The sequence below is a fragment of the Gambusia affinis genome, linkage group LG22 (assembly GCF_019740435.1).
Source record: "Gambusia affinis linkage group LG22, SWU_Gaff_1.0, whole genome shotgun sequence".
Lineage (NCBI taxonomy): Eukaryota > Metazoa > Chordata > Actinopteri > Cyprinodontiformes > Poeciliidae > Gambusia > Gambusia affinis.
The window spans coordinates 1,659,551-1,729,951 of record NC_057889.1 but is presented as its reverse complement, the minus strand read 5'-3'; the positions used below and the strand labels follow the sequence as shown (position 1 = coordinate 1,729,951).

General features: G+C 37.5%; 4 protein-coding genes and 4 long non-coding RNA genes across 12 annotated transcripts in view; 7 read left to right on the top strand and 1 right to left on the bottom strand.

Annotated features, from left to right (window-relative positions):
• The window catches only part of LOC122825674, an 8,569-nt gene extending 2,663 nt beyond the window's left edge, over positions 1–5,906 (top strand). Inside the window, exons 1-7 of one of the 4 annotated variants that reach the window (XR_006369696.1) lie at positions 1,516–1,630; positions 1,730–2,015; positions 2,624–2,711; positions 2,851–3,026; positions 3,233–3,395; positions 3,468–3,585; positions 4,886–5,906. This is a non-coding gene — a long non-coding RNA (uncharacterized LOC122825674). Of the gene's footprint in view, positions 1–1,515; positions 1,631–1,729; positions 2,016–2,623; positions 2,712–2,850; positions 3,027–3,232; positions 3,396–3,467; positions 3,768–4,885 lie in introns of those variants that run through there. The other 3 variants (XR_006369697.1, XR_006369695.1, XR_006369698.1) reach the window with 3 other exon arrangements.
• A 5,550-nt stretch (positions 5,907–11,456) lies between these two features.
• Positions 11,457–19,853, top strand: LOC122825666. 2 transcript variants are annotated; one of them, XM_044107171.1, is made up of 13 exons: positions 11,469–11,649; positions 12,310–12,595; positions 14,359–14,488; positions 14,761–15,069; positions 15,762–16,025; positions 16,908–17,183; positions 17,525–17,806; positions 17,882–18,193; positions 18,449–18,510; positions 18,655–18,727; positions 19,069–19,170; positions 19,247–19,275; positions 19,537–19,721. In XM_044107171.1, the coding sequence occupies exons 3-13, from the start codon at positions 14,374–14,376 to the stop codon at positions 19,612–19,614; spliced, it is 1,902 nt and encodes a 633-aa protein (XP_043963106.1). In that variant the 5' UTR covers positions 11,469–11,649; positions 12,310–12,595; positions 14,359–14,373; the 3' UTR covers positions 19,615–19,721. The 2 variants fall into 2 exon arrangements, with proteins under 2 accessions (XP_043963105.1, XP_043963106.1); XM_044107170.1 differs by having other exon boundaries at positions 11,457–11,649; positions 18,449–18,727; positions 19,537–19,853.
• Positions 19,854–28,146: 8,293 nt separating this feature from the next.
• LOC122825673 lies at positions 28,147–30,313 on the bottom strand. Its single transcript, XR_006369694.1, has 4 exons — positions 29,851–30,313; positions 29,533–29,656; positions 29,375–29,442; positions 28,147–28,848 (listed from the first exon to the last, which is right to left on the bottom strand). It is a non-coding gene; the product is annotated as an uncharacterized LOC122825673 (long non-coding RNA).
• A 6,341-nt stretch (positions 30,314–36,654) lies between these two features.
• Positions 36,655–38,561, top strand: LOC122825669. Its single transcript, XM_044107174.1, has 5 exons — positions 36,655–36,860; positions 37,202–37,483; positions 37,832–37,933; positions 38,010–38,038; positions 38,302–38,561. Exons 1-5 carry the CDS (start codon positions 36,692–36,694, stop codon positions 38,377–38,379), a joined length of 660 nt encoding a protein of 219 aa, XP_043963109.1. The 5' UTR covers positions 36,655–36,691; the 3' UTR covers positions 38,380–38,561.
• A 5,618-nt stretch (positions 38,562–44,179) lies between these two features.
• Positions 44,180–49,615, top strand: LOC122825668. The gene is made up of 6 exons (XM_044107173.1): positions 44,180–44,499; positions 46,488–46,787; positions 48,080–48,352; positions 48,699–48,800; positions 48,877–48,905; positions 49,169–49,615. Exons 2-6 carry the CDS (start codon positions 46,601–46,603, stop codon positions 49,244–49,246), a joined length of 669 nt encoding a protein of 222 aa, XP_043963108.1. The 5' UTR covers positions 44,180–44,499; positions 46,488–46,600; the 3' UTR covers positions 49,247–49,615.
• Positions 49,616–51,496: 1,881 nt separating this feature from the next.
• LOC122825839 lies at positions 51,497–57,389 on the top strand. Its single transcript, XM_044107423.1, has 7 exons — positions 51,497–51,779; positions 52,244–52,522; positions 53,539–53,832; positions 56,043–56,324; positions 56,644–56,745; positions 56,822–56,850; positions 57,127–57,389. Exons 1-7 carry the CDS (start codon positions 51,497–51,499, stop codon positions 57,202–57,204), a joined length of 1,347 nt encoding a protein of 448 aa, XP_043963358.1. The 3' UTR covers positions 57,205–57,389.
• A 9,504-nt stretch (positions 57,390–66,893) lies between these two features.
• Positions 66,894–67,543, top strand: LOC122825672. The gene is made up of 3 exons (XR_006369693.1): positions 66,894–66,980; positions 67,057–67,085; positions 67,404–67,543. It is a non-coding gene; the product is annotated as an uncharacterized LOC122825672 (long non-coding RNA).
• Positions 67,544–70,149: 2,606 nt separating this feature from the next.
• Positions 70,150–70,401, top strand: part of LOC122825671 — a 3,556-nt gene continuing 3,304 nt past the window's right edge. The window contains exon 1 of the long non-coding RNA XR_006369691.1: positions 70,150–70,251. This is a non-coding gene — a long non-coding RNA (uncharacterized LOC122825671). The remainder of the gene's footprint in view (positions 70,252–70,401) is intronic.

Sequence of the window (70,401 nt, the reverse complement as noted above, 5' to 3'; positions counted from 1 at the left end):
GACTGAGTACAGACTGTCCAGGTAAAAACTGTCTCCATCCAGTTAGGGAAGTGATCTTGTTGGGAACTCTGACAGTTTTGCACGTCGTGTTACTGAAGTTTTACTGCCATGAGTTTTATGTATATAAATAAAAATTTAAAAAAGCAGAAATGATGGATGGTTTGTATCTTATCAAATTGTTTATAGATGAGCATAAATTACCTGATTTGATATAAATATCACTTGTTATTTAAATTTTCAGTTTCTGCATTTTTTAAAATTATTTATACAATATTTGATATTTTCACAACTTAAACACTGGATCACTTAGTGACTGGTACAGAATCCATACATGTGAGTTACCAGAGTGTGACGTACTTCAGGCTACAGCTAAAAGTACAAGATGCTGCTGCAGCTACAGGAGTGTATTGTGGACCAAGTGGTTGATATGTCTGTACTCACTAGGAACCTGCATGGTGCCTAAAAGGTATCTACAGGCTACAAATAAAAGAAAGAAGTAGTTATATGAAGAGCAGGTTGGGTAAGTTGAAGCAGCCCATGTTGCTATGAAATGGTAGAAAACATTGATCATGTGACCAAATAGCTGGAAGGAAGGAATCATTTTTAAAGTCTGTGTCATAAGCTGAAGATAAAAATGTTGCATTTTAGCTGTGGGCACAAATAAAGTCCAAATGGAAGCTTAGGGGGAAGTTTGGTCTCAACTTGCCAAGGATTCAGTTTTAGTTCTTTCTTTCCAAATGCCAAAGTGTGTGTGTGCAGGGGTGTGCGTTTGTTTCTAATACCTTGTGGGGACCGAAGCCTGGCCCCCACAAGGGGAAATGCTGTTTTAGGGTCAGGGGTCAGATTTAGGACTAAGGTGTGAATTGAGTTTTGGGTAGGTTTAGGTTTAGGCTGTAGAAATGAATGGAAGTCAATGGAAAGTCCCCACAAAGATAGCCATGCAAACATGTGTGTGTGTGGGTGGGTGTGTGTGTGTGTGTAGGTGTGTGTGCATGTGTGTGTGTGTGTGTGAGAGTTGAGGAAGGGAGACCTTGAATTAACAAATTCTCAGATTTTTTGTTTTTTTTTTGTGATTTGTTCTTTTTAAGTGAACTCAGTTTTTAAACCAGTTGATGTTAGAGTTCAGCTGGTGACGCCTGTGCTAACCCTGAGTCCAGGTTATGTCATCAACTAAAATTATGTTCCTTCTGTAAGTGCATGAAATGCAGTCAGTGTTGACTTGGAAAAGAAAAATATATCACCTGTTTTACATCAGAGACGGTGAGAAAAATGTGATTCAACCTGTGAAGATAGAAAATCAGCCTCACTGCCTGACTACTGCCTAAATTAAATAAAAAGAGACAACTAAAGAAGAACATGTTGATTTGAAAAAGCGAAAAAAAAAGAAAGAAGAATGTAAGATGGAACAAATATCTATTTTTTTGTCTCCTGACTGATTCTGTCTCTCTTCTCTTACCATGTTGGCCTTTTTCATCAAAACACCCTCATTATGAAAAAGTACAAAGAAGTAATTGGCCCGGATCAGAAAACATGCGTCACAAGGATGCCTATCAAAGAGACAGATGGTCTCCATGGAGACGGACACAAAATGGTTTCCGTCCTGATCGTTCTGTGGAAAGATCAGGAATAAGTTAAGAACAATGTTGCATCGTGTCGGAGGAGTTACAGACTTTAACCTTCATTTTTATTATTAAACATCTTTACATTTCCTCTCTTCCTGTTCCTACAGTCCACCTCCGTCTTCCACTGCGCCTCGTTTTTATTCTCTCCTGCTTGTTCTGGAGGTCAGCCTGGGCGGGACAGCTCACCCCACACTGAGCCTCATCCAGCCATGAATCACATCCTCCCTGACTAATCTGCTCCATTAAACCTCTAAACTCATTTTGTGTTGTTGTAACAGAAAGTCATTTTAAATCAGTTTTGGTTTGTCAGCTGTTGAGGCAGAAACATTGTCGTTCAGAAGAGGCAGCAGAAACCTTCAGAGGGGATGAATACTTTTCTAAGTCAGAGATAAGGTAAGGTAATTTTATTTATATTGCACATTTTCAGAAACAAGGCAATTCAAAGTGAGGAGAATCAGCTGTGACTCGTTGGTTTGGGTCGGACCAGACAGAACTTCTCGGTCTCTGCAAACAGAGAAGAGAAGATGGCTGCCTCTTGTTGCCCAGATATTGTTTATTGATAATGAATTGCATCAGTGGAGTATTTATTTAGAAGACCAACCAATCAGATCATACTACAGCCTTTGCTGTGAATCTGTTTGATGTATTTTTGTCTTGTTTGACATTCTAGGATGTAAAAAAGAGGTTTTTTTTCAGCAGGTCCATCTATTTGGTTTATATTTTAATTCAGAGCTCAAAGCTGACATCCTGAATGCATGTCTCATTTTCAAGCTTTGTGAGCAGTTTGGAGCTCAGGCTAACTCAGGTGTTCCTGCCCTGTCACATACTGTATGCAGAGGGAGTTTGTTTGAAAAGTTTCCAAAGTGCAAACACTATAACTCCACCACAAATTGGCTCCAATCCTGCAGTTTTCACCGGTTAAGTGGAGAAATCTTTCTGTTTGACAGTTACACAAAATGCCCTGAAACTGTTTTTTAATGACTTTATCTTTATGTCCACAGACAGAAAAACACGTTCCAGGGAGCTACTATCTGTTTAATGTATTCTTTCTTTAAAAAATGAAGATCTTAGAGGAGGAAAGCAGCAGAGGTAGATCTACCGTCCATTTTGATTCACATATCTGCAGTTGCAGGATTTCTCTTTTGTCTTTGGTTAAAGATCACGAGCCATTTCTCCTGCTAGCTCCAGCTTCTCTTGTTTGTTTGTTGTTATTGTTGTATTTACCCAGAATGCCCTGCGCCATAGAGCACTTCCTGCATTTGGAGCGTTCTCCATTCTGCACCAGAGTTCACTTCAACCAAACAGAAACAGGTCTCAGTTGGATTATGCATTTTCACCTCCAAACGAGCCGGACTCTCCAGACAAATGAACTGCAGTTGGATTAAAGTGAACTAAACAGAGCAGGTAGGAATAACTTCCATGTTACTGGACAATCAAACTCCCACTTCCTCCTACAGAAAAATCAACATACAGTTTCTGTAGAGTTCAGGTTCTCAAGTTTTCTGGATCGGCTCAGAGGTCCAGAATAACTAGTGATGAGAAAATCGCTTTGATTCAAGAGCTGCAGAGTTCAGGACTTTATGTTCCTGATTTTACACTTTAACCATCAGCAGATGCATCAAGTCATGAAGCTCCAGACCTGTTGGATGAAATCCTCCTGTTTCCATCATGTCGGAGCCAAACAGCAGAAAGGAACTTGGGATGATCTCAGTGACGGATTGATAACAGAAACAGGAAACTTACAGACAGGAAGTGGAGCAACAGGAGGAAACAGTAAGATAAATGTGAGTGTTTCTCTCTGCATATGTTAAAGCAGGAATTAGCTGTGTTTTTTATTCCCTGCAGGTCTTCATGCCCTTCAGAGCCAGCAGGTTAGCAGTGTGTGGAGTTTGGATTAATTTGACTTCCTCTGTCGCTGCTGCGGTCCTGAACTTAAAGACGTTCAACCTTCTTCCATTAACAGGTTTCACCTCTTGATCCCCATCAAATATCTCTGCAGCTTCTCTTCTCTCCCGTTCTGTCAGCCTTTCCACTCAACCATTGTTTCCATGACTTTTGCACTTTAATAAAAAATAAATACAGTGAACCAGCTGAAAGCTGCTTGGTTCCACCACTTTTAAATTTAGCAACGATTCAGACCTTCAATTTTCCTCGTTTTCTTCAGGCAAAGCAATAAATTATTACTTCCCAGCAGATGAAGTGCTGCGGTGAGTTCAGCTAATCAGCCGCCGACCACAGACGCTTGAAGCCACAGAAGTCGATTAGTGTTTTTTTTTCTTGGTCAACATTCAGCCGAGGCTCAATTAATGAGAAAAAATTACAACAATGTTCATGAATCAGATCCTGTGAATAACTGCAGGATGATGAAAGTTTTATTTGAACTACTGGGGTTTAATGACATTTTATTGTCTGTATTTACATTGTGTCACACCCTGCAACTGTTACTAATAAAAGTGAAGGAATAAAAATGAAGTAGAAATGTCCATATGCAGGTGGAAACATACGCTAATTATGCATAATATGCCACCTGTGTGACAGAGGCAATGAACTGAAATGGGTTCTTTAAGTGAACCTAATAAAACTCAGAGTGCTTCATTAGCAGGTTACCTGTAGGAAATGTTCTGACAGAAGTAATGCAGGATTATCACCCAGATGTAAATATTATATCACCAGATGATATTAAAGATTAAAATCAGCAGAGATGTTAAATTCTCTTCCCAGTTTATTTTATGGGATTTAATGAAGCAACAATGTTTGATCAATTCAAGCAGTTAATTCAATCCAAAGAAATAACAACTTCATACATAAATCTTCATCCTCAACATGTTCAGTTAGCCCTGTTATTAACATATTTCCTTTAAATCAGGAAGATTTGAAAGTGATGCATCCAAACATTTCTGAAATGTTCCAGGTGTGCTTGGAGATGTTGATTAGATTTCAGCTTGAACAAATCATTTATGCAGAATTGCAGGAAACGTTTTCCTCTGTCTTGTGATGTGAAAAATGGATAAATTTAGTAAAAATCCAAGAAAAGATTCAGTGACTAAACAGAACCGGTTCAGTGTAGTTCTGCTCAAAGGTGTCTGTCTTCCAGTATGGAAACGTCTTTTTCCATTTATTTTAGTAAAATCAGTAAATCCTTGTGACAAGAGGAGTGTGAGCTGCTCTATCTGACCTCTCTGGGTTGGTGCCACTTCCCTGCAGCCGTCCATCTCTGTGTTCTGCTTCTGTTTTGCCAACGTTTCCATCTTTTATTCATGCAGACGGCCCGGTCTCCATCAGCTGGTCTGCTGCCATTATCCTCCACCAGCAGACATGGCCTCACACACACATGGACAGGAAAAGTTGTTGGGAAACTTATCTTGCATAGTTTGCTGAGTTAGAGGCAGAAATGTTGGGTCGGATCGAACGCAGCCTGCTGAAATATCCTGACAGAACCTGCAGAAAGTCTGAGGAAGTCATGAGACCCAACAGGCTGACCTGAGCTCTGCTCAACAACTTTAACAAACTGAAGAAGAAAACTCTCAGACCTGAGGAGCTTCATCTTCAGCAGTAAAACAAAAACAAAAAACGTCGTAACAACCTGGTTACTTAACTGTGACCCACTAACCAACATTTTTATTTTGTAATTTTTGTCGATGTTAAATTTAAATTTATTTTATTTACATTTTAAACTATTTCTTTCACCAGATTGTAATTTATTCTGCATTAGATTTTCCATCAGGCTTTTTCCTTTTGTTTCTGAATCTTTTCAGTCGATCTTCTTCTTGTTCTTTGGTGTTTATTAACAAAATGATCACCAGACTGGCCAGAATGTCCCTCCAGTGTGGATCCTGTTATCTGTGTGTCACTTTAAAATAACAATATCCTATTTGATATCTTTTACTTTTGGAGTTATTTCTGAATAAAGTTTTACTTTAATTCTATTTAAATTCTTCTATTTAACTGTCGACAGTGTAACTTTACATGTTTTATCATCTCATCTGATCCATATTATTCACTCTGAAAACTAAATGTGCTCTTTAACCCAGTTTAACCAAATCTAAAAGACACAACCGTCTCTTCTCTCCTCGTCTTTCCTGCTCTCGTTTCTCCTTTTTCTTTTCTTCTCCTCCATTTTCTGTTTTCCTAAAATGAAAAACTAAACCCACTGGTGAGTTTCTTCAGCCGCCTTTCAGTCTTATCTGCCGTTTTGTTCCCAGTGACACCATAATGAACTGGTATCCATAAAAAATGAATCATTATTCCATCATTTTTATCCTGTTTTGTTGAATTTCTATGAAGTTATCTGGTCTGCTTTGTTAAACTGATTCATAATGAACTGATCTCTGCAGTCTGATTTCTTCCACTGAATGGTGAATAATAATAATAATAATAATAATATGAATTTTTCTCTTGTGTACTCAGAAAGTTCATCACTTCTTCATTTCCTAATGTTGTTAAACTCTGAAAGCTACTTCTACTCTATTGAATATATTAAAAGCTTCTGTATAAATTTGAACATAACTATAATATTTATTGATGTAATTCTGCACCGTTTGTGAGTTTAAATGAATTCCTGATAATTAATCATTTCTCCTATATGATTAACATTCAGTCAGAGCTTTTATGTTTCTCATGGTTTGTTTTTCCAGCTGCAGCCTGTTTGTAATCAAGCTCCTCCATCTTGTCACTAATCACTTTAAAATGTTTCTTACTGTTTTTTCTTTTGATACAGTTTTTGTTTCTGTAAGTTTTCTGCTTATTCTTAATTAATGAAACTCAGTTTTACTTCAGTCATTTCTGCACTTGGGTTTTTTTCTAATCAAACAAACAGAACAACATAATAAAACTGTAAATGAAAATGAATCTAAATTAAAAATCCTTCATGCTTTGGATGAAATCACGTTAAAACTTGAAAGTGCTGAGAATCATTCTCTGTTTTATGAAATCCATCAAAACCTACTGGAAACAAAATCATAATTTGATTTTCAAAAAAAATCTTTAAAATATTTCTAAGTGTGGATTTAAAGTGTTTGTTTGTGTAACAGTAAATTGTGTTTTGACGTTCCAGACAGTAACGTTTAATTCAGTTCTTCAGATTTTCTTCACATTATTTCCTGTTTCTCGGTTTGTTTTTATATTCTCGTCTTGTGTCTAATTTTTCTGTTTCTGTCTGAAAAACTTCCTGTTTAGCTGGTTTAGCTTCTTTTGTATTAAGTGGATCTGTTATCAGGCGGCAGCATGTGTGAGCCGGCGGTACGTGGACAGAATCTGAATCCGTGTTGAACAAGTGGAGCAGAGTTGTGATAATGAAACCTGGAGCTGCGCAGAAGGACGGTAATTACCTCTAGATTAGCCTCACAGTCAGGATTAAGATGAGGAAAACAAACAGAACAGAAATAAAGCCACAGAATCGCCTAAATGTCAGAGTTCACAGAACAAAACAGTAACAATATTCCTCATATTTCTGTGTAAAAGGTGAATCATCTCCAGTGATTCCTCTCTCCTTCGGGGTTCAACTCCGATGCTCAACTTCATTTTTATTCTTTCTCTGTAAGAATAAATGTATTTCTGCCATTTCCTTCTACTGATTGAATCTTTTTATCTTCTTAAGATTCTTTTTAAACACATCATGTTGCAGAATTTTGTGCCAACAGTCTGACAGCTAGTTTTCTCCCCTGCCCAATAAGGCAGACCTGCACAGGTTCAACCAAAATGTAGCAGAGTTTTTCCTGCATTTATAGGACAAACTTTGGATCAACAGTTTCCTACTTGCAGGAAATGGCTGACAGTGATTTAGTCTAGAAAATCTGCAGCTGATGGACAATTTTAAAGGGAAAATATTTCCAAAATTCACTATTTGCTATTTTTGTAACTTCCATCTTCTAAAAAAACCCACCAAGCCTTTTTCTGGCAATAACTTCATGTTTCTTAATGTCTGGAAAATGAGACATTTTAAAAACTTCCTGATTGTTGAGTCACACTGTGCCGTCACTTAGCAACCTCAGTCGAATCTAGCCAGTTGCCTAGCAACCCAAGCTGATATCCAGCTGGTTTTATCACAGTATGAGCTGTACAATGGCTGCTGGAAAAGACATGCATTCTATTGTTGACTTACCGTCCAGAAACAACTCGCTGCATTCTTGTTGGCTGTGCAGGAGGCTCCACTTCTGCTTTTTAAGGGCTTACGACTGCATAATGTTTTGTGCAAAAAAAATAAATAAAAATGCAATGAACATGTTTTGTGTAGGCCGTAGACATGTCCTCAACTGTTCAAGGACGCTTCATAGGTAGGTCAACTTTTAACAGAAGAAAAGCTCAGAAAACCATGAAAATAAACCGAGAACAAAAAGCAAAATTCTGAACGCAGAAATGATCAAAATTATGTGATTTTACTGGTTAGAGAGAGAAAATCCATGCAGAAATGATTTTAAAGAATCTGATCAGACAAATGAATGCATTCCTTCCAGAGAGACTAAATAAAGATTTCAGTGTGGCCTAGTCAAAGTTCAGAACATGAGTAAGTCTCAATTTCAAGGCCATCAGAGATGCAAAAGATGAATCAAAATCATGACAAAAACTGGATGGCAGATCATTAATATGATCAGGAAGGGAGTTTTTTTCTCTCCTAATAAAACAAATTATTGATTATGTTTTGATTATATTAAAAATATCATTTGAAACACTTAGGAGGCACAAAAAGCATCAACAGATTCAATTTGTTAGCACTATAATACTTTTTCAGAACAATAATATTGAATCAATAATATTCAAATCAAGGTGGGAAGCAGAGGCTGAAGTTACTGACGGGTCAGTGAGAGAAAATAAAGATAAAATAATCAGAGAGGATCTGTTGGATGAAGAGCGGACAGGATGAGGACGAGGGGCAGAACGGCTGAAGGAAAAATGAACAATGAGATCGTTTGGTGTTCAGAGGACTGAGTGAAGCCATCTCATCAGAGGTAATACCATCAGAGCCAATCTGAGCTCTGATTATGGAGCCGTTTGCAGAAGCAATCAAAGAAAAGCAACAGAGCAGACGTCCAGCCTCAGCCGTTCTGACCTCTCCGCAGAGACGTCTTAAACTCTGCAGAACACCATCGGAATAAATAATGGCAGCTCTCGTTCTGCACTGAAACCAGATCTTACAATCATTTTTCCAAAACAATCTTTATTAAATAGAAGTCATGTCCTGTTGATGTCTGGATCTCCTTCTCTCCTACTGCTGATCTCAGCTTTAGGAGTTAATAGTTTGTTTCTTATTTTTAAAGATTTTCTTTGTCTTTTTAGGCATTTCTGTCAAGTGTTTTGTTTCATATTACATTACAATTTTTCAATTTCTTAATTGATTTAGTATTTGTTACTATAAAAATAGGTATTTATTTACGAAACAAACTTTCTGCTCCACTGTCAGTGTCCAGAGCTTCTGTTTTGACTGCATTAAACAGAAACATCAATTTTCTGCTTGAGGGAAAATTGATGTTGACTCTTTACAGCAGTGTGGTTGGTTGGTTGGTTGGTTGGTTGGTTGGTTGGTTGGTTGGTTGGTTGGTTACATTTTCTTCTGCATTTTTTGGAGAGGATTCTTCTTTCTTCTCTTCAGTTTTAAAGGTGACACCAGTTGACACGCAGGATGAAGATGTGACTCTGAGCCACAGGAGCAGAACGGGGGAATCGACGTCCTCTGCTGGATTTCACTTCCATCTCAAACCTCCTCAGTGCAGATTGTGAGGTAAATTCATTTCCCTCTCTTCTGCCTCGGTGGACGTTCCTGCAGGTCGACTTTATTTTCTCCACTGCTGAGGTGTTAAATACAGCAGCAGCTCTCTGTCAGATGTCCACCTGTCTGTCAGCTGCTGCACAACAACAAAGCAGGTTCCCTTCCAGCGACAGCTCACACATTATGGGCTGACGGAGCCTGCAGCCGGTTATTGATTGGTTATTTCCAGGGACGGCGCCTTCTGTATTAGCTGCAGCTTGATGGAGGTGGAGAAGCAGATAAAGAGGAGACTGATGAGCCGAAACTACGGAGCCGTGACGGAGCGGACCGTTCACATACAGTCACTGGACACAGCAGCCTGCTGCCGCTGCTAATGCATATTATTGAATATATGTGTGTCATATCTAAGAAATCTGACATTCACTGTGACATTATGTCAGGAAACATATTTTGTAAAGATGGAGATTTGCCGTTCCCTGCAGGTCAGGAGGTCAGAGACGTTTGGAGACGTTTTGGTTTCCTGGTCATGATGTCATCCTTCAGAGTTAATTTTATGCTATTTGACCATTAAGTCTTTAATGTTTAAGTTTAGAGTTTTAACCTCAGTTTAGTCTTTCCTCCATAAATCTGATATAAAAAATGTTCTTATTTTTAGTCATTTTTGGGCTGTTTTTAGTCTTATTGTTGTTTTCTCTTCTTATTGTTTCATTTTTTGTGTTTATTATTCATGTTTTCTCCCCACCTGCAGCCTGTTTACTGGTAAATCAAAGTCCAGTAACCACCCTCCCAGTACAGGCAGCTGGTTTTCATTCACTTGTCAGATCCTCCCTGTAATTTCTTCTCCCTTATTGTTATTTGTGTTGATTTTTATGATTTATTTTATTTTATTTTTTTGTCATCTTTAGTGCAGAAAATGCTGAAAGTTTCAGAAGCAGGTCAGTGTTTCCAAACACTTCATAGAAACAAATACAGTGACACCTACTGGCCATCTGACAGCATCACATTAACATGAATCAAAGGATGAGGGCCCATGAAACGTAACTGTACAAACTGTTAATGGTTTTTTATTAAGACTCAAGTATATGTGTGCTATAATCTGATTTTGCAATAATAAAATACTGTTTTTACTGTAGCTGTGGATGTATTTCACAAGATTGATCATAAAACAAAACTGTCAATAATTTAGGTTAAATGCTTGTGCAACTGAGAGTCTGATAATAATTATATTAGTAAAGGATTATTATGGAAAGGGCTTGGTGGAAAAACTGGAGCTGGAGTAAAGTTCCACTTTCACATTATGAATGCAATATAAAAATAAAACAAAACCAAGTGAACAGTGATTAAAAAAAATACATCTAACTATTATGTGGTGTTAAAATATTGATGTTTAGAGAGGAAGACCTCATGTCTGGGTGTAATTATTAGAAGTACAGAGTTGCTAGTTGAAATTCTGAGATGTGAAAGTCCTGCAACCAAACCGCAGATGAAGTGAAACACAAATCTGTTTCAGTTCTGTGGTAAAAATAATAATAATAATAATAATAATAATAATAATAATAATAATAATAATAATAATAATAATAATAATAATAATAATAATAATAATAATAATAATAATAATAATAATAATAATAATAATAATCACCACTTCCATTTTGTATTTGTTTTTAAATGAGACTTTTACACTTGAATTACAGTAAAATATTGTTAGAGGTAGACACAATCACAGAGAATATACTGGATGAAACATTGAGGTTTATTTTCATATTTGTTATTGTTCCTATTTTTATTTTTCATTTTTCTCTCTGAAATTAAATTTTACATGTTTGAACTAAATATTTCATCTTAATCCTCATTATCGGTATGCAATATAGATTTTACATGGTGAAATAAATAATAATGTTTGATATTTAGTTCTACATATAATTACTCAAAATAAAAATAACTAAAATCAATAATAATAATAAAAACCAAGTTACCTTGTGCTTCTTTTCAAATAAATATTAAGAAAAATGTACTTGGAAATTTTGGTATTTACTGAGGTAAAAACGTCCAGTAGTTTACGTCCCGTCCTGCGTCCTGTAGGTGGCGCTACGCTAATCACTTTTAGCTGCTTTTAATCTCCACCTTTCAGCCCAAAGAAAAGGAAGAAGCAGCAGACATCCCAGGAGGATCTCGTCCCGGCGTGGAAAACTGTTTTCTGGGTTTTCTGGGATGTGAGAAGCTTTGGTGCAACAAGTTGGACGAGGATCCGTCGAAAAGCGAGCAGGATTCTTCAGATGAGGATCCGTCTGACAAAGAAAATATGCTTCAGGAGAAAGAAGAGTGAGCATAAAGTTTAACATTATTCTGCTGTTTGTGTAAATATAGTACGAGTTAATAAAAACGTGTGGAAATAAGTTTTATTTGCTCGCTCCTGGTTTTCCTGTGCGCGCCCTCGCGCATTTTGTTTCTGCGAGTTTGTCTCTGAACAAGAAGCTTCATGGTTTATGTGGAGTTAATATATGAAGCTGAATATAAAGGATGCATTCATTGTTTTTCCCCTCATTTTTAATATTAATGTAACAGGTGGCACCATTAGCTGTCGCACTCTCCACAGCCTGAGCCTCCATGAAAGGGAAGCTGTGAGTTTGGTGGCCGTGTGTTAACGTCCTGTGTGTGAGACCAGCTGTGTGTTGGGCTCACGCTGTTTCTGGCTGTTTTAGGTCGCAGGAAAACTGTTTTACAGTGATTCTCTTAAGTAAGTTGCGCTGATGTGGTGTTTTTATACAGAGCTGCATTGTTAATGGTGGTTCAGTGGTAGTGTTACCTGGACGTGCGGTTGTTCGATGCTGCAGTTACATTTGTCTCTTTTAATCAGAATGAATTGTATGTTTTTTATATTGTTTTTATCTGGTAGGGCTGCACCAGATCTGCTACATCTCAGAGTGCTGCTTTATGTGTGGTATCTATCATGTCCTGACTATGTTCTTGTTTCTCTGTTAGACTTAAAGGTGATGAAGATTCAGACTATCAACCTGAAGAGGATGTGTGTTGAACAGGAAGTCCCTTCAAGTCAACAGAAAAGGGAACTCTAAAGGGAGAGAGAAGAGAAAGTTTATGACAGAAACATCATCCAGTGGGGATTTAAAGTGGACAGTAGCTGCTCTCTGATCATCAACGCCATCAATGATGATGATGATGATGATGATAATGATGATGATGAAGCTGGACTCTCCACCTGGATCAGGAACCTCCTCAGATGGCCGTGTGTGTCTGAGTGTTTTGATCAGTGAGTATGTAAAGCTGAATGATTATAAATTATCTGTCAGTTTCTCCGTTTCCACCAGATCTTCATTTAGCAAAGGAAGATTGTTCTCAGTAGAGATACGGAGGTTTAAATGATTGTCCAGAGTCGAGTTTCTGCTGGTTTGATGAGAAGATTTTGTGCACCACATAGGAGAATCCAGCTGCTGTAATTCCTCTCTATCTGTGCAGCATCAGAGCGACACAAAGAGCAGCTTCACCTGGCAGGTTGTTGATTGAAACAGCATGAAGACAGAAGCTCACTGTACAGCTGTGATGAAAAGTAAAACACCTTTCATCTACTGAATAAATGAGACAAAAGCAGGACTGGATGAGCCTCGTTTCTCTTTGCAGACAGATTAGAGATTTTCTAAACCAGTTTTTCACTTGAAAAAAGAACTGGTGTTTTGCTGGACAATTTTTGTTTTCTGTTAAATGATCCACAGCTGAACTGATCAGGGAACCGTCTGCTTTTAGTTCTTTCCAGATTCTTTTCATCTTTTAAAAACCTGCTAAAAAAAATAATGTTTTAACTTTGACTCTGGATGTAGTGATGCACCTACTTGTATTATAGATATGTATTATTTGTAAATGTCAGGTTTAAGCGCCTAAAACATCAGACAGACAGGAAAAGACAAGAGAGTTGGATTCTTTTACTCGTGAGGAGAACAGACAGAGATGTTTCAGTCACAATCTACCCGCCGCATCCTCTCTTTATTTCATTCAGTTCTCTAGTTTCATGCATATTTCATCTCTAAGGTCACACAGCTGCAGCGTGACTCAGAGTTACACAGCATATCTTCTACAACATGTCCTCGTACAATTAAACAAAAACAAGTTCTATAACTTTACAGAATCTTTCGTGTCAACGGAACAGGAACTCCTTGCCGAGCGATTATCTGCTGAAACAGGATGCAACCGTTCCTTTACTCAAAACATTCATGTCAACCATTTCCTTTAGTGAGGCCTCCTTAAATATAATGATTAGTATTTATATAGGTTGTTGTTTTAATTCTATCAGTAAATATGTGGTCAAATGCACACACAAATATTAAAAAAATTACAAATGCAAAATAAAAGTACCCACACAATTATAATTTCTACAAACATTAAATTTCTACACAGATTTTTTAATTTCAACCTCACAAATCTGATGATTACAAATTCAAACCTTTTACTACATCTTCAAATATTAAACAAGTATGCATTGATATACACAAACAAAACTGCATTTAGGCACAAATCAGCTTAAGATGCACGAGGATTTTTGAAACTTATTTCACGTTTCCAACAGCCTCAGATTTGTGTGTTAAAATGCTGGTTAAAAGCTGGTCATGTGATTTATTTATTTTTATTTTTTGGAGTGTTTTGTTTGTCACTTTATGTTTACTGTTCTTACTTGGTTTAACTCTGAGTCTCAGAGCTGCTGCTGTTAGTGGACTGACTGCAGCTGATTAGTGTCAGTCATAAATCCTCTTTATGAAGGAAATGACAACAAGCTGTATAGAAAATAAAAATAAAAAAGAAACATGGTCTTTACAATCAGATCCCACAACCATTTCTTACTTTTGTTCTCAGTCTTATAAAATTAATCAGTTAAAAATTGTTGAAATGTTTGTTTCAACTACTTCCTTCAATTTGCTTTTTTTTTTTTTCTGTCAGTTTCTAAAGAACCCAAATGTTACGACATCATAGTGACAGGATACATGGTGGGTGTTGGTGTGAATCTGTTTTTATCCTTTATTTCAGCCTCAAAGAGGAAATATGATCAGTATTTTCAGATCTGCAGCAGAGAAAAATCTCTCAGTTCAGCAGCTGATAGACGGACAGGAGATGTTGGTTCTGGTTCTGGTTCTGGTCGTTGTGCTTCAGTTTGAAGGTAAAGATCTAATTTCTTTTACAAGAAGATGAGAAAAAGTAAAAGAATCTTTAATTTTTTTTAAGGAGACATTAACTTATAATAACTGTAAAATAAATATTTATGGCATTTATGAATGAAATTTTATTTTATTGTCCTCAAGACTGAACAATGTAAAAATAATTCAACACCAGGGAAACAAGATGAATAAAACATTTCTAATTTCACCTTCATGATTATTTGGTGAAGAATGAAATCTGTAAAACTTTAATGTGTTTTTGTTTCTGCTGCAGGAACCAGAGGAGAAATTCATCTGTATCACAGAGAAGGAGAAAATGTTGTTCTACCTTGTAACAGTCCTTCATCAGATTATTCATGCTCTGTTATTGATTGGGTTTACTACAAAGATACAAGCTCAGCTCACACAGTGATTGGAAATGGTAAAGTTGATCAGAGTTCACCTCGAGCTTCCAGGTTAAATTTGGACAATATTTGCTCTCTGATCATCAACAACATCACTGCTGATGATGCTGGAATCTACATCTGTACACCTGGTTCAAGATCCTCCTCTGATGGTTTAGTCTATCTGAATGTTTTAACCAGTAAGTATGAAAACCTGAATGTTTTAACACTCAGACTGTTTCCTTCTGATCAACTTGGTGAAATGTTGGACAGATGTTTCTGACATCATCAGTTCTGATTTCCTTTTTCCCTGAAACCTTGAACTTCTTTGGACTTTAACATGAGGGAACCTCTCAGTGACCTGATGCAGTCAGAAGTTCAGATGTTGTTCAGTCAGAGAAACAATCATTTATTTAGATTCAAGTAAACATTACCCATCAGTCCACACAGTCTGAAATGAAGCTTGCAATCAGGTTTTCATTTTTCCCAGCCAACCTCTGTTGTTTCTTCTACTTCCTGTTTGAGCTGGGGGCGGGGCCAAGCTGTGATGACATCATGAAGTCGGCTCATCAGAGTGAACGTTGTGTTCAGTTTAGATTTAATCAGTTTATCTTTTATTGTTCAATGTTTGATCAAAGCTTTGAATAATCAACTTTCTATATAACTTGTTTTCTTCCATCAAGCTGATCAAAACCTGATCAGATCTGTAATAATAATGTAGATCAATAATCATGTAAAATGGAAAAACATTACAAAGAAAGTAATGATTATAATTTATTTTATATTCTACATTCTGCAGCCTGAGAGTCTAAAACTTTATTAAAGTTCTCACCTCTGAGAAAGTTACTTTAACATATTTTAGAGAAAACTGTATTTGTATTTTTTCCTTCAGTTTCAGACGCTGATCCAACAAATGAAGATTTCACATTACAGTGTTCTCTGTGGAAACATGGAGGATGGACTTCTTGTCCACAGAAAAGTTTCCGCTGGTTTGATGAGACAGGAAGTGAACTGACCAGTAAAAATGATGATCGCAGATCAACACAAAGATGTTTTTCTTCTCTAACTGTGAAGCATCAGAGCGACACCAACAGAAGATTCACCTGCCAGTTTGTTGAAAGAAACAAAATTAAGATTGAAGTTCAATACACACAAGGTATGATGTCTTTTTTTCTTCACAGAGTAAATGAGATAAACAGCAGAAATTTCTACTATTTTATGTGATTATTTATATTTTTTATATGTTATCATTTATCTTTCTAGAAAGCTTACAGTATATTTTCAAAACTAGTTTTCTATCTGAAATAAAACTTGATTTTCTCCTCTGAGATAAAAAAGGTTCAGAACTTTTTTATTTTTCTGCTGCAGCTTAAGATCAGTGAAACATCCTGCATGAAAGCAAAGAGGACAAAGACTGTTGTTACAAATATTCAATTAATTTACAGATACTGAGTGAGATTTATGGTAATAATATGAATTCTGATTTATCCAAATTATTTTAAAAAATTATAAAATAAAAAAGTATTATTATTATTTTGTAAAGTGAAACAGATTCACTGAACTGATCAGTGAACCGTCTGAATGTTTGTGTGGAACAAAGTGACCAGTGCAGCGTTTTGTAGGGAACCTTTAAAAAGTGACACCAGAACAGAGCAGCAACTTTTAGAGTCTGTTAGAGACAGAAGAGACAGATCAGTGTGTTAAAGACAGAAATCCTCACAGAGACTTCAGACTGAGAGTCACATGTTGGTCAGTTTCCAGGTTGGATAATAAACTGAGTTTTAACAATAAATCATCCAGTTCTTCAGGAGAAAATAAAGTTTTAATGCAAATAAAAGAAATTCAAACTAACAAACTTCTGTGAGATTTTGAAGTTGCTGGATTTTCTTTCAGAATCGTGAATTGTTTCTATTGAATATATTTTATTTTTTTAAACATGTATTTTATTTCCACTGAATACAGGCAGAAGATCACAGAAACTGATCTTGTATTATTAACTAAATTAATAGTAAAATATTTCTCTGAATGTTTTTTCCAGTCCATCTCTACCACAGAGCAGGAGATGAAGCTGTTCTGCCCTGTAACAGACCTTCATCATCCGACTCATGCTCCTCTGTTGACTGGATTTATCAGAGAAATAAAAACATGAACAGGAAACAGGAAGTTCATAAAGGAATGGTTCAGAGTTCACCTCGTTCTGCCAGGATGAGTTTGGACAGAAACTGTTCTCTGATCATCAACAACATCATGGCTGAAGATGTTGGACGTTACAGCTGTGGATATAATACAGATGTGTATCTAAACATGATGATCAGTAAGTAATCTAAACTAATGACTCTACCTGCTGATTTCAGTCTTTTATAGATCTGACAGTTTAGATCCTGATGTGTTTTTGTCAGGACTGGAACTGGATCTGTCTGATTTTAGAGACTGAAATCTGTTCATTTCTCTCTTTATGATGTTAATTATGTTGCAGTGGGGAAAATAATTTAATTATATTTAATTATATTTCCAATGGCTCATTTTAGTATTTTATCTCTAAATGTTTGTCTGCAATGTTTCCATAGAAAAGCTGCTGATTGTTACCATAAATATAAAAGATTTTCTTTATGAAAAGTCTTGGTGATGAAATGTGAATTTCTTGTTTTCTTTCAGTCTCTTCATCTCCTCCAGATGTTGATCCAACAAAGAATGAAGAGATCACATTATTCTGTTCTCTGTTGAGATCCAGATCATCAGGTTTTTGTCCAGATAAAAGTTTCCTCTGGTTGGATGAGACAGGAAGTGAACTGACTGGTGAAGGTGATGGATATAAATATGGAGGACAGTTTGGTTGTGTTTCTAGTCTGACTGTGAATCTTCAGAGCAGCAGAAGATTCACCTGCCAGTTTGTTGAAGGAAACAAAGTGAAGATAGAAGCTCACTATGGATCTGAAGGTGTGGTGTCATATTTTTATAAATAAGTTAAAATGTTGCAATGAACAACATTCTTTGTTTTTGTTTTTGCTGCAGGAACCAGAGGAGAAAAACTTCATCTGTATCACAGAGGAGGAGAAAATGTTGTTCTACCTTGTAACAGTCCTGAATCGTTTGATTCATGCTCCATTATTAACTGGCTTTACAACAGAGATAGAAGCAAAACTCACTCAGTGTTTATAAATGGTAAAGTTGTTCAGAGTTCACCTCGAGCTTCCAGGTTAAATTTGGACAATAGTTGCTCTCTGATCATCAACAACATCACTGCTGATGATGCTGGATTCTACATTTGTAGACCTGGTCCAGGAATCTCCTCTGATGGTTTTGTCTTTCTGAATGTTTTAACCAGTGAGTATGAAAACCTGAATGTTTTAACACTCAGACTGTTTCCTTCTGATCAACTTGGTGAAATGTTGGACAGATGTTTCTGACATCATCAGTTCTGATTTCCTTTTTCCAATAATAATGCTGATCAGTCAAAACAGTTGTATCAGTATTTCTTCTGTTTATTCTTCACATCCTGAGACAAGTTGCAGTTTCTCTCTTTAAAGAGGCTTCTTCATTTTTCAGAGATTAAGACAACAGTTTTCATTTTTCTTTCAGTCTCTCCATCTCCTACCGATGCTGATCCAACAAAGGAAGATTTCACTTTACTCTGTTCTTTGGTGAGAGATGGAGAGTTTGGTTCATGTCCAGATAAAAGTTTCCTCTGGTTGAACGAGACAGGAAGTGAATTGACTGGTGAAGATGATGAATATAAATCTGGAGGACAGATTGTTTGTGTTTCTCGACTGACTGTGAATCTTCAGAGCAGCAGAAGATTCACCTGCCAGTTTGTTGAAGGAAATAAAGTGAAGATAGAAGCTCACTATGGATCTGAAGGTATGATGTCATATTTTTATGAATAAGTTAAAATTTTGAACTGAAAAACATCAACTTCTGGTTAAATGTCTCATTGATTTATTTTGAATCTTATGATCAAACAATTGATTTCTAATTTAATGTCATTATTTTGGACACTTTGACTTTTCACACCACAGTTTTTATGTAGATCTCCAGTTTTCTTCTCCATGATGGTGGTTCAGGTTCTCCTTGGTTCTAAATGTGGATCCAGAATCACAGACACTCAGATTGATGTTCAGTCCACCATCATGTTCAAACTATTTTCTTCCTAAATCAGATGAAAATGATCCCATCAGGTTGTTGCTCCGTCTCCTCCTCAGGCCCCCCCGCCTCGTCTCCTCTGAGCTTCATCATGTTGACTCTGAAGATCACAGGACTGATCCTGATCGTTGGAATCACTGTTGGTATCATCAGAACCAGAGGTGAGGAAACTCAGCTACAATGGAGACAATTTACACACTTCTTACTTTAATCACTTTATTCTGTTTTTCACTGCAGGAAGAAAAAAGCCTCAGAAAGACGTTAATGTAAGAGAAACAATCATGAAAAATACATTCATAGACATTTTATATATAGATTATAAATGACAAACATTATGTCAACAGTATTGATTTTTATCTTTTTTCTTTTTAGTCTTTACTTGAAATGTCTTAGAAGAAAATCAACATTCATTGAACTATAATGTTGTAAAACTGTTATATTTTATGAGTAATAAATGTATGTTTAGATGTTGTTTTTGTTTCTGTAACTGTTTTATCCAGTTAATCTCTGCTTGTTTTTTCTCTCAGGTTCGTTTTTCTGTTGATGACGACTCAGTGAATTATGAAAATGATGGAGAACGTTCTGCTGCCGCCGCTCTCCACTGAGCTTCATCACATCCAGGATGGTTCATTAAAAAAGCTTCATTTTAATCATTAGCTGGTACAAAAGTATATTTTGCATGGAGTTATCTGCATATGAGTATTAATTTTGAGCTGTGTTGGATTCAGTGTTTTATTTTTTTAATCCATTATAAATAAATCTAAAAGTTGTTTGAGAGAAGAAGCTTTTACTCTGTAAATATGTTGTTTGCTTCCTTTTTAGTGCAAATAAAAGCTTTTTTGCATATTTGGTTTTATTTTAAAGAACTTATTTTATGACAGGAAGTGATGTAGAGCATGAGGGATTTACTGATCACTCATTGGTTAATATTCAGAAAGTGGGAGGAGAGAAGAGAAAGGACAGGAAGTAAAATATGGAAATTAGTTGAAGTTTTTAAAAAGTGGCATTTTGTTTTATTTGGTTATTAATATTGTATGAAATAATTTGGATTGTAATTAATTATATTTGTGTACAATTAATTCAATCTGTAGAGACTCAGACAGACAAAGGGGTAACCATTAGAAAAGTTTAATGACACTATGATTTAAATCTTTGGCGCTCGGGCCCCGGCTAAGGACATTGATCATCGCAAACTTTGCGATGGGCTTGGATGAGCATTCCATATGCTGAGAGGAACGTCATCCCCCCGGGACCCGGCACTGGTGGTGGAGGCGATGAAGGATGTGGCCTGATGCTGAGCGAGTGGAGGTGAAGGGGTGGAGGTGGGTTGAGCTCAGCTGGAAAGCGCACGACGCCATGGATGGCGGTCCTTATCAGCTGGGGCTTGGACGGTGATTGGACGTAACGAGTCTTGGTCCGGCGTTGAGCAATCAACGGTGATGAGCCGGAAGTTCCGGCTGGATGATGCAGGTGGGGCTAAAAGAGTCTTCCAGCTTGAATTTACGCCTAGGCTTCATTTCAATCTGTAGAGACTCAGACAGACAAAGGGGTAACCATTAGAAAAGTTTAATGACACTATGATTTAAATCTTTGGCGCTCGGGCCCATGCTAAGGTATTTGATAATCGCAATCTTTGCGATGGGCTTGGATGAGCATTCCATATGCTGAGAGGAACGTCATCCCCCCAAAAAGAGGACGAGGCCGGGGCCGAGGCCGGAGAGTCGGAGACGGGAAGCGCTAAGGGAGTGGAGGTGCGCTTGCTTAGCTTGCGAAGTTAGGACTGAAGGAGGTTACGTGACATTGATGGGCTCATTCTAATTGCTGCTAGGAATGACATCCCCCCAAAATGAGGCTGAGGCCAGGCCGAAGCCGGAGGACAGGTGATGTGGGCGTAAAGAGGAGAGGAGTCGCTCTGACTTAGCTAGTGAGGCTAGAATCGGACAGAAGGAGGAGGCTTTACAGTGACGGGAGGGAAGAGTGGGAAAGGGAGGAGACGTAGCGGGCCAAGGGAAGGTAGGATGCGCAGAGCGCATGGCAAAGGGTGCACAGAACTCGGGGCCAGGGGAGCACAAAACTCGGGGCCAGGGGAGCAAAAACTTGGGGCCAGGGGAGCACGGAGCACAAAACTCGGGGCCAGCGGAGCACAAAACTCGGGGCCAGCGGAGCACAAAACTCGGGGCCAGCGGAGCACAAAACTCGGGGCCAGCGGAGCACAAAACTCGGGGCACAAAACTCGTGGCCAGCGGAGCACAAAACTCGTGGCCAGCGGGGCACAAAACTCGTGGCCAGCGGGGCACAAAACTCGGGGCCAGCGGAGCACAAAACTCGGGGCACAAAACTCGTGGCCAGCGGGGCACAAAACTCGTGGCCAGCGGGGCACAAAACTCGTGGCCAGCGGGGCACAAAACTCGTGGCCAGCGGGGCACAAAACTCGGGGCCAGCGGGGCACAAAACTCAGGGCCAGGCGAGCACAAAACTCAGGGCCAGGGGGGCACAAAACTGGGCCAGCGGGGCACAAAACTCGGGGCCAGCGGGGCACAAAACTCGGGGCCAGCGGGGCACAAAACTCGGGGCCAGGGGGGCACAAAACTCGGGGCCAGGCGGGCACAAAACTCAGGGCCAGGCGAGCACAAAACTCAGGGCCAGGCGAGCACAAAACTCAGGGCCAGGCGAGCACAAAACTCAGGGCCAGGCGAGCACAAAACTCAGGGCCAGGCGAGCACAAAACTCAGGGCCAGGCGAGCACAAAACTCAGGGCCAGGCGAGCACAAAACTCAGGGCAAGGGGAGCACCAAACTCAGGGCCAGGCGAGCACCAAACTCAGGGCCAGGCGAGCACAAAACTCAGGGCCAGGCGAGCACAAAACTCAGGGCCAGGCGAGCACAAAACTCAGGGCCAGGGGAGCACAAAACTCAGGGCAAGGGGAGCACAAAACTCAGGGCAAGGGGAGCACAAAACTCAGGGCAAGGGGAGCACAAAACTCAGGGCCAGGCGAGCACAAAACTCAGGGCCAGGCGAGCACAAAACTCAGGGCCAGGCGAGCACAAAACTCAGGGCAAGGGGAGCACAAAACTCAGGGCAAGGGGAGCACAAAACTCAGGGCAAGGGGAGCACAAAACTCAGGGCAAGGGGAGCACAAAACTCAGGGCCAGGCGAGCACAAAACTCAGGGCCAGGCGAGCACAAAACTCAGGGCCGGCGAGCACAAAACTCAGGGCAAGGGGAGCACAAAACACAGGGCATGGGGAGCACAGAACGCTAGATAAAAGCCAGCGGAGAGGGGCGAGGTGGTGAAATGCTCTGATACAGGGTATCGGGGCAAGGGGATATGGCTGCCAAAATAAGTGCTAACAAGGGATGTGGAGGGAAGAGGAGGACAGGGCAGCTGGTGAAAAGGCCAGCTGAAGACAGGGCAGGGCGTGATAAGAAGGGATGAACGTGTCGAGGGTTACAGGATTCGGGCTAATAATTACGAGCAGGAGATGCTGAGGGATCGGGATTAAAGTACGGCTGGTTTAAAGGCCAGCTAAGAGCTCAGGATGATCTGGGCATGAGGTGGTGAGCTGCCAAAGAAGGGCTAGTAGGAGCTGGAGAGTAGTAAAGTGGTGAAAGGGAGAGAGGAATTAAGTATTATTAGGTTAAATAAGATAGAGAAAGGAAATTAGAGAGGAGAGGAATGGGCCACTTCTTCTGAAACGAGATGCTGGCGTAGGGATTGGACCTATGATGATGGGTTGAAATACGGGTGTCAAATGAAATACTCCTATGAAAATAAATATGTGGAGTGGGCAAAAAGTGAGGACATGGCATGGGGCAGGAGCACTAGCTTCTATAAAGTAGACCAACCACCACCAGTGAATTGAGCAGTGCTTATTAGGCACTGAAGGAGCTTGAATACAGGTTAAACGTGATCTAAAAAGTTAAATGATATATATAGATTCTAGTATCAAATTTGCGAGAATGCAGGGCCTTGGAGTAAAGGATGAGCGTAAAGAGAAAGCTAAGACTGGAAATGAGGATGAGAAACTGAGGAACTATAGGGAAAAAGATTAAGGTGCAAGACGTGGAGAAAAGGATGATTTGTCTAGAAACTGGAATGGACTGAACGAAGGCTGGGAGAGCCAGCTTATCAGCGAGGGTGTTAGAATGACCAGATCTTTATTAAGCAGAGGTGATTAAATTGATTAATGGCAATCTAGCACTTGTTAAAACGTGCCTTGCAAACTAACTTGGCTTGATTCTGGCATTGATGTTGGAGGTTCTGTTCCTCCGGACGGGGCCGTGGCTTCAGTACAGCTTGGGAGTACTGGTAGTTTGGCTGACAGACCTGTAATGATGGCTTGCAGGTGCTTTATAGCAATGCCTCAGAAGCGGGACTGGAACGAATGCGCTTAAGCATGAAACCTGGGAAGTTAACAGATAGGCAGCATAAACTTAGAGTGACTGGATGGCCTGGGAAATGATGGCGTGCGAATTTGGACAAACTTGGATGAGAGATTAAGCCTAGAAGTGCTAGATGGGACATGAGCTTGAAATGTAAAAATATGGGACAGTTCGCTGTTGGTGATGAACAGCCCCGGATATAGCAAGTTCCCGGGGGCATAGACTTACTCAGGGGGCAAAAATGAATCTATCAAGCTGAATGTAGGCAGCGACTCAGTAACCACGGGTTTCTTATTAACAGACTTAAGGTGCTGTAAATTAGCTGGGCATCTTTTAGCTGACGTTACCTGCAGCCGACAGCATTACTCTACTCAGTCAGTTACTTTGGGGGAAAACACAGCGAAGTTCTGTGTTGCTGGCATGATTATGCAGGTACGCCGCTCTGCGTAGCAGGGGCGATCTCCTTCACTGCTGGATGAGGTGACCCAGCAAGCGTCTCGCGTTCGAGTTGCGTTTGGGGCAGCTCAGGTACACGTTTTAACAGATTAGTCAGCTGAACGTGATGGAGACATAGCTTTGTGCAGTGCGGGAGCCCCTATAGTACCAAATCAATATAAGAATAACAGAAAATGGCCGTTCTAAGATGGAAACTGACAGGTTCCGGTTCAAAGGGTGTGGAGGGGCGCTGCTGACTCTGGGCAGGCAATACCCTTCGGAGCTCAACGAAACTCTTGGGTTGTGTTTAAAGGAAGGGAGAAGGCGCAGACTCATCAGGACAAACCAAAACTCTCAACCACACTAATTCTGGAAATTCTACGGTGTTGTCCTTTAATAAATGCTCTCTTAACCAACCTTACGAAGCCCAGTTGAACGGCTGCTAAATATCAGACATGACAATGAGCAGAATCCAAACAACCTGTAACATTAGAAAAAAAAAGTTAGGGAGCAAACATGCCCGTCTCGGTTCATGTGTCGATCTGTAGCACTTTTCTCACAAGCAGTGGCACATAGTTGTGACGTCATTAGCGATACTAGAGTATCTTAAAGAGACGCGTGCAATTACAGCTGATGCATTATCCATCCCGCCGGGCCTGGCGGGGAAGCAGGTAAACTTCTGAGAACAAGGATATAACCAGAAACGACTTAGACAATTCTTAAACTTAAGCTAAGAAAATAGGTCTTAAAATAGGTGTTAAAGGTCTGGCGAGAAACCGCCGCCACATCACTGAGGTCTTTTAGTTTACTTGGTATTGCACATCTGGGATGAAACAGCAATCAGCCTTTGCGTGAAAAAACGGGGAAAATTACTGGAGGTCAAACGCCAAACGCTTATCCTTTTTTTTTTAAATTGACGCTATATCCCCTTCTATGTAAAGTTACCTTAGATGGGTAGTGAACGGGACACCAACTGAATTTGATGAGAAATGAGGATGGGATGATAGCCCTGGCATAATGATTTGGTTACCAATAGGTGAAAGCACGGAGCTGACTTGACCGGTGTGACCTGGGGGGATTATTAGCCAGCTTCACGTTCTATGGCACATGTCGGTTAACTACTGGGACTGGGGGCACAATTAGGCAGGAGATGTACTTTACTGCTCGAGTCAATACGGTCGCCTCTCTTTAACCAGTCGGCTGCCATGAACTGCAGAGGTGGTTGATGAGGCAGGCAGATGGAACCAAGTAGCAGTGAAAATGATTTTATTTAAAGATGAATAACAGTATGATAATCCAACACGATCCCAGGCAGCAATGCTGAGTGGAAACCAGGGCTCAACGTGGGTAGCAGCAGGGTGACGAATGGACCAAGAATGCATAATTAGTGACTACGAACAGAGGACAAGAACCTGACAGGGACCTGAAACGCAGGTAGCATTAAATGCATAGGAGGTATTCGGGGAAGGAGATGCTCCTGGGCTAATCAAGAGGAGAGAGACGACGCACATGTTGAATCAGAGAAATGAATACGATAACCATGACGACCCATGAACTGGACTACGTAGCTGGGTATGCATCTGCCGTTTTTTCCATGGATGAAAAACCCTCAGTGGGAATACAAACATACTGGCGGAAGTGCGGTGCGGACATGATAAAGTTTAAGGAGTAATATATGGGGCTTGATAAAGGTGAATGACAGAAGCTGCTACTGGGTGCGAGACGCTGTAGAAAAGAGGTCGGTGATCTACTTTGGGTCACCGCTGGGAGGGATGCTACTATTTTTCATTTATTTATGCATTCATTCAGTTGAAAGCTCTTAAGCATTTAAAACGCAGCCTGGGTGGCGCGTGCTAATAGGCCTGCATGTTCGGAAAGGGGATGGACTAAGATAAGGTTCTACTTTCCTAGCATTGCTAAACATGAATGAGACATGTGAGGCTACGTCTTACCCCGAAAGCCCGAGGCGGGCGTGGCGTGGAAAATCCGACAGGAGGAGCTGATGACCGGGCAGACAGCGGCTAGGCGGAAGTGAGTGAAGCTGTTTGTGTAGCTGGACCAGAACGGGACTGATGGAAAGGTGATTTGGTAATCGGCGGTGGAGAGATGATTGGACGACCAGCTGGGAGGGCGACAGACATCGGTGCGGCGAGACCTTGGCGGCCGGCCAGGGTCTGAGTCGGAGAAAGACGGCCCAGATGAAGACAGTGGGATTATGTTACCGCTTGCCAAAGACAGACCATGGAGTGGGTAGCGCAGGAGCGAGGAACGGTGGATCCCAGTCAGGCAAGAGAGCGGCGGGAGAAGCTGCTTGGAATGAATGCGGGCGGGGCAGGAAGTCTTTTTTTCATCTGGGGAGCGTCTGAGGGAGAGAAGCGGCCGAGCACGCGGCTAATCGTCTTTAATGGTGGACATTAGCGGTGGAAGGTAGTGATGGTCTATCTGAAGCCAGGCTTCGAGGCTTGTACCGAGTAATGAGGGGGCGTGTCAATGAAGCCCCGCTTCGAGGCTTGTGTCGTCTTGCTGAAAACCACGTGACTGGCAATAAACGAGGCCTCGCATTGCATGGGTCACGTGACTGCTTCATTTTTGCGTGTCGGTTTTCAAAATAAAAGCGTGATGAGTCGCTGCTTGATCGCATGAGTGTATGGCAAGCCGTTTTAACATAAATTCGGTTTCGTCTGACTATCCGTAATTACATTCTAGATATCTAAAATTGCATTTTGACTAGACAAAACTACATTTTGACTATCCGGAATGGTAATTTAAGATATCTGTATTTACATTCTGACTAGGAAGAATAATAATTCAAGATATCTTCAATTTCATTTTGACTAGTCAAAATTCCTTTCAAGATATCTCATATGACGTCATCGGATTCGTCATTAGAAGGGTCACACATCCGTAATTATAATTTAAGATATCTCGAACGTAATTATGACTAGTCAGAATTACAATTTTAGATATCTGAATTAAGAGATTGCGTGTAAGCCCCTCTTTGGCTGTACTGAGCTGTCCAAACAATTGCCTGAACAAATTCAATGGCGCTGGCAGTTTTGGACAAAATTGTAAGAAAATGCCACAATATAGAAAGAGCTCTTCAGTATGGGATATGCGGAGAGCGCGATTTTATTGTATTGATATTAATATTCCGCAGCCCGGGCCAGTTCAAGTAATAACCAGATGTAGTTTTTATACTGTGGTAAAGCTGCATGCCTTTTCGGAAATTATAGTAAAGCCAGCCAGCTCTTGATTTTGACATACTACACGGCACTACACCCATCCTTTAGCTCCTCTGAAAATAAAAGCGCACCCCGGTTCATGTCTGATTCACACTTTAAGTTGCTTTCCAGCGTCTATAAAAGTTGAAAGCTTTGTGTTCATGCATTTGTAACAGGAAATTATGTATATCAAAATAAATTTATACACAGTGTGAAATGCATAGTGTCACCTTTAGGAGATACAGGGAAACTTGCAGAGGATAGACAGATATAGACAAACAGAAAAAAACAGATGTATAAAGTAAACATTATGCTAAGACCACCTAAAATATGATTCGATTTTAAAATATGATTCTATTTTAGGTGGTCGAGGTAGACCAGTTATTCATATTATAAAAGAGCAGATCGACTTTCTTTTGGCCCAAGGTGGGGCTTTGTGGTCCATGGTGGCATCAATGGATGTTCTCGCTTAGTTACCTACTTGAACTGCAGCACAGACAATCACATCTCAACAGTGCTATTTCATTTTCTCAAGGCAACAGGCCTCTATGGTTTACCTTCTAGAGTGAGGTCAGACCATAGTGGAGAGAATGTGGCACTGGTGATGAACGTCGGAGTCATCTAACTGGGGAATCCATCCATAATCAGAGTTGAGCGTCTTTGGAGGGATGTGGTTTTACATGTTCTGGAACCATTTTATAGCACATTTTATAATCTTAAAGATTCAGCCCTCTTGGATCCCAGCAATGATGTGCACAAACTTTCTCTTCACATAGTTTTTCTTCCTGAGAGTCAAAGCCGACTGGAACAATTCAGAAAGTCATGGAACCACCATTCCTTGCATACAGAAAACAATAAAACACCAACAGAAATCTGCACTGAACGGATGTTGGCAAACAGCACAGCAACTAACAACGTGTTTGGTGAAACTTCCAGCTAATCAGAGACTCTGCAACAGCATGGCCTTTGGCCACTACCAACCACTGATGCTGAAGAGGTTCCTAGCGTAGTTGTAGAACCACCTCGAACCAGGCTCAGTCGGCACCGACCTCAGTCATTTAATCTTGCAGTCAATCATATTTCAGATCTGAAGGAGAAATACCAGGCCTGTTGTGCAGAAACTGCAAATGCTTTATTGATTTAAATACATGTCACAGAACATTTGATCAAATGCATTGTTCTAAAGATACAATTACTACAAATAAAACTCGGAATTGACATGAGTAGGTAACCTTTCAGATTTAATTATAAATGTTAAGGTGTTTAAAGATATGACAAATTAATTACACATTCTGGAGAGCAATTGAGCAGTGTTCATTACCAGAGACCTTTTGATTTGCAGTGTGGCTTAAATGTACACCTTTAAATTGTGAAACCAAAAAGTGGTTAAAAAGACTCCTATTCTTTGCAAAAAACAAGAGAAGCCAATATTGTATTTACATTCCAATATTTCGGCCATTACATTACCTTTACTATAACTTGCTTTAAAATACTTAACTTTTCAAAACATTCCAACTCTATTTTAAAAGAAATGCTTATTACAGTTATTAGCTGATTATGCAACACCAAAGGTAGGTCCCTGCAGCACCCCGTCTGTCATGTACTTTGTGAAAGACTCATAGTCTGGGTGTACAGGAAGGCAGAGTACTATCAGGCAAGTATTTGCTTCTGGGAAGACTCTGTTAGCCTCATGGAGGAATTCAATTTGTGGACGATGGGGAAAGCCCAGTGGAGGTACCGTGGATGCTCCAGAAGCAAACTCCAGTATCATTCCAAGGGTAATGGGACTGCAATTCTCCTTCTGAAAGACAAAATGTTGAAATTATGACCTTTGTAATAAAGTATCCAGTGTGTACTCTTAAAGACATGGAAGAAAAATGTGTCAAATGTCTGTCCTTGTTCCTCCTCAAACTTGTTATATTGGTGATGACATTGCATTTCTTGTAAGTAAATATAAATCAAAACATTTTGAAGACAAACCATGACTAAGCATGATCATTGTAAATAGTATGTAAAAGTATGCATTTATGCAACAAATTACCCAATATACTGTATATTCACTGGTAAAAGACAGACAATTTGTTATGGCAGCTTAACAAAACGACATTACAGGAAAGAGACTTTTCTAGTAATTTAACAGTTTTTGGTGTCACTAGTCATTTAAAAAGTTTGCCTTTACACTCAAACTATGATTACTTGTTCTTGGACAGTGGTGATAAGTCGGTCACTTGATGGTTCTTTCAATTGCCTAAAACATGAGAACTAAAGCTAAACTAAAATGTGAGTAGCAACGACAACAAATTATGATAACTAAAATGTTAACTCACATTTTCTTGGTCTGCTAAAAAAGACTCTTCATACTCTTCGTCTTGCTGGGACCACAGAGATCGCCAATCTAGAAGTGTACAGCACAGAGATTGTTAAAGTCAACATCAGAAATAAGTTATAAAACAAAAATGCATATATTGTTTTTTAAATTAATGACCTGCTCTTCCTCCAAATGTTGTCTGTTGGCACTCTCTCAACCTCTGGAGAGACGTCCTGTACTTCTGGTGCAGTTGAGGGTTCTGCAAACAAACTCCTGGACATTGCTGAGGTTGACAGGTTTCCTAGACATGGCCAAGACATTTCAAATTATAGTGGAAGATATTACTTTGGATGTACCACACTACATAAAATTATTTTTGTGTAAAAAACAATCATACGTGTGACACATCTGCTCGTGGCAAAATGTAGGATCTGCTTTTGCCAACCTTTTCCTTCAGCTCCCTTACAGAATTCACTTGTAATTTTTTTTTTTTACCTTTCGTCCTTTTCCAGCTCTTGCCAGTTCAAAGCCAACCAGATTTAGGCTGATGTGTGGGTAGCTTTGACACACAAAGTTGTTCAGTTCAGACAAGCTCCAATTCAGGTTAATTTTGGAGCTCCTGGTTTCTGTCCCCTCATGCACAGGCCTGAATAATCAACAGTGACAAAGCAATGTTAAACACAATAACAAAGAACACAAAGCCATTTAAGTTTAAACTCATCAGCCCGCCAGATGACTCTGGTGAAAGAGTAAAATTATCATGAAGTGGTGAATTAAACCCATGTTAAAAGCAAGCAGCCGAGCTGCAATGAACACAACAGAATCACACTATTGATCCATCATAGATGCTAACTGATATTCTATAACATGGAGTGTGTAACTGGGGTTGCCACCTTTCATAAGTTTCAAGAAGAAACGCCCATTGTGGCTTCTCATGTAGATTATAAAAATTGTGAAATTAAAATATGAAAGCCAATAATTTCATTTATCCTAATGAACAGACTGCTATGGACTGGCTACCTGTCCAGGTGTACCCCGCCTCTCGCCCGCTGCTGGTGTGCGAGATAGGAACAAATCATATACACTACAAATCGCTTTCCATATCGCTTCGGGACGTAAAATTTATTTGCCAAAATACCGGACTATTCCGTATCTTGTAGACAATTCCATATTTTATAGGGCGGATGGCAACTCCAGTGCTAACTAAATAGGCTACTTAAATTTTCCCTATAAATATTTAATTATTCCACTAGCACGAAGCTAACGTAGCTTGGAAAGCTACAGTTATATGAACCGATAACTGAACATCCACTTACCTTGACTTCTCTGCACTTGACGTCGAAAAAGTCTTCTTGTTGCAAAGAATAAATTATTCTCTGCAACATGTATTTCTTAATTCATGTCAAGCTCGAGTTGCAGCGCTGAATATTGTTAAAAACACGAACATTTGAGCTGGACTGATCTGACACTGTGGACCACTGAATAGCATAATCAAGTAGCCGAAGGCTAGAATGCCTTAGAATATCCGCCAAAATGTTACGTAAATCTGTGACGTTTTGACTAGACAGAATGCTAATTCAAGATATCAGTAATGTCATTTTGACTAGTCAGAATGTCAATTTAAGATATCTTAAATGGAAAAGCTGAATAATTCAAGATATCTCAAATTCATTTAGAGATATCTTAAAAGGAATTTTGACTAGTCAAAATTACAATTCAAGATATCTTAAATTTAGTTTTGTCTAGTCATTATTTGCATTTAAGATATCTATAATTTAGTTTTCACTAGTCAAAACTACATTTCTCCTATCCAAAAATACATTTAAGATATCTTGAATTATGGTGTAATTTGAGATATCTTTAATTAGAATTATGACTAGTCAAAACTAAAATTGAGATATCTTTAATTTACTTTATGACTAGTCGTAATTTAATTGTAGATATCTGAAATGTGTATTTCAGATAGTCAGTAATTCATTGTAGATATCTTGAATTGAAGTCTCCATACAACTGAATGGTAAATCTGACGTCATTTCGACTAGTCAGAATGTAATTAGAGATATCTCAAATAGGTATTTTGACTAGTCAAAATATAATTAGAGATATCTTAAATCGCTAAAACGTCTAGTCATAATACAATTTGAGATATCTGGAATGTAAGGGCGGCAAAACCGAATTTATGTTAAAACGGCTTGCCATATAAGTGGAGTATTTGTCTTCATAAGTGGCCGAAATAAAAGGAACCTTTTATAGTTCATGTGTATTAATGATTTTGATTATGACACTCATCAAAGTGTTATGTTTGTTACCAGTTTTCTCAATGGTTTATTGTGGCATATTTTATGACTTTATATTTATGTGTTTTTATTAAGTAAAACATTTTGACACTGCATCGTTGCTGAAATGTGCTACACAAATAAACTTGATTGAAAAGGAGCCAGCAAGAAGAAAAAATCTGACATCTGGGAATACTTGAGATGATTCACTCACAAGATTCTTAAATAACAATAATTAAACCCTTCACCTCTAAAATTTTCACCTTCTTGAAATTTCCACTATTTCTTTGTTCTGCAAAAATATATCAGTCTTGCACAGCAGAAACAGACTTAAAGCTGTTGGATGAGTAAAATTCTGGCTTATGAGTAAAAATATAAGGGATCAGATCAGAGAGCCAATAGAAAGTTTTTCAGGAGGCAAATCAAAACTCGAAGAAAACTGTCTGCCCCAACAAGCACTGCACTCCGAGTACACCAAAACAAATGTCTACTGTTAAATCAGTCAATGACAGAAGAAAACAGCCATTAGGATTGGCAACAAATAATTTTAATAACTAAAAACGATTAGTTAAATAGGATTTAATTGACTCTCCTGTTACTAAACGTGAGTTTGACAAAAACTTTGTGACAATATTGCATTTACTAATTGTTTTTAAATATGTCTGTCTGAGTGACAGGCTGTCACAGCTTCACCAGCAGGTGTCACTAGTGAGAAATGAATGAAGCATCGAGTAATGAACTTTTGGGCAAAGCAATGGGCCGGAAGCTTCATTGCTTCATGAGGCTTCATTTGCCCATCACTAGTGGAAGGGCGAGCGATCGCAAAGAAAGGATCTGGTGAGATAGCTGACTGAGATCTGAGGCATGCGGCTGAACAGGTTGAGCTCAGCTGGAAAGCGCACGACGCCATGGATGGCGGTCCTTATCAGCTGGGGCTTGGACGGTGATTGGACGTAACGAGTCTTGGTCCGGCGTTGAGCAATCAACGGTGATGAGCCGGAAGTTCCGGCTGGATGATGCAGGTGGGGCTAAAAGAGTCTTCCAGCTTGAATTTACGCCTAGGCTTCATTATAACCTAAAGATTATGTTGTATATTTATGCACATTTAAAGACTCTAATCTTTAAACCTGTCCAATGTTTGGTTGCTCCTAAATTAATATTTTGACTTTGAAATGAGCCAATGTGTGTTACATGATAAATCTTCAGCACTGAAGTTCAATCTGTTTATTGATCACAGTCATAACAGTGTTGACAACATTAAGGAGCTGCTGCACTGATAACATGAAGTGAGGTAGAATCAAGATAATTAAAGTATATAAAGTAGTTGTACGACACATTTATTAATTGTGTTTTATGTTGAGTTTAGAGGTTTTAGTGAACTCTGAACTGAACTACTTCAATAGGAGTAGGAGGCTACATGGTGTTGTGTTGATATTCTTCTGATCTGTTTTTACTTGATCAGATAACAGAGACTCGTGACACAGCACTAAGTTGCTGTATCAGTGTTTTATACACGCCATAACGCTACTGAACAGCCAATCAGATGCAGAAGACTCAATAATCTCACTTTGATGCAGATCAGTTTCAAATAAACTTCAAAATTACCTTTAAATGACACGTCAAATGACCAAAACTGTCTGTTGTATTCATTTCTTAAACCAAATCAAAACTATTTCACCTTTAATAATGATAATAATTTAATCAATGTCCAGATGTTAAAGTATCGAAAAAGTTCATAAAGGAAACAATCAATGAAGCTCAGTTTGATTCTCTGATCTGTTCTGATGGACTCTGGTCCAGACAGCTGGCATTTCTTCTTCTACTGGTCTGACTGGTTGTAGCATCAGATCAAAATTAACTGCCAGCAGTAGAGGGGGCTGTTGGGTTCTGATGGACACTAACTCGCCAGCAGAGCATTCTGGGATTTGTAGTATAAGTAGTAAGCATTTTTATTCTAAAGTATTTTTATTTTCTGCTGTAAGGATCCAGTTGGTCCTGTTTGGGTTCTGTTCTGACTGGGTTTATCTGCTCTGTCTGCTGGTGTCGGTGGACTAACCGCAGCCCGTTGCTGAGCGTGACAAGTTATCTCTGACTGCTCAGGCAATGGAAATTAGGACAAGTTATACAAAATATATACAGTTAAAAAGAGGAAACAAAATCTTAGTCTGCTGTTCTTTACCTGCAGATTCTTCTTGTAAAACATCTCAGTGTTACAAAGTGAGTTAAATGTAGTTCATCTGTTCATTTCTAACTGAAGTTCGGTAACTGTTTGCTTCATTCTGCGGTTTTCTGTCACTCACTAGAAAGTGTGATAAGAGCAAAATGACAGCATACTGTGCAACGAGGAAATATGATCAGTATTTTCAGATCAGCAGCAGAGAAAATTCTGTCAGTTCAGCAGCTGATAGACGGACAGGAGATGTTGGTTCTGGTTCTGGTTCTGGTCGTTGTGCTTCAGTTTGAAGGTAAAGATCCGTTTTCTTTGGTTTACTGTTGTATTATATGGAAATATGACAATTAATATTTAGAGGTTAGTTATAACTGTCTATTAGTTAATCAAGTTTTTACTAAGTATATAAAAAGATGTTAAAAAATTGGATTTAACATTTGTCTTTTGTCAACTCAAACTTGTAATCTGACAGATTAAAACGTTAATTTATGTTGCTATAAAAATATCTTAGATTTTTAAGAGACTGAAAATAAAAAAGATTGTTATAAAAGAGTACAGGCCTTCACAGTTTTTGTGAATGATGAAATCTGTAAAACATTAATGTCTTTGTTTCTGTCAGGATCCAGAGGAGAAGAACTTGATCACTATCACAGAGAAGGAGAAAATGTTGTTCTACCTTGTAACAGTCCTTCATCAGATTACCAATGCTCCAGTGTTAACTGGTTTTACAACATGGGTAAAAATACAGATACTCAGCAGAAGGTTTTCAAAGGAAGAGTTATTCAGAGTTCACCTCAATATGAGAAGTTTAATGTGGACAGTAACTGCTCTCTGATCATCAATGACATCGATCCTCAAGATGCTGGACTCTACATCTGTAAACCTGGTTCTGATAACGCCATAGATGGTTTAGTCCATCTGAATGTTTTAACCAGTAAGTATGAAAACCTGAATGTTTTAACACTCAGACTGTTTCCTTCTGATCAACTTGGTGAAATGTTGGACAGATGTTTCTGACATCATCAGTTCTGATTTCCTTTTTCTCTGAAACCTTGAACTTCTTTGGACTTTAACATGAGGGAACCTCTCAGTGACCTGATGCAGTCAGAAGTTCAGATGTTGTTCAGTCAGAGAAACAATCATTTATTTAGATTCAAGTAAACATTACCCATCAGTCCACACACCTGGTCTAACTTTGTAGTCATTATATTATATTGAAGACATTAGTTTATTTGTTAAACATTTTGTTTTCCTACTAATGAAACTCAAAATGCAGTTTAATAAAAATAGTCTGCCCCGTATCTGTTGGGTTTCTGCTACTTCCTGTTTGAGCTCCAGCTTCCATCAGGAAGTCGGCTCATCAGAGTGAACGTTGTGTGGCTGCAGAGGATGTTTAGATTTAATCAGCTTGTCTCTTATGATGGTTCAGTGTTTGCTTAAACTACTGAATCATTTATTTTAAAGATTTCTTGTTTTTTTCCATCATGCTGATGAAAACCTGCTGAGATCTGAAATATTAGATCAGATCAGTCATCAAGAGACAAGAAGACAAAATCTAAAGTTTTATCAAAATGTTGCATTGTTATTATTTTATATTCTACTGTCTGCAGCCTGAGAAGTTTAACCCTTTGTTAAGATTCTCACTTTAGAGAAAGTTACTTTAACATCTTTCAGACTGAGACAACAGTTTTTATTTTTCTTTCAGTTTCAAAGGTCCTTTCAACAAACGAGGATTTCGCATTAGAGTGTTCTCTGTGGAGACACAATGGGTTGCATCTTTGTCCAGAGAACAGTTTCCGCTGGTTGGATGAAACAGGAACTGAACTCACTGAAGGTGTTTGGTTGGAGTTAAGAGGACCGAAAATCTGTGTTTCCTCTCTAACTGTGAAGGATCAGAGCGACAAAAACAGAAACTACACCTGCCAGTTTGTTGAAGGAAACATAGTGAAGGTTGAAGGTCACTACACAAGTGAGATGAAAGGTGTGACACTTTTTATTTACTGAGGAAATTACATAAACTGCAGATATTAGGAATCAATATTCTGCTTAAAAGTCTAAACTAGTTTTCCAACTAAAATAAAACTGTTTAATTTATTTTTCATGCCTGATAAATAAGATTGAAAACATTTTTTTTATTATCTGCTGTAGTTTAAATCATTGAAATGAAAGAAAGAGGATAAAATTTATCTCTACAGAATTAAAGCTAGTGTTTTACACACAGTGGTACTAAGTGAGATTTATGTTCATAACAGAGTTATGTAGTCAGCAAAGACCGAATACTGAAGTACTTCAGTTTTGGGTCTTTTCCTTTACTTTTGGCTCAATCAGCATAAATATTCGTGAGAATTTAAACAATTTTGTTTTGAGTTGTAATTATTTTTCTAGTTTTTTTCCCCTTTTTGTAATTCCTTTGTCGTCTTTTTCAAACCTGACAAAAAATATGGCTAGTGGTTCAATAGGACACGAAATAATCAAACTGTAAATAAATATATTTTTGTTTGTGCATTTTGAAGACAAAAATCTCTGGTCTCAGTTGTTGAATGCTGATAAATTCCTTTATGAAAATATTGTAAAATATGTACTTTTTTTTCTTTTTCTTTAAACAGTGCATTCAGTGAAACCGATAATAGGTAGAACAACACAGAGACATTATTATTATTATTATTATTATTATTATTATTATTATTATTATTATTATTATTATTATTATTATTATTATATAATTAATACCTAAATGTAGAGTAAAACATTTCTCTCTTTCTCAGGAGTTTTCCCACCAGAATCAGTCCATCTCTACCACAGAGGAGATGAAGCTGTTCTGCCCTGTAACAGACCTTCATCATCCGACTCATGCTCCTCTGTTGACTGGATTTATCAGAAAAATAAAATCATGAACAGGAAACAGGAAGTTCATAGAGGAATGGTTCAGAGTTCACCTCGTTCTGCCAGGATGAGTTTGGACAGAAAATGTTCTCTGATCATCAACAACATCACAGCTGAAGATGTTGGACGTTACAGCTGTGGATATAATACAGATGTGTATCTAAACATGATGATCAGTAAGTAATCTAAACTAATGACTCTACCTGCTGATTTCAGTCTTTTATAGATCTGACAGTTTAGATCTTGATGTGTTTTTGTCAGGACTGGAACTGGATCTGTCTGATTTTAGAGACTGAAATCTGTTCATTTCTCTCTTTATGATGTTATTTATGTTGCAGTGGGGAAAATAATTTAATTATATTTAATTATATTTCCAATGGCTCATTTTAGTATTTTATCTCTAAATGTTTGTCTGCAATGTTTCCATAGAAAAGCTGCTGATTGTTACCATAAATATAAAATATTTTCTTTATGAAAAGTCTTGGTAATGAAATGTGAATTTCTTGTTTTCTTTCAGTCTCTTCATCTGTTCCAGATGTTGATCCAACAAAGAATGAAGAGATCACATTATTCTGTTCTCTGTTGAGATCCATTTTATCAGGTTCATGTCCAGATAAAAGTTTCCTCTGGTTGAACGAGACAGGAAGTGAACTGACTGGTGAAGGTGATGAATATAAATATGGAGGACAGTTTGTTTGTGTTTCTAGTCTGACTGTGAATCTTCAGAGCAGAAGAAGATTCACCTGCCAGTTTGTTGAAGGAAACAAAGTGAAGATAGAAGCTCACTATGGATCTGAAGGTATGATGTCATATTTTTATAAATAAGTTAAAATGTTGCAATGAAAACATTAAACATTCCCTTCTGTGTAAATATCTCATTGATTTATTTTGAATCTTATGATCAAACAATTGATTTCTAATTTAATGTCATTATTTTTGGACACTTTGACTTTTCACACCACAGTTTTTATGTAGATCTCCAGTTTTCTTCTCCATGATGGTGGTTCAGGTTCTCCTTGGTTCTAAATGTGGATCCAGAATCACAGACACTCAGATTGATGTTCAGTCCACCATCATGTTCAAACTATTTTCTTCCTAAATCAGATGAAAATGATCCCATCAGGTTGTTGCTCCGTCTCCTCCTCAGGCCCCCCCGCCTCGTCTCCTCTGAGCTTCATCATGTTGACTCTGAAGATCACAGGACTGATCCTGATGGTTGGAATCACTGTTGGTATCATCAGAACCAGAGGTGAGGAAACTCAGCTACAATGGAGACAATTTACACACTTCTTACTTTAATCACTTTATTCTGTTTTTCACTGCAGGAAGAAAAAAGCCTCAGAAAGACGTTAATGTAAGAGAAACAATCATGAAAAATACATTCATAGACATTTTATATATAGATTATAAATGACAAACATTATGTCAACAGTATTGATTTTTATCTTTTTCCCTTTTTAGTCTTTACCTTGAAACGTCTTAGAAGAAAATCAACTTTCATTGAACTATAATGTTGTAAAACTGTTATATTTTATGAGTAATAAATGTATGTTTAGATGTTGTTTTTGTTTCTGTAACTGTTTTATCCAGTTAATCTCTGCTTGTTTTTTCTCTCAGGTTCGTTTTTCTGTTGATGACGACTCAGTGAGCTTTGAAAATGATGGAGAACGTTCTGCTGCCGCCGCTCTCCACTGAGCTTCATCACATCCAGGATGGTTCATTAAAAAAGCTTCATTTTAATCATTAGCCAGTACAAAAGTATATTTTGCATGGAGTTTTCTGCATATGAGTATTAATTTTGAACTGTGTTGGATTCAGTGTGTTTTATTTTTTTAATCCATTATAAATAATTCTAAAAGCTGTTTGAGAGAAGAAGCTTTTACTCTGTAAATATGTTGTTTGCTTCCTTTTTAGTGCAAATAAAAGCTTTTTTGCATATTTGGTTTTATTTTAAAGAACTTATTTTATGAAAGGAAGTGATGTAGAGCATGAGGGATTTACTGATCACTCATTGGTTAATATTCAGAAAGTGGGAGGAGAGAAGAGAAAAGACAGGAAGTAAAATATGAGGATTAGTTGAAGTTTTTAAAAAGTGACATTTTGTTTTCCCTTAAGCAAAAACAAAATAGACATTCTTTACTAATTACTTTGTCATGAACAAATGTCCAGATTTAACAAACACAATTGATAAGGTAGGTCATAAAGCATAAATTTCAACATTTAAAAAATTAATCCACAAAGGGGGAATAAGTCTCCATTGATATTTATGAATATATATGGAGAACCAGTGAAAATTTTAAGTATAAAAATTTGATAACACTTTATTTGTTGGGTGTGTGTAAGACTGACCTAACAAGATAATCAATCAATCAAATTTTATTAGTATAGCACATTTCAGCAGCAAGGCATTTCAAAGTGCTTTACATCAAATCAAACACAAAAACACAATGCAACATAGAATCAACAATAAAAACACAACATCAAGTCAAATTCCGTCAATAAATTTGCAATTGATTTCGTTTCAAGTACAACTCTAAATAATAAGACTGTCATGAACATGAAGGAGTTCTGTCTATGACGTGTCTATGAAGTGTCTGCAAAGTTGGCACTTTTAATGGAACTTTTAGAGCAACATTTAGGGCAACTTTGCATTAAAAGTGTCATTATTTACTGAATGACCCTTCATGAGATCAATCATAAGCATTCATAAAGAGTCCTGCATGTTCATGACAGTGTCACGTCACTCTGATGCACACTTGTCAAATCAAGGGTTACCAAATATTTCAAGTGAAGATAATTTATTTCATCACTCATTCTTTGCCAACTTCAGGGAATATGCAAACAACAAATTTTATTTAGTAAAAAAAAAATCACATTAAGATTAATCAGAAAATCCTTTGGTTTGTTAAAAATAAAAGCACAAATGGGGATTTAAATATGACTCTTTATCAGTCAAAACCTTATTGAAACATTTCTTATACCATCGGCTCCATGGCCTGTTGGTTGGATTTAAATTCTGCAGAACTGCACACAGTCAAATAGACCAGCAATGTTTAAATTGTAATTAAGCTAATTTATTTTAACCCAGACACAAACTCTTACTTGCATCTTCCTCACTCAGAAAAATTCAGATGAATAAAGTGAGTTTAGTCGCTGGGCTAAGAGGGGCTTTCCCCTCGCTATGTCTGAGTACAGAACAAGGGAACAGAAATCACTGGGCTAACACCTGGCAGTGTGTGTACAGAAAGCACATGTTGGCTCTGAATGTGGGGAAACTCAGCTGGTCTGGAACTGGCATCCAGCTTTGGTGAAGCTGCTCTTCTCTTCCCAACTCTGGACTGAAGCTCAGCATGGACTGAGTCTCCTTCCTCAGAAAGAAGGCAGACACCGATGGTTTGTCTATGGCAATCTTCAGGAACTTATGATTCAAAGATTTGTTCTGCTGAATTATGAGTAAAATCAGGATCAAGGCTAATTCCTATCATTGTAATCACAAAACAGTAAACTGTATATATTTTTGGTTCCAGGCTTCTGTTGAGAAATGTCTCCCTCATTGGCAGAAGGTGGTGGTCAAATGAGGGCCTCTGGTTTCCAAAAGTGGCCTCAGAAAGAGACAGAGTTACTCCAAGAGCTTGGTTTTGCTAACATGGTGTCATATTCACACAGAAGTATGACCTCAGTCCTCAATGGCTTGAAGCCCCAACAATCCCCCCTTGAGGACCGAAGGTGAGATGAAGTCCACAGTCTGGAGTACAAGAGAACATTTTCTCAGCAAAGACAAAAAAAATCTTCTGCAACAGACTTCCTGGTTTTCTGCCTTTGCAATAGTCAAGTCAAGTTTAATTGTAGAGCACTTTTCAGCAACAAGGCAGTTTAAAGTGCTTTGCACCATAAATGCATAATATAATAATTAATTTTGAAACAAGCAATGAACATTTAGAATAGTTTAATTTGCCCAGCAAAACCCTTTTACAGTTTAATGAGTTAAGGAGTTATTGTAGCAGCCCCTCCCCCATTTAATGTTTTCTGTTCCCACTAACAAAATATAATTAAGAGGCTCTGATACACGTAGTACAGGTGCTTCACTGTTTTCATCCAACAATGTATCTATTATAACCATAACGTCAATATTATGTTCAGAGAAGTCACAAGCATGAAGGCCTTTTACTGATAGGGATCTAACATTTGGCAGTCAGTTTAAATGTCTTGATGGTAAATAATTCTTCAATTTGAAGTTGATTCTGAGGCTGAATTTCAGACTGCTGTATTTAATTTTTTCATGGTGGTATTTCTGTTTGTCATTGGGACAAGGATTCTCCTGTATCGTGACACATTCTGGAGGAAGACAGGTGTAAGACTAATGTCTGGACCCCCATCTCACACTCCAGATGGACAGAGCGGACGGATTCTGGGGAACCAGAGAAATGTGGATCTGTAGTATAAGCAGTGAATGGGCTGTTTCCCAGCGGTCCAGCTCTAGGAGATGTTAGGAAGTTTCTCGCAGGACAAATTTGTCTGCAGCCTCTGCTGTAAGGGATTCACTTTGGATCCTGTTCTGACTCGGTTTATCTGCTCTGTCTGCTGGTGTTAGTGGACTGACTGCAGCTCATTAATATTCATCAGTTTATCTCTGACTGCTCAGGCAGGAAATTAGAACAGTTTGTACAAAAATATACTGTTAAAGAGCAAGAAATAAAACTTTAATTTTTGGTTTTATGCTCTTCACCAACAGATCCTTCAGCTAAAACATGGTTCACTTTAGTTGATTAGAGTGAGAGAGTTAAATAGTTTAAACTTCATTTCTAACTAAAGTTTATGCTGGTTGTCATTTTCTATAAACGCTGAAGTTGATAAGAGCAAAGTGACAGAATGGGTGTGAATGTAAATTTGATTTTAATCTTTATTTTAGCCTCTAAGAGGAAATATGATCAGTATTTTCAGATCAGCAGCAGAGAAAAGTCTCACAGTTTTCAGCAGCTGGTAGACGGACAGGAGATGTTGGTTCTGGTTCTGGTTCTGGTCGTTGTGCTTCAGTTTGAAGGTAAAGATCTGTTTTCTTTCACAGGAAGATGAGAAAGATTAAAGGAAACTTTGAATTACTGTGGTATTTTATGGAAATATGAACATTAATATTTAGAAGTTAAGTTATGTATGAGTTAATCAGGATTTGACTAAATATATATATACATATATATATAATCATTTTCTGGGATTAAAATGTTAACCGTTTTTAAAAGGTGGTACTTGACAAAATAGATTGTTATATTTTTAATTTCACCTTTAAGATAATATTTTGTGTGGAATGAAGTAAAACTTTAATGTGTTTTAACTATACAATTTTAATTTCACCTTCATGGGTGTGTTTGTGAATGAAGAAATGTTTAGAACTTGAATGTTTTTGTTTCTGCTGCAGGAACCAGAGGAGGAGAACTTCATCTGTATCACAGTCACTGGGATAATGTTGTTCTACCTTGTAACAGTCCTTCATTTTCCTCATGCTCCGATGTCACTTGGTTTTATAACAGAGATAAAAATACTCAGCAGGAAGTTTGGAGCGGAGCAGATGATCAGAGTTCACCTCAAGCTTTCAGATTAGATGTGGACAGTAACTGCTCTCTCATTATCAATGACATCAAACCTCAACATGCTGGACTCTACACCTGTAGACCTGGTTCAGAAAACACCTCTGATGGTTTTGTCTTTCTGAATGTTTTAACCAGTGAGTATGAAAACCTGAATGTTTTAACACTCAGACTGTTTCCTTCTGATCAATTTGGTGAAATATTGGACAGATGTTTCTGATATTATCAGTTCTGATTTCCTTTTTCTCTGAAACCTTGAACTTCTTTGGACTTTAACATGAGGGAACCTCTCAGTGACCTGATGCAGTCAGAAGTTCAGATGTTGTTCAGTCAGAGAAACAATCATTTATTTAGATTCAAGTAAACATTACCCATCAGTCCACACAGTCTGAAATGAAGCTTGCAATCAGGTTTTTATTTTTCCCAGCCAACCTCTGTTGTTTCTTCTACTTCCTGTTTGAGCTGGGGGCGGGGCCAAGCTGTGATGACATCATGAAGTCGGCTCATCAGAGTGAACGTTATGTGGCTGCAGAGGATGTTTAGATTTAATCAGCTTGTCTCTTATGATGGTTCAGTGTTTGCTTAAACTACTGAATCATTTATTTTAAAGATTTCTTGTTTTTTTCCATCATGCTGATGAAAACCTGCTGAGATCTGAAATATTAGATCAGATCAGTCATCAAGAGACAAGAAGACAAAATCTAAAGTTTTATCAAAATGTTTTCGTTACTATTTATTGGGGCCTGCCCATAGCAATGCATAAGGAGAGCAGTGACTGACTGCAATGCATGGCAGGCACCTATTGTTCTACACCCAATAGAACGCCTCTTTAAGTATTATTTATTTTTCTTCCGTGACCGTTAATGCGCCTCGAACCGCTGCGAGCCCCAAAAGTGGTATCAAAACGTGCGGCTCGATGCCAGCATTGAAGCTATTATTTTTTATTGGGATTCGGACTTACGATGGCGAAGTAAAAAACGAAAAAACGAATAAAATTTCCAGCTGTTGAAACGCAGAGCATAACTGAAACCAACTGCCGCTTTTTTAGAGTGAGAATTTAAGCAGATTTTTGACCCCAAGACAATTTTGAAATCGCCGTCACGCCCACGAATATCGCTCTATCGATATCAAACTCGGTCATGACATTGATACGCATGCCTGCTCCGGTAAAATGTGTTCGATATTTTTCTAAGTCTCACAGTTTTCTGTCAAGGTGCTTCAGAGTGAAATCGTGCGCCAGGGTAACTGACGCTCTCCCAGGTTCACTTCCATGTATTTTTGAAAAGTTTCTGCACTATTTTTGTCTCATCACTGTAATTACTGTGAATGAGGTAAAAATATGAATTGCGGTACTATCGGAGAAGACAAATAGTCCTCTCATACGCTTCAAACGGTTTTCGAATATGTATTACGGTTCCTGAACGGCAAAGGTTTGTTCGGAGTGCTTTTTCCATATTAATTGGCTGGGTGTCTCACAAAGATAGAATTTTTTTCCCCTCTTTCTGTCCCAAACACACTGACAGTTAGCAGCTGATCCATTACCATAGCAACGGAACACATGAGGCCAGAGCAGCTGATTTATGGGAGGACACTCTGGAATGACCTGGCCTTTAGAACTACTTGTGTTTTGGGCATTTTATAACAGATTTTAACAAACCATTGTTACACACAGGATTAGTGTGTCAATTTTAAATAAAGCTTAATGGAAATTTCACAATAAAAGCCCCAACATTTCAGTCAGGATAGAGCACCGTAAGGGGGTGCAATTATATTAGCCTGTATTATCTTTTCCTCTCAGGAAAAGATAATACAGGCAACAGGAGGGTTGCCTGTATTATCCCTCCTGGGACAACAGGAGGGTTAACCTTTAGTTAAGATTCTCACTTTAGAGAAAGTTACTTTAACATATTTCAGACTGAGACAACAGTTTTTATTTGTCTTTCAGTTTATCAACAACAACATGTCTTTTCAAGAAAGAATGAGTTCACCGCAGAGTGTTCCCTGAAGAGATACGATGGGTTGGATCTTTGTCCAGAGAACAGTTTCCTCTGGTTGGATGAAACAGGAACTGAACTGACTGAAGGTGTTAGAAACGAGTCAAGAGGACCAACAGTCTGTGTTTTCTCTCTAACTGTGAAGCGTCAGAGCGACACCAGCAGAAACTACACCTGCCAGTTTGTTGAAGGAAACATAGTGAAGGTTGAAGCTCTCTTCACACCACCATGGCTTGAAGGTATGAAACCTTTTATTTACACAGTAAATGAGAAAAACAACAGGAATTATAAGGATTTTGTATTTTTTGTTAAATATTCTGCATTAAAATCTTAACCACTTTAGAGGATTAAGGCCTCTTAAAAAAAAGAGTTCTGACTTTTTCTCAGATTTCTCAGGTTAGATTTGTGGTGCATAGAAACTGGAAGCTGCTTCTCCCTGTTTGGTTCTGATTCTGGGAATGCAGAGCAGAACCAGAACCAGAAGACCTGAGAGGTCAGGAAGGTTGATACAACAGCAGCAGAACTTTAAGCTGAAAATTAATTTATAAATTAGAAACAATATTTTATAGTTTATTCTCTGAGCTACAGGGAGCCAATGGAAGAACTGTAGAACTGGTGTTATGTGGTCTGTCTTCCTGGTTTTAGTCAGAACATCAGCAGCGGCGTTCAGTTTTGTTTCAGTTCAGATGGAGAACGTTTTGACACATTCACATATTTACCTGTCCTAAGCATCTGTTCAGTGATTGGATGGTTCTGAGTCACCTGGTGACATCGTAATGTAGAGCTGATTATCAGCCGTGTAGTTATGGTTATTAATCCTATTTCTTGTTATAACCTGAACCAGTTGGAGATTTGGATATTAAATAAGAGACGTCTTAGGATTGAGCCTTGGGGTTCCTCGCACATGACTTCTGTCCGCTTTGATGAGAAATTTCCTATTGTTCTTAATGTAAGATTCAGACCAGTTGAGTACTGGACTGGAGAGTCCGACTCAACTCTCCAGTCGTTTTAGTAAAATCTCATGATCTACAGTGTCGAAAGCTACGCCAAGGTCCAACAGAACCAGTACTGTGGTTCTTCCAAAGTCCGTGTTTATATGGATGTCACTGAACACTTTCACAAGGGCAGTCTCCATATTGTGGTGAGTCCGGAAACTTGACTGTAACCGGAACATATTCGGCTGATTCGTGGTTAGAGAGTATTTTCTCTGTCATAGCAGAATCTGTGAATTTGGGAAAAGTCTTGACTCCAGTTCTCTTGGCATTGCAGAAACAGGTGATTCCATTTACTGTCTCATCTCCGACAATAAATACTTTTGGCATATTTGTGGTTTTCTGAGTGTTGGCTTTGGGGGTGAATGTGGTTCGTACCTGTGGCTGATGTCTGAGGAGAGGTGAAGTGCAGTAAATCTCGTTTTGTCCTGTGAAACAGGGCCGGGGGAATTGCTTCTCCTCGTTTGTTGTCCTTTGGTGCAGCAGGTGTTGAAGTCGGATGTGTGTTTCGGCTCAAAGCTGGACACGCTGATTATCGGTTATCTATTCGTCAGATCCACAATCTGTTTCAGTTTAGAGTAAGAATAGTTTTAAAAATATATGTTTATATGGAAATATATATAGAATGTAAGAGTAGTTATACAAAATTATAAAAAGGCAAAATTATAAAAGCTATAAAATTATAAAAACTGGATATTTGGAATAGCTTTAGCAGTCTATCCATAAGGACTAGAGAGCAGGATAAGTTGTTCTTCCTTCAGAAAAAAAATCTGCACATAATAACATGAACATGAGTGAAAGCAAAGAGTGAGAATCCAAGATATTCCACATTTAGATTTTTTCCTTTACTTACTTTTGAATAATTAGGAATAAATAATAAAATCAGAATTTATACAAGTTTGCTTTGCTATGTAATTTACATTTTTTGTCATCTTTGTCAAACCTGCAGTGAAAAACACCTTTATGAGTAGAAGTGTAACGATACACCAAATAGCCAAACTGTGAATAAATGCATTTTTATTTCTACAATTTGGAAAGAAATATATGTGGTTTCCATTGTTGACCACTGATTTGTTCTTTTATTAACATTTTATTGGAAAGATGCATTTCACCTTTTTTTTCTTTAAGCAGATTCTCCAATGGAAGTGAATACCGGCAGATAAACAGAGATTACTATTACATTATTAATAGATAAATACAGCACAAAATGTTTCTGAATGTGTCTTTTTCCGTAGAACCCGTCCATCTCTACCACAGAGCAGGAGATGAAGCTGTTTTATTCTGTAACAAACCTTCATCATCCGACTCATGCTCCTCTGTTAACTGGATTTTTGGAAGAAATGGGGACATGAACATTCAACGGGAAGTTAAAAAAGGAATGGTTCAGAGTTCACCTCGTTCTGCCAGGCTGAGTTTGGACAGAAACTGTTCTCTGATCATCAACAACATCATGGCTGAGGATGCTGGATGCTACAAATGTCTGCTTTGGAACAGAGGTCATAATGATGCACATGTGCACTTAAATAATATGATCAGTAAGTAAACTAAACTAATGACTCTACCTGCTTTCAGGCTTTCCTAACCATAAAACCTCTGTATGGATCTGACTGTTTAAATCATGATGTGTTTTTATCACAAGAAATAGGATTAATAACCATAACTACACGGCTGATAATCAGCTCTACATTACGATGTCACCAGGTGACCTTTGACCCCATCCAATCACTGAACAGATGCTTAGAACAGATAAATGTGTGGATGTGCCAAAACTTCCTCCATCTGAACAGAAACAGAACTGAAGTTATTATTTTTGGACCAAAAGAGGAACGATCTAGAGTCAGTGCACAGCTTCAGTAATTACAACTAAAACCAGTGATGAGGCCAGAAACCTGGGAGTAGTGATAACATCTGACCTGAACATCCAGAGCCACATAAAGACAGTTACAAAGTCGGCCTTCTATCCCCTGAAGAACATTTCAAGGATCAGAGGACTAATGTGTAGATCTAGAGAAACTCATCCATGTATTTATCTTTAGTCACATTGATTACTGCAACAGCGTCTTCACATGTCTGACCACAAAATCAAACAGCTGCAGCTGATCCAGAACGCTGCTACTGATGTTCTGACTAAAACCAGAAAGAAAGAGGACATAACCCCAGTTTTAAAGTCCCTACACTCAGAGAATAGACTTTAAGATACTGTTACTAGTTTATAAATTACTGAACATTTTAGCACCAGAACACATTAAAGACCGGCTGTTGTTGTATCAAACTTCCAGAACCCTCAGGTCTTCTGGTTCTGGTTCTGCTCTGCATCCCCAGAACCAAATGAGGAGAACAAACAAAGAAACTTCCAGAAATCTGCAAAACGGCTGAAACACTGAGTTCTTTTAAACCCACCTGTTTAGAGTTTTACTTTATTGAGTGAGTGAGTGAGTGAGTGAGTGAGTGAGTGAGTGAGTGAGTGAGTGAGTGAGTGAGTGAGTGAGTGAGTGAGTGAGTGAGTGAGTGAGTGAGTGAGTGAGTGAGTGAGTGAGTGAGTGAGTGAGTGAGTGAGTGAGTGAGTGAGTGAGTGAGTGAGTGAGTGAGGACTGGTACTGAGTCTGTCTGCTTTTAAGAGACTAAACAAATCTGTTCAGTTCTCTCATTATGATGTTATTTATTTTGTAGTGTTGGAGGGTTTTTAGTCGTACTTCCAAAACCCGACCATCAGATGTCATTCTGCAATAGAACATTTCCTGTCCACAATAGATATAAAGTTATCTTTGTTGGTTTCTGTTTATAAAATCTCTTTAAAGTGAAATCTTATTGTCTTGTTTTCTTTCAGTCTCTTCATCTCCACCAGATGTTGACCCAACAAAGAATGAAGAGATCACATTACTCTGTTCTCTGATGAGACTCGGTTCTTGTCCAGATAAAAGTTTCCTCTGGGTGGATGAGACAGGAAGTGAACTGACTGGTGAAGGTGATGGATATAAATATGGAGGACAGATTGGTTGTGTTTCTAGTCTGACTGTGAATCTTCAGAGCAGCAGAAGATTCACCTGCCAGTTTGTTGAAGGAAACAAAGTGAAGATAGAAGCTCACTACCAGTGTAAAGGTATGATGTCATCACATCTGTCTCTATAGAAATAACATTAAATTGTTGCAATGCCACTTATGTGTAAATATTTAGTCTGATTGATTTATTTCATCTTATGATTAAACAATATATTTCTAATTTAATGTCATTATTTTGGACACTTTAACTTTTCACACCACAGTTTTTATGTAGATCTCCAGTTTTCTTCTCCATGATGGTGGTTCAGGTTCTCCTTGGTTCTAAATGTGGATCCAGAATCACAGACACTCAGATTGATGTTCAGTCCACCATCATGTTCAAACTATTTTCTTCCTAAATCAGATGAAAATGATCCCATCAGGTTGTTGCTCCGTCTCCTCCTCAGGCCCCCCCGCCTCGTCTCCTCTGAGCTTCATCATGTTGACTCTGAAGATCACAGGACTGATCCTGATGGTTGGAATCACTGTTGGTATCATCAGAACCAGAGGTGAGGAAACTCAGCTACAATGGAGACAATTTACACACTTCTTACTTTAATCACTTTATTCTGTTTTTCACTGCAGGAAGAAAAAAGCCTCAGAAAGACGTTAATGTAAGAGAAACAATCATGAAAAATACATTCATAGACATTTTATATATAGATTATAAATGACAAACATTATGTCAACAGTATTGATTTTTATCTTTTTCCCTTTTTAGTCTTTACCTTGAAACGTCTTAGAAGAAAATCAACTTTCATTGAACTATAATGTTGTAAAACTGTTATATTATATGAGTAATAAATGTATGTTTAGATGTTGTTTTTGTTTCTGTAACTGTTTTATCCAGTTAATCTCTGCTTGTTTTTTCTCTCAGGTTCGTTTTTCTGTTGATGACGACTCAGTGAGCTTTGAAAATGATGGAGAACGTTCTGCTGCCGCCGCTCTCCACTGAGCTTCATCACATCCAGGATGGTTCATTAAAAAAGCTTCATTTTAATCATTAGCTGGTACAAAAGTATATTTTGCATGGAGTTTTCTGCATATGAGTATTAATTTTGAACTGTGTTGGATTCAGTGTGTTTTATTTTTTTAATCCATTATAAATAATTCTAAAAGCTGTTTGAGAGAAGAAGCTTTTACTCTGTAAATATGTTGTTTGCTTCCTTTTTAGTGCAAATAAAAGCTTTTCTGCATATTTGCTTTAATTTTAAAGAACTTATTTAATGAAAGGAAGTGATGTAGAGCATGAGGGATTTACTGATCACTCATTGGTTAATATTCAGAAAGTGGGAGGAGAGAAGAGAAAAGACAGGAAGTAAAATATGAGGATTAGTTGAAGTTTTTAAAAAGTGGCATTTTGTTTTTTTGGGTATTAATATTGTATGAAATAATTTGGATTGTAATTAATTATATTTGTGTACAATTAATATAACCTAAAGATTATGTTGTATATTTATGCACATTTAAAGACTCTAATCTTTAAACCTGTCCAATGTTTGGTTGCTCCTAAATTAATATTTTGGCTTTGAAATGAGCCAATGTGTGTTACATGATAAATCTTCAGCACTGAAGTTCAATCTGTTTATTGATCACAGTCATAACAGTGTTGACAACATTAAGGAGCTGCTGCACTGATAACATGAAGTGAGGTAGAATCAAGATAATTAAAGTATATAAAGTAGTTGTACGACACATTTATTAATTGTGTTTTATGTTGAGTTTAGAGGTTTTAGTGAACTCTGAACTGAACTACTTCAATAGGAGTAGGAGGCTACATGGTGTTGTGTTGATATTCTTCTGATCTGTTTTTACTTGATCAGATAACAGAGACTCGTGACACAGCACTAAGTTGCTGTATCAGTGTTTTATACACGCCATAACGCTACTGAACAGCCAATCAGATGCAGAAGACTCAATTATCTCACTTTGATGCAGATCAGTTTCAAATAAACTTCAAAATTACTTTTAAATGACACGTCAAATGACCAAAACTGTCTGTTGTATTCATTTCTTAAACCAAATCAAAACTATTTCACCTTTAATAATGATAATAATTTAATCAATGTCCAGATGTTAAAGTATCGAAAAAGTTCATAAAGGAAACAATCAATGAAGCTCAGTTTGATTCTCTGATCTGTTCTGATGGACTCTGGTCCAGACAGCTGGCATTTCTTCTTCTACTGGTCTGACTGGTTGTAGCATCAGGTCAAAATTAATTCAGCAGAAGAGGAGGCTTATAGATGGCCAACTGGGCAGCAAAGCATTCTGGGATTTGTAGTATAAGTGCTGGATGCTAACGTAAACATTCACCACTAATAATAGAATTAGAGTATAAAATACTTTTATTCTAAAATATTTCTGTTTTCTGCTGTAAGGATCCAGTTGGACCTGTTTTGATTCTGTTCTGACTCGGTTTAATTCTCTGACTCTGAGCTGCTGGTGTTAGTGGACTGACTGCAGCTCATTAATATTCATCAGTTTATCTCTGACTGCTCAAGCAGGAAAGTAGAACAGGTTGTATAAAAAAAAGAAATAAAACTTTGTTTTTATGTTCTTCACCAGCAGATCCCTCAGATGAAACATGGTTCACTTTAGTTGATTTGAGTGAAAGAGTTAAATGTAGTTTAAATTTAATTTCTAACTAAAGTTTTGCCGGTTGCTATTTTTGATGGTTTTCTGTCGGTTCCTGGAAATGATCAAGTTGATAAAAGTGGCATAATGGGTGTGAATGTAAATTTGATTTCAATCTTTATTTCAGCCACTAAGAGGAAATATGATCAGTATCTATAGACGGACAGGAGATGTTGGTTCTGGTTCTGGTTCTGGTCGTTGTGCTTCAGTTTGAAGGTAAAGATCTGTTTTCTTTCACATGAAGATGAGAAAGATTAAAGGACATTTTGGTTTATTTCTGTATTTTACAACAAGTTGTGTTTTAGTCCAACAGTTTTAGACCAAATATATAGAAACATTTTCAAGGATTAAAATGCTGATTACTGTTGTAAACATGTCTAGAATCGCTTCTTAAAAGGTAGAAAATAGAATGTTTTAACAATAAATCAAACACTTATAGCATAAATAAATAACTATACAATTTTAATTTCACCTTCATGGGTGTGTTTGTGAATGAAGAAATGTTTAGAACTTGAATGTTTTTGTTTCTGCTGCAGGAACCAGAGGAGGAGAAATTCATCTGTATCACAGAATGAGAGAAGAAAATGTTGTTCTACCTTGTAACAGTCCTTCATCGCTTTCCTCATGCTCTGATGTTACCTGGTTTTACAGCAGAGATAAAAACCAAAATACTCAGAAGAAGGTTTGGAGCGGAGCAGATGATCAGATTTCACATCGAGTTTCCAAGTTTAATGTGAGCAGCAGCTGCTCTCTGATCATGGAATACGTCGATGATGATGATGCTGGACTCTACACCTGTAGACCTGGTTCTGATGCCTCCTCTGATGGTTTTGTGTATCTGAATGTTTTAAGCAGTGAGTATGTAAACCTGAATGATTTAACCTGTCAACACCTCTGCTGTGTTTCTGCTCCTTCCTGTCTGAGTTGGGGGCGGGGCCAAACTGTGATGACATCAGGAAGTCGGCTCATCAGAGTGAACGTTATGTGGCTGCAGAGGATGTTTAGATTTAATCAGTTTGTCTCTTATGATGGTTCAGTGTTTGCTTAAACTACTGAATCATTTATTTTAAAGACTTCTTGTTTTTTTCCATCATGCTGATGAAAACCTGCTGAGATCTGAAATATTAGATCAGATCAGTCATCAAGAGACAAGAAGACAAAATCTAAAGATTTATCAAAATGTTTTTGTTACTATTTATTAATTTTTTTAATCTACTGTCTGCAGCCTGAGACACTTAACCCTTTGTTAAGATTCTGACTTTAGAGAAAGTTTCTTTAACATCTCTCAGACTGAGACAACAGTTTTTATTTCTTACAGATTATCCACCATATTTTTCCCGTTCATCAAAAACATTTTACTGTTCTCTGCGGAGATACGATGGGCTGGATCTTTGTCCAGAGAACAGTTTCCGCTGGTTGGATGAAACAGGAACTGAACTCACTGAAGGTGTTTGGTTGGAGTTAAGAGGACCAACAGTCTGTCTTTCCTCTCTAACTGTGAAGGATCAGAGCGACAAAAACAGAAACTACACCTGCCAGTTTGTTGAAGGAAACAGAGTGAAGGTTGAAATAAAACACACACCACGAAGATTTAAAGGTATGATGACTTTTATTAACAGTAAATGAGAAAAAAACTGCAGGAAATTCCAGGATTTTGTGATTTATTTGTTAAATATTCATTGATTCTCTTTATTTCCATATAGATATACATACAAAAGTACATACAAACATGTATGTACATGTAAACACATCCATTTTATAAAATCATGATTACACATTACATATATACATCTACATAACTATTAGATATCATTTTACATTTTAAGGCTCTTTTTAATCTTTAAATATTTTAGCAATAAAATCTAAACAAGTTTTCTATGGAAGAGGATGAAGGCCAATAAAAAAAAAGAATTTTGACTTTTTTCTCAGAATTTAGAGATTAAAGTCTGAATTATTTTTTGTTTGTTGTTTTTCAGTGGCCCTAATGCTCTTCTGTAGTTTTCCACCTGAAACAAGCCAGACTAATAAGACTCAAACCATTTTTATCATTTCCTGTAGTTTAAACCAGTTAAATAAGCTTTATGAAAGAAAGAGGACAAATTTATCACTACAGAATTAAAGCCAGAGTTTTACATGAAGTGGTTCTAACAGGGATTTATGTTCACAATAACATGAAAATGGATGAAAGCAAGAAGTGATAACTGAAGATATTTCAGATTTAGATTTTTTTTCTTTTCTTACTTTTGAATAATAAATAATATAGTCAGAATTTATGCAAATTTTCTTGTACAATTTATGTTTTTTGTTGTCTTTTTTAGACCTGTGGTAAAAAATAGTTTTATGACTAAAACAGTACAACAAATAGCCAGAATGTAAATAAATAAATTTTTATTTCTACATTTAGAAGAGAAAAATTAGGGGTTTCCATTGTTATTTCTTTGTTAACAAAGAAAAATATTTTTCCTTTGTTAAAATGTTATTTTTAAAAAAACATTTTTTTTTTTACTTTCAATAGATTCTCCTTTGGAAGTAAATACAGGCAGAAAAACACAGAGATAATTATTATATTAAAGTATAATACAATGTTTCTGAATGTGGTTTTTTTTTCTACAGGTAGCAGTTCAGGTATAATCCATCTCTACCACAGAGCAGGAGATGAAGCTGTTCTGCCCTGTAACAGACCTTCATCATCCGACTCATGCTCCTCTGTTGACTGGATTTATCAGAGAAATAAAAACATGAACAGGAAACAGGAAGTTCATGGAGGAATGGTTCAGAGTTCACCTCGTTCTGCCAGGATGAGTTTGGACAGAAACTGTTCTCTGATCATCAACAACATCACAGCTGAAGATGTTGGACGTTACAGCTGTGGATATAATACAGATGTGTATCTAAACATGATGATCAGTAAGTAATCTAAACTAATGACTCTACCTGCTGATTTCAGTCTGTTAAAGATCTGACAGTTTAGATCCTGATGTGTTTTTGTCAGGACTGGAACTGGATCTGTCTGATTTTAGAGACTGAAATCTGTTCAGTTCTCTCTTTATGATGTTATTTATGTTGGAGTGGTGAAGATTATTTAGTTATACACTGTAAAATGTAATAAGTTCACTTTACTAAAAAAAAGCTAGGAAACCGATTGCCTCAAAATCTCCAAGTAAAGTAGCTAATTCATTTTAAGGTGTTATTGCTAAAAATAACTATGTTTAGACCACTCAGATAAAGGCAAGTAAACCTGAGTGCCGTTAACTCAAAATCATTAGTAAAGTTGACTATAAAATATCAATTATGACTACTTCAAATTGTGAGTTATGTCAATTAAGCAGTACTCATAAAAATAAGTTATACTTACACGTTTAAGAGTTCACATTACTTGCAAAATATCAGGAAACCGATTGCCTTGATATGTTCAAGTAAGATGAACCAAAAGTGTTAAGTTATTGGAACGAAGAGCCAACAGACAGTTTGAATGGAAAAAAAATGTTTAATAATTAAACAAGTTTATCTTAAATACAAGGTTCTCAAGTGTGGTTACATACACACTAACCTGGAAACAAACTTTTCCAAAGACTTTTTTAGGGAAAAAAATGACACGACTTTTTTTCTAGGGTAGCCTTCAATCTAATATTGAATCCTTCAAATGGCCCTCAGTCTTTAAAACTTTGAGAATCCCTGCTTAAATGTCTTTGTTGACTGGTGTGAAACAAAAACTCAATTCTCAATACTAGAGCCCAACATTTATCATAACATTGATAAAGTAAATAGTGAAGTAGTGAAGTGAAGTAATGTTTCTCCTCATTAACATAAAACCATTTAGTAGTCTGCAAGTGCAATGATGCTCTGTCCAACAAAAAAAGAATCAAACAAGAAATAAAAATCACTTTTCCAATAAGGGTAAAGGTATCAACGTTGATCCATAATGTCACATCACATTCACTCATTGCATCAGAAGATTTTTGAGTGATTGTATTTTTGGTTTTAGGGATTTATGTCCAAGTGACAGAAGCACCCTTTGGATGAAGTCAAAGGTGTACTTCAGTTGTTGAGGGTACTCCAAATTCAGAGAATAAATAAGTCCAAAGAGCAAACACATGGCATGTGGAAGATTCCCAAGATCATTCATGACAAGACTTCCTTCCAAAATGATGGCAGTACTTGAAGACTGGAGGTGCAGTGAGTCAGTGGAGGCCAGCCTGTCCTCAGGAATGATGGTCAGGATCCCAATGGGGGTGTGAGACACGTCTGGGTCTTCGCAGTCCTAACAACAATAAACACCACAATTACATATCAACGTAACACTTCTTCACCACGGCTGCTTCTCCTACAGTTTACAGCTGCCCCACCTATGGCAGTCTACTCATCATAAGCCTTCTATAAAAGTACAGCGGCTTTTTTAACCCGCCAACATCTTTATCCTTATCCCTTTTCCTTTTTTTGTTTTGCGCCCCGGACAGCTTTTTTGCTCTGCCGCTCCATCTTGTTGCCACTAAATAAACATGATATTTTCGACTAACGTTAGTCCCAGGCATCGCTAAATCATTACACATAAAGTTAACCTCAAAACCTGGACTTACGGATGAATTATACGGCCGAGATAATGAATATAAGTTTGCTAAAAAACAGTGGGACTTACCGTGACAAAACTTAGCTGCAGCAACCGCCGTATTGTTGACAGTTTGTCGCTTCTTTCAAACACGTCGTCACTCGTCAGTGTCCAATGCGCATGTGCGTTCAACGAGAGCTGCCGAATGATGCCGAGTTTTTTGCTGGTTATGCAGATGCGTTTTGCTCACTCATAACTCCAAGTTCGGGTTACTTGCTGCTGATGAGTTTGATTACTTGCCTCAGTAGAAAGTTGTCTTTGCTAAGTTTAAGTTAGTATAGTCAACAGAGTAAGCTGGAATGAGTTCAGGTCACTTTTCTTTTTGAGTACACTTTACTTTTACATTTTACAGTGTACCACCAAATGCCGACCTTCATAATTATTGCCAGATGTTTGTCTGCATTGTTTTTACAGAACAGCAACCATTCAAGACAATAGAAATGAAAGTTGCTGTTTGGTTTCTCTTTATAGAAAATATTTAATTCTGATAGGTTGTCTTGTTTTCTTTCAGTCTCTTCATCTCCTCCAGCTGTTGATCCAACAAAGAATGAAGAGATCACATTATTCTGTTCTCTGTTGAGATCCAGTTCATTAGAATCTTGTCCAGATAAAAGTTTCCTCTGGTTGAACGAGACAGGAAGTGAACTGACTGGTGAAGGTGATGGATATAAATATGGAGGACAGTTTGGTTGTGTTTCTAGTCTGACTGTGAATCTTCAGAGCAGAAGAAGATTCACCTGCCAGTTTGTTGAAGGAAACAAAGTGAAGATAGAAGCTCACTATGGATCTGAAGGTATAATGTCTTATTTTTATGAATAAGTTAAAATTTTGAACTGAAAAACATCAACTTCTGGTTAAATGTCTCATTGATTTATTTTGAATCTTATGATTAAACAATTGATTTCTAATTCTAACTTTTCACACCACAGTTTTTATGTAGATCTCCAGTTTTCTTCTCCATGATGGTGGTTCAGGTTCTCCTTGGTTCTAAATGTGGATCCAGAATCACAGACACTCAGATTGATGTTCAGTCCACCATCATGTTCAAACTATTTTCTTCCTAAATCAGATGAAAATGATCCCATCAGGTTGTTGCTCCGTCTCCTCCTCAGGCCCCCCCGCCTCGTCTCCTCTGAGCTTCATCATGTTGACTCTGAAGATCACAGGACTGATCCTGATGGTTGGAATCACTGTTGGTATCATCAGAACCAGAGGTGAGGAAACTCAGCTACAATGGAGACAATTTACACACTTCTTACTTTAATCACTTTATTCTGTTTTTCACTGCAGGAAGAAAAAAGCCTCAGAAAGACGTTAATGTAAGAGAAACAATCATGAAAAATACATTCATAGACATTTTATATATAGATTATAAATGACAAACATTATGTCAACAGTATTGATTTTTATCTTTTTCCCTTTTTAGTCTTTACCTTGAAACGTCTTAGAAGAAAATCAACTTTCATTGAACTATAATGTTGTAAAACTGTTATATTTTATTAGTAATTGCTCATGTTTTGATATTTTTCTTAAAATATTCATTTTGTTTCTGTAACTGTTTTATCCAGTTAATTTCTGCTTGTTTTTTCTCTCAGGTTCGTTTTTCTGTTGATGACGACTCAGTGAATTATGAAAATGATGGAGAACGTTCTGCTGCCGCCGCTCTCCACTGACCTTCATCACATCAGTTACAGTTCATACAAAAATAATCCTTTATTTTGATGCTTCATCTATATTTGTGCTTCTACATCTACATGTTTACATTACTTGTATTCTTGAATATATATATTAAGGCACAGCAAGCAGATGTTCAGAAATCTAACATCCCAAATAAATGGCAACCTGTTCTGAAAGATACTTCAAAATCCCCATTTTCAGGTAGAAATGAAATAAAATAAAGCAATAGCTTTATTTTATTCACTGATACCTTAAAATCACTGATTTTAAGGTATCAAAGTTTGTTAGCGTCTTCTTGATGTTTTAAACTTTAAACTCAAAATTCTTCCTACAGATTTTAACTCTCCATCATGTTTTAACCTGCTGTGATTATTTCAACATGGAATTGACAGAACAGCAGTTCTGAGTTTGATTTTTATTGACTGTTGATGCGTTAGCATTGATTAGCAAAGTCAATACACACTGACTGCAGTGAGGCTAACCTAGCCTAGCTAACAGGAAGTGACCTAACTCATGTCTCCGTGATGGAAGCTGGTGAAGTTGAGCGTAATGCAGAGAGACGAGTCGACTCTCAGAGTTTCCTCTGGGACTGAGAAGCTGGACTGTGGAGGAAGTTTTCACATTCTCCACTCTTCAGCATCACATCAGGCCTGCAGCCAAAGTTTATTTAGATTTGTTTCATTTTCTGCTGGTTTAGGTTTATATCAGGGAGTGTTGAGCCTCTATTTGGTTTTTATTGACTGGAAATTAGAAACTGGGAGATTTAATTACACAGTGAAACATTTTGAACTAATGGAGCATCAGGTCAATACTAACTGTCACCAGTAGAGGGCGCATGTGGGTCTTGAGATCTGGCTAACTCAGCAGCAGAGCATTCTGGGATATGTAGTATAAACAGTGAATGGTTGGTTCCCAGTGATCCAGCTCTAGCAGACATGCTGAATGTTCTCATGGACCAAATGTGACCCACTGCCTGAGTCTGAAGCCTCTGCTGGAAGGATCCAGTTGGACCTGATTGGATTCTGTTCTGACTCGGTTTGATTCTCTGTCTGCAGAGTCTCAGAGCTGCTGCTGTTAGTGGACTGACTGCAGCTCATCATAGTTCCTCTTTATGAAGGAAATGACGACAAGCTGTGTGCTGCCTTTTTTAAGTTAAGCTGGACCAGCAAGGTTGAAAACCGCACTAGATCGCCCCTGGTGCATATTTTATTATGTTTTGGTGACGTTAAAAAAGAAAATAGATTCAAGATGGTTGGACGCAACACTGAACAGTTTATGGAATTAAGTTGATTATTATCTTTATACGTTTTGTTTCAAACAAGATTTGTTCGTAAGTATTGGTTAATTATGAAAATAATAATTGTCTCTTTGTTTTATGTAACTGTGGTGTAAGTAATTGTACCCTGGAGTCATTTAGGAAAATGCTTTTTTTGTTTGTTTGTGTTTTTTTTTTAGCTCGCAGGAAGAATGGCTCATTTTCAATGTTCGTTGTTCTAATACTCAGGCTTGTATGTTTCAGTTTACGATGGCCAAAGTGATGGCAGTGGTCACAGGCCACTCTTCAATAAACAAGTAAAAAAGAAAGAAGTTTGGTTATTGGAGCGTCGTTGTCTGACTGTCTATCTGCTGAAAAATCGAAATCTCAGGGCGAGGACAGGACAAGCTGTGTTGAAAATAGTAGAAATAAAAAATAAACCAAACATTTGTTCTATGTTCTTTACAATCAGTTCACAGCGAAATCATTTTAGTTCTCAGTGTTACAAAGTGAATCATTTAAAAATTGTTAAAATGTTTATTTGTACAACTACTTCCTTCTATCTCTGGTTTTTTGTCAGTTTCTAAAGAACCCAAAAGTGACGACATCATAGTTACAGGATACATGGTGGGTGTTGGTGTGAAGCTGTTTTTATCCTTTATTTCAGCCACAAAGAGGAAATATGATCAGTATTTTCAGATCAGCAGCAGAGAAAAGTCCCTCAGTTCAGCAGCTGATAGACGGACAGGAGATGTTGGTTCTGGTTCTGGTTCTGGTCGTTGTGCTTCAGTTTGAAGGTAAAGATCTGTTTTCTTTCACATCAAGATGAGAAAATTTAAAAGAAACTTTAATTTTTTATGGAGACATTAACTTATAATAACTATAAAATCAATATTTATGGCATTTATGAGTGAAAACTTTATTTTATTGTCATCAAGACTGAACAATGTAAAAATAATTCAACACCAGGGAAACAAGATGAATAAAACATTTCTAATTTCACCTTCATGATTATTTGGTGAAGAATGAAATCTGTAAAACTTTAATGTGTTTTTGTTTCTGCTGCAGGAACCAGAGGAAAAATTCATCTGTATCACAGAGAAGGAGAAAATGTTGTTCTACCTTGTAACAGTCCTTCATCAAATTATTCATGCTCCATTATTAACTGGATTTACTACAGAGATACAAGCTCAGCTCACACAGAGGTTATAAATGGAAAAGTTGATCAGAGTTCACCTCGAGCTTCCAGGTTAAATTTGGACAATAGTTGCTCTCTGATCATCAACAACATCACTGCTGATGATGCTGGATTCTACGTCTGTAGACCTGGTTCAGAAAACACCTTTGATGGTTTAGTCTTTCTGAATGTTTTAACCAGTAAGTATGAAAACCTGAATGTTTTAACACTCAGACTGTTTCTTTCTGATCAACTTGGTTAAATGTTGGACAGATGTTTCTGACATCATCAGTTCTGATTTCCTTTTTCTCTGAAACCTTGAACTTCTTTGGACTTTAACATGAGGGAACCTCTCAGTGACCTGATGCAGTCAGAAGTTCAGATGTTGTTCAGTCAGAGAAACAATCATTTATTTAGATTCAAGTAAACATTACCCATCAGTCCACACAGTCTGAAATGAAGCTTGCAATCAGGTTTTTATTTTTCCCAGCCAACCTCTGTCGTTTCTTCTACTTCCTGTTTGAGCTGGGGGCGGGGCCAAGCTGTGATGACATCATGAAGTCGGCTCATTAGAGTGAACGTTGTGTTCAGTTTAGATTTAATCAGTTTATCTTTTATTGTTCAATGTTTGATCAAAGCTTTGAATAATCAACTTTCTATATAACTTGTTTTCTTCCATCAAGCTGATCAAAACCTGATCAGATCTGTAATAATAATGTAGATCAATAATCATGTAAAATGGAAAAACATTACAAAAAAAGTTATTTTTGTTATTTATTTTATATTCTACATTCTGCAGCCTGAGAGTCTAAGACTTTATTAAAGTTCTCACCTCTGAGAAAGTTACTTTAACATATTTTAGAGAAAACTGTATTTGTATTTTTTCCTTCAGTTTCAGACGCTGATCCAACAAAGGAAGATTTCACATTACAATGTTCTCTGTGGAGATATGGAGGATTGACTTCTTGTCCAGAGAAAAGTTTCCGCTGGTTTGATGAGACAGGAAGTGAACTGACCAGTAAAAATGATGATCGCAGCTCAAGACAAAGATGTTTTTCTTCTCTAACTGTGAAGCATCAGAGCGACACCAACAGAAGATTCACCTGCCAGTTTGTTGAAGGAAACAAAGTGAAGATTGAAGTTCAATACACACAAGGTACGATGTCTTTTTTTCTTCAGAGTAAATGAGATAAACAGCAGGAATTTCTACTATTTTATGTGATTATTTATATTTTTTATATGTTATCATTTGTCTTTGTAGACAGATTACAGTATATTTTCATAACTAGTTTTCTATCTGAAATAAAACTTGATTTTCTCCTCTGAGATAAAAAAGGTTCAGAACTTTTTTATTTTTCTGCTGCAGCTTAAGATCAGTGAAACATCCTGCATGAAAGCAAAGAGGACAAAGACTGTTGTTACAAATATTCAATTAATTTACAGATACTGAGTGAGATTTATAGTAATAATATGAATGGTATATGAAATGAATAATATGAAGTGAAACAGATTCACTGAACTGATCAGTGAACCGTCTGAATGTTTGTGTGGAACAAAGTGACCAGTGCAGCGTTTTGTAGGGAACATTTAAAAAGTGACACCAGAACAGAGCAGCAACTTTTAGAGTCTGTTAGAGACAGAAGAGACAGATCAGTGTGTTAAAGACAGAAATCCTCACAGAGACTTCAGACTGAGAGTCACATGTTGGTCAGTTTCCAGGTTGGATAATAAACTGAGTTTTAACAATAAATCATCCAGTTCTTCAGGAGAAAATAAAGTTTTAATGCAAATAGAAAAACTTCAAACTTCTGAGATTCTGGAGTTGTTTTCAGATTTGTGAACCTTTTCTATTGAAGAATAAATAATTCCCTCGGTTTCTAGTCTCTCTCATCCTCTGGGTTCGGTTCCTCTAGAGGCCCGGGAGCCTCAGGGTTCTGCACAGTAACTTGTCTGAGCCTAGAACTGCACTTTTCTGGACTGAGATGTCTGATGTTGGTCCTGGGATCTGCTTTAGCCACTGCTCCAGTTTGGGGGTCAGGGCCCCGAGGGCCCCCAGGGGCCCGGATGACCTCAGGAACCACTGTGGTCTTCACCTTCCAGGCCTTTTCCAGTTCCTCTCTAAGGTCCTGGTATTTCTCCAGTTTCTCATGTTGCAATAACTGTTGCTACATCCATCATAACTGTTTTCCTCTGTTGTTTATCCACCTCCATGGATAAACAACAGAGGATAAACAACCTCCATGGATAAACAACTCCATAATGTCCGGTTGGTTCACCATCATCATTTTGTCTGTCTGGATCTGGAATCCCACAGGATCTTAACTCCATCATTCTCCTCCACCTTTTGGAGGATTCCCCACTGTGATCTCTGGGCTTCCAGTCCATATTCTGCACTGCTATGTCCACCACTTGGTTATATTTTCTCTGCCATCTTGCACCCGGCTGTTATGTGCTGGACTTTCTCAGGGGCCTCATATTGTACAAAAAACAACCTACAGTTTGAGTTTTGTCTGGTAGAACTGATCCTCTATTGCTCTGGTGTTTAGAGTCTGTTCCATATATATTTATATATATTTATATTTATATGCTTTTAGCTAAAATGTACACATTGTTTATCTTAAAAACTCATTGATATTGTTACATAGTAAATTACACTTCTTGAATCACAGGCTGATAAAAGGACCTGCAAAGATTAAATAATTGTTTCTGTAGAGTTGAGAAAAATGTTTATGGTTCAAATGTTGAGTAAATGTTATTGTTAATGATGCATTTAATCTTTTCACATTTTCTATATTTCAAGTGAATTCAGGCAGAACAAAAGACTGATATTGTATTATTAACTAAATTTATAGTAAAATATTTCTCTGAATGTTTTTTCCAGTCCATCTCTACCACAGAGCAGGAGATGAAGCTGTTCTGTCCTGTAACAGACCTTCATCATCCGACTCATGTTCCTCTGTTGACTGGATTTATCAGAGAAAAGACGACATGAACATTCAACAGGAAGTTCCTCGTTCTGCCAGGATGAGTTTGGACAGAAAATGTTCTCTGATCATCAACAACATCACAGCTGAAGATGTTGGACATTACAGCTGTGGATATAATACAGATGTGTATCTAAACATGCTGATCAGTAAGTAATCTAAACTAATGACTCTACCTTCTGATTTCAGTCTTTTATAGATGAAATGAAATGAAATGAAATTTATTCGAACATGATACAAATATAAAAATAAAATAGTGCACAGTAACAAGAAGTGCATAAGAAAGAAGAGAAAATACAAATTTTTAGTTTCAGTTAACATATCATGCTCAAAATAGGGTAGGAAGAAGTGAGAACTTATAAACTCCTACCCCTAAACACTTGAGACTTTAGAGTCCTACTGTCATTAAAAAAAATCAAAATCAAAGTGGCAGTCAGAAGTAACAGTTACTAATATTTACCTATACATTTTCCCATTTTATGCTGGTTTATCTTTCTAAACCCTTACACCAAGTTGTTATCTTCAATACACACCTTATTGCTTTCTGTCCCCATGTGTGTATCTATTGAAAATTACCTCTTTGTACTTTCTTTTGAATTGTGTTAAACTATTGCTTTGTTTTAAATCTTCATGTAACTTATTCCATAACTTTACACCTTTAATTGAAATACAGAAGCTTTTTCTTGTTGTTCTAAAATTGCGGATCTTGAAGTTTGAGTGACCCCTTAAGTTATACCCCCCTTCTCTTTCAGAAAACGTGCTCTGTATGTGCTCAGGTAACAACTTTTTAGATACCTTGAACATAAATTGAGCCATTTTAAATTCTACAAGCTCGTCAAATTTGAGAATTCTGGATATTATGAAGAGCGGGTTTGTATGCTCATAATAACCGACATTATGGATGATTCTAATGGCTCGTTTCTGCAGGACGGTTACCGGATGTAAAGAGCTCTTGTAATTAACTCCCCACACTTCACAGCAATATGATAGATATGGTAAAATCAGAGAGTTATATAGAATATGAAGTGATTTAGCATTCAATACATGTCTAGCTCTAGCCAATATGGATATACTTCTACTGAGTTTACTCTGTAAATGTTGAATATGAGGTTTCCAACTGATTTTGTCATCTATTATTAAACCGAGGAACTTATTAGCAAAAACCCTTTCTAGAGTTACGTCCTCTATTTGAACTTGGATTTCAGTATTTTTGTAACAGTTCCCAAAGACCATGAATTTTGTCTTGTCCAAATTTAGGGATAATTTGTTATGGTCAAACCATATCTTTAACTTACTAATCTCTGAAGTGACTGTTGAGAGAAGATGCTCTAAATTGTCTCCTGAGGCTAGAATATTTGTGTCATCAGCGAATAAGATACATTTTAATACATTGGACACTTTACTGATATCGTTTATATAAAGATTAAATAAAACTGGTCCCAATACTGATCCTTGTGGTACTCCACAGACAGTCTCCTGCCAATCAGATTCCACATCTCCCAATTTCACAAATTGTTTCCGGCTCTTTAAATAACTCCTCATCCAGTCAGAAACTACTCCCCTAATTCCATAGCATTCTAATTTTTTAAGTAGGATTTCATGATTTATTGTATCAAAAGCTTTCTTTAAATCTATAAATATCCCTACTGCCAGTTTCTTACTATCTGTTGCGTTGGTTATTCCTTCTATTAAGTCAGTTACGGCCAGCGATGTTGACCGGTTTGCTCTGAATCCATATTGACTGCTGATAAGTAGCGAATGTTTTTCTATGAATTGTTCCAGTCTTTTCTTAAAGAGTTTTTCCAGGATTTTAGAAAATTGTGGGAGAAGAGAAACAGGCCTGTAGTTAGTGAAGAGGTGTTTGTTGCCAGTTTTATACATTGGTTTGACCTTCGCTATTTTCATTTTGTTGGGAAATGATCCTGTTTGAAATGATAAATTGCAAATATAAGTTAGTGGTTTAGAGATTCCTTTAATTACTATTTTAATAGTTTTCATGTCCAGATCATCACAGTCAGTGGAAGTCTTATTTTTACAGTTATTCACAATGTTTATGATTTGTTCTTCTAGTACAGGGTTGAGATATAAGGAGCTGGGATTATTCTCAATTAGATATTGCTGAGTTGCAGTTTTTGTAGTCAGTATTTTTTCTGCTAATTGAGGTCCTATATTAACAAAAAATCTATTGAATGTATTGACGACACTTTTCAAATCAGTAATATTCTGTTCATTATCTATAAAATAGTCTGGATATTTGTTATTGTTAGCTTTTCTAATAACTCTATTTAAAATATTCCATGTTTCCTTAATGTTGTTTTTATTCCTATCCAGTAATTTATGATAATAGTCCTTTTTGCATGTTTTTATAATATTAGTTAACTTATTTTTATATTTCTTATATTTGTTTTCTGATTCAGACGTTCTATGTTTTAGAAATTCTCTATAAAGTTTGTTTTTCTTTTTACATGCCTTTTGTATTCCTTTTGTGATCCACTGTTCATTTTTTTGATTGCTTTTCCTGTTATATTGTTTGATTGGGCAGTGCTTGTTATATAATATTGTAAATATTTTTAAAAATTCTTCATATGCTGAATTCACATCATTCATTTTATATATTAATCTCCAATCATAGGCCAACAACTCAGCTTCTAGAGCTTTTAGTTTAGATCTTGATGTATCATCAGGATCTAAACTGAGTTCAGTCAGGACTGGAACTGGATCTGTCTGATTTTACAGACTAAACTAATCTGTTCATTTCTCTCATTATGATGTTTTTTATGTTGTTGTGGTTTAAATCCAGTGGCTCACCTTCAGTTACTGCCATATATTAATCTGTAATGTTTGCACAGAACAGATTCATTAATGTAAAGATTCACTGGATGGACCCTGAAAATCAGCCACAACACAGGAGTAAGCAGAAAACTCAGATTTATTAAAAAACAGCGCAGATCAGGGACTTGAGAAATATTTCAGTAGGAATCTGTTAGTGTGTGGAGAGTACACTAACCTGACCTGCTGATCAGGTCCTGAAACGATCAGTTGGGTGGAGCAGATGTTGCTCTGATGGAGGGTTCTGGAAGGACTTCCTGATGGAGGAGAAGCGCTGATGGAGGGCAGCTCACCAAACTCTGCTACGGTCCGGGAAGACGAACACCGTCCTCTTTCATGTTCAGCTAAAGTGCAAAATCCAGATCCAAATCTTTGCAAAACCTCATTCATACACCAAGAGTCAGAGAGCAGAACAGGTATCAGTGGGTCGGTATCTGAAAAACAGGCTTGGGTCGAGATCCAGATGAGCAAACAGTGACAATCCAACAAAGACAAGACAAAGGGCCAATCCAGGGAATAAGAGTGTGATTGGAACGAACAGGTGAAGTGAGAGAGCTGAGAAACTACGAGCTAAAAGTGTTTGATAATCTGGCAGTGACTGTCGGTCTCACTGAGAGGATTAAGAAGGAAAACAATACAAGTGCAAAGAATAACAGAAATGAGGATCATGACATGAATCGGCTCAAAACTAAAGACACAGAGCACCATGTGAACAGCACAACAAGAATTAAAATAAAACTTCATTTTGTTAGTTTCTGACTTTAGAAAACATCTTTAATACTGAAATGTTGTTATTTTCTTTCAGTCTCTCCAACAGATTCTGATCCAACAAAGAATGAAGAGATCACATTAAAATGTTCTCTGTTGACGTTCAGATCATCACGTTCTTGTCCAGATAAAAGTTTCCTCTGGTTGGACGAGACAGGAAGTGAACTGACTGGTGAAGGTGATGGATATAAATATGGAGGACAGACTGGTTGTGTTTCTAGTCTGACTGTGAATCTTCAGAGCAGCAGAAGATTCACCTGCCGGTTTGTTGAAGGAAACAAAGTGAAGATAGAAGCTCACTATGGATCTGAAGGTATGATGTCATATTTTTATAAATAAGTAAATATGTTGCAATGAAAACATTAAACATTAACTTCTGTGTAAATATCTCAATGATTTATTTTGAGTCTTATTATTAATCAATAATTTCTAATTTAATGTCATTATTTTTGGACACTTTGACTTTTCACACCACAGTTTTTATGTAGATCTCCAGTTTTCTTCTCCATGATGGTGGTTCAGGTTCTCCTTGGTTCTAAATGTGGATCCAGAATCACAGACACTCAGATTGATGTTCAGTCCACCATCATGTTCAAACTATTTTCTTCCTAAATCAGATGAAAATGATCCCATCAGGTTGTTGCTCCGTCTCCTCCTCAGGCCCCCGCCTGCCTCCTCTGAGCTTCATCATGTTGACTCTGAAGATCACAGGACTGATCCTGATGGTTGGAATCACTGTTGGTATCATCAGAACCAGAGGTGAGGAAACTCAGCTACAATGGAGACAATTTACACACTTCTTACTTTAATCATTTTATTCTGTTTTTCACTGCAGGAAGAAAAAAGCCTCAGAAAGACGTTAATGTAAGAGAAACAATCATGAAAAATACATTCATAGACATTTTATATATAGATTATAAATGACAAACATTATGTCAACAGTATTGATTTTTATCTTTTTCCCTTTTTAGTCTTTACCTTGAAACGTCTTAGAAGAAAATCAACATTCATTGAACTATAATGTTGTAAAACTGTTATATTTTATTAGTAATAAATGTATAAGCTGTTATAAAGGATTTTCTCAGTAGTATCATTTGTGATGCTTTGATATTTTTATTTAGATGTTGTTTTTATTTCTGAACCTGTTTTATCCAGTTAATCTCTGCTTGTTTTTTCTCTCAGGTTCGTTTTGCTGTTGATGACGACTCAGTGAATTATGAAAATGTTGGAGAACGTTCTGCTGCCGCCGCTCTCCACTGAGCTTCATCACATCAGTTACAGTTCATAGAAAAACTGTGTTATATAAAATTTGTTTCAGTATGCATGTGTAACTTTTTACTTGTTAAATTTGCTAATAAAGGAGATAAACAGTTGATGAACTATTCTCTTAGTTCTCATTGTGTTTTGAAGTGGAAAACCCAGATTCTCTGTATTTTTTCTCTGAGTGAAATCCCTCTGGAGTCAGACGGACGGATCCATAATCAGACAACAGAAACTCATCACAGTTACTGGATCATTGTCTCGGTCACACCAATAAGATGCTGAACAGCCAATCAGATGCAGATAAATCTAATATTGAATTACATGCAGACCTCGTCTCTCGACTGTGAGGGTCAGTCTGGACTGGGATCGTCTCCAGGATGCATGATGACCAGTGAAGTGCAGCGCAGCGAGCTCTACCTGCAGGGCGGCGCTAGAGGAATGGGCTCCGGTGCCACAGTATGACCAAGGAGTTTGATGGCTCCATTAAGAAACCACGTTTTTAAATTAGTTTTCTTCCAGCAGCACTATTTATAAAGTTTCTCCAAGACGAACATGTTGAGTCACAATTATTGCATTTAAGTTGAATCTGTTGCATCAATTTATCCATTTAATTGATTATTTTATAATTAAGTTTGGCAAAATACCAATAAAACCTCAAAATAAAACCTTAATGATTAAGGACACATCAAATGATTAAAACTGTCTGTTAATTTCTTAAACCAAATGAGACATAGTCTGCATCAAATAATAAAATTCAATGATCAGCAGATCATTCAATGGGCTGTTTACAGAAGAGCCAGATTTTCTGAAATAAATTATTCGCAGGCTGGAGTTTAACAGAGTTCAAAAGAAATTAAATCAAGATATTCAGAAAAAAGCAATAAGTTCAACAAAATAAAACCTTAGTTCTCCTCTCCTTTATGTTATTGACAGCCAGCTAAAGCTTAAACTAAATAATGATTCACTTTAGTTGATCTGACTGTTACAAGGTGACTCAGTTCAATGGAGCTTAAATGTCTAAAGGTTGTGCAACTAGTTCCTCCAATTTGTGGCTTTCCTTCAGTTTCTATAGAAAACCCAAAAGTGACGACATCATAGTGACATCATAGTTACAGGATACATGGTGGGTGTTGATGTGAAGCTGTTTTTATCCTTTATTTCAGCCTCTAAGAGGAAATATGATCAGTATTTTCAGATCAGCAGCAGAGAAAAGTCTCACAGTTCAGCAGCTGATAGACGGACAGGAGATGTTGGTTCTGGTTCTGGTTCTGGTCGTTGTGCTTCAGTTTGAAGGTAAAGATCCGATACTTTGGTTTACTGGGATATTTAGTGAAGTTATGAGATTTAATATTTAGTGTTTGTAAAATCTGTAGAAAAAATTAAGTATGTATTTCTAAATCAGGTTTTGTCCAAATAAATAGAAACATCGTTCATATTTTATCTTTTTCTCAAACTTCTAGCCTGACAAATGTTAATTACTACATTGAATCACTTTTTAAAAGGTTGTAACTTAAACAATCTCAGAAAGATTGACAAATAACTTCACATTCTAGATTAATCTTCATGATTGTTTTTAGTGAAGAATGAAATCTGTAAAACTTTAATGTGTTTTTGTTTCTGCTGCAGGAACCAGAGGAGAAAAACTTCATCTGTATCACAGAGAAGGAGAAAATGTTGTTCTACCTTGTAACAGTCCTTCATCGTTTGATTCATGCTCCATTATTAACTGGCTTTACAACAGAGATAGAAGCAAAACTCAGTCAGTGGTTGGAAATGGAAAAGTTGATCAGAGTTCACCTCGAGCTTCCAGGTTAAATTTGGACAATAGTTGCTCTCTGATCATCAACAACATCACTGCTGATGATGCTGGACTCTACGTCTGTAGACCTGGTCCAGGAACCACCTCTGATGGTTTTGTCCATCTGAGTGTTTTAACCAGTAAGTATGAAAACCTGAATGTTTTAACACTCAGACTGTTTCCTTCTGATCAACTTGGTGAAATGTTGGACAGATGTTTCTGACATCATCAGTTCTGATTTCCTTTTTCCAATAATAATGCTGATCAGTCAAAACATTTGTATCAGTATTTCTTCTGTTTATTCTTCACAGCCTGAGACAAGTTGCAGTTTCTCTCTTTAAAGAGGCTTCTTCATTTTTCAGAGATTAAGACAACAGTTTTCATTTTTCTTTCAGTCTCTCCATCTCCTACCGATGCTGATCCAGCAAAGGAAGATTTCACTTTACTCTGTTCTTTGGTGAGAGATGGAGAGTTTGGTTCTTGTCCAGATAAAAGTCTCCTCTGGGTGGATGAGACAGGAAGTGAACTGACTGGTGAACAAGATGAATATAAATCTGGAGGACAGATTGTTTCTGTTTCTCGTCTGACTGTGAATCTTCAGAGCAGCAGAAGATTCACCTGCCAGTTTGTTGAAGGAAACAAAGTGAAGATAGAAGCTCACTATGGATCTGAAGGTATGACTTTATATCATTCAGACTAAAATTGAAGCAAACTGTGATTACATCTGTACCATGAAGGTCTACTGATATTAAGTGTTTGACATGCAGTGCACATTATTACTTTTTGTTCACCGTGTCCAAGTTTAGTCATCTTTGAATCTTTAAAAAGCAGCTCCTGCCAGTAACACCTCCATCATCATCATCATCATTGGATCAGTGATCGGCGTTCTGCTGCTGCTGGTTGTTCTGGCTGCTGTTTTTACCAAACTCAGGAAAACCAGAAATAAGGAAGATCATGAAACTGCAACAGGTACTGAGTTTTTTTTAATGAAACTTCATGAGAGTTCAAAAAGTTTAAAATAATTTTAAAAACTAATGCAGATAAATAAGCAAACATGTTCTGATGGGGAACATTCAGACTTCCTTTTGTCCAATCAGGTCAAGCTGCTTCATGTAGATG

Coding starts and splice junctions, on each gene's coding strand:
- LOC122825666 (XM_044107170.1), top strand. CDS start 14,374: ATGATCAGTATTTTCAGATCTGCAGCAGAGAAAAATCTCTCAGTTCAG. Junction 17,807..17,881: donor AGCTCACTATGGATCTGAAG/GTGTGGTGTCAT, acceptor TTTTTGCTGCAG/GAACCAGAGGAGAAAAACTT. Junction 18,194..18,448: donor CTTTCTGAATGTTTTAACCA/GTGAGTATGAAA, acceptor TTTTTCTTTCAG/TCTCTCCATCTCCTACCGAT.
- LOC122825669 (XM_044107174.1), top strand. CDS start 36,692: ATGAACAGGAAACAGGAAGTTCATAGAGGAATGGTTCAGAGTTCACCT. Junction 37,934..38,009: donor TGGTATCATCAGAACCAGAG/GTGAGGAAACTC, acceptor TTTTCACTGCAG/GAAGAAAAAAGCCTCAGAAA. Junction 38,039..38,301: donor AGCCTCAGAAAGACGTTAAT/GTAAGAGAAACA, acceptor TTTTTCTCTCAG/GTTCGTTTTTCTGTTGATGA.
- LOC122825668 (XM_044107173.1), top strand. CDS start 46,601: ATGAACATTCAACGGGAAGTTAAAAAAGGAATGGTTCAGAGTTCACCT. Junction 46,788..48,079: donor GCACTTAAATAATATGATCA/GTAAGTAAACTA, acceptor GTTTTCTTTCAG/TCTCTTCATCTCCACCAGAT. Junction 48,906..49,168: donor AGCCTCAGAAAGACGTTAAT/GTAAGAGAAACA, acceptor TTTTTCTCTCAG/GTTCGTTTTTCTGTTGATGA.
- LOC122825839 (XM_044107423.1), top strand. CDS start 51,497: ATGAGAGAAGAAAATGTTGTTCTACCTTGTAACAGTCCTTCATCGCTT. Junction 56,325..56,643: donor AGCTCACTATGGATCTGAAG/GTATAATGTCTT, acceptor TCTCCTCCTCAG/GCCCCCCCGCCTCGTCTCCT. Junction 56,851..57,126: donor AGCCTCAGAAAGACGTTAAT/GTAAGAGAAACA, acceptor TTTTTCTCTCAG/GTTCGTTTTTCTGTTGATGA.